This window comes from Zingiber officinale, chromosome 6B (assembly GCF_018446385.1).
Source record: "Zingiber officinale cultivar Zhangliang chromosome 6B, Zo_v1.1, whole genome shotgun sequence".
NCBI classification, from domain to species: domain Eukaryota; kingdom Viridiplantae; phylum Streptophyta; class Magnoliopsida; order Zingiberales; family Zingiberaceae; genus Zingiber; species Zingiber officinale.
The window spans coordinates 87,403,787-87,475,875 of record NC_055996.1 but is presented as its reverse complement, the minus strand read 5'-3'; the positions used below and the strand labels follow the sequence as shown (position 1 = coordinate 87,475,875).

Below are 72,089 nucleotides of genomic sequence, written 5' to 3'. Positions count from 1 at the left end.
CTAGGGGCGTACTAAGGAGCCCATCCCTTTGTTTTTACTAGCTTGGATCACACAGCCAAAGGCCTAGGGGCTGATTAGGAGCCCACCCTTGGTACAAGCCTTACAAAGTAAAGTAACATATATAAAAATGCATCATTTAGTCACATAGCATATCATAGAAGTATGCATCACTTAGGCATACATTATGTCATAAAAGTATGCATCACTTAGGCATACATCATATAATAAATAGTATGCATCACTTAGGCATACATCATGTCATAAAAAGTATGCATCACTTAGGTATACATCATGTCATAAAAAAAATATGCATCACTTAGGCATACATCATGTCATAAAAAGTATGCATCACTTAGGCATACATCATGTCATAAAAAGTATGCTTCACTTAGGCATACATCATGTCATAAAAGCATGCATATTTTCACCACATAGCATATCATGAGAGCATGCATATTTCTATCCACATAGCATATCATAAAAGCATGCATATTTTAAGCACATAGCATATCATCAAAGCATGCATATTTCTATCCACATAGCATATCATGAAAGCATACATATTTTAAGCACATAGCATATCATCAAAGCATGCATATTTCTATCCACATAGCATATCATGAAAGCATGCATTTTTTTTAAGCACATAGCATATCATCAAAGCATGCATATTTCTAAGCACATATCATATCATGGAAAGTATAAATCACAAGCATACATGTTTAAGCATAAGGGTGCATCATGTGATTATACTATCATAAGAAACATGGTAACATAGTTAGCTTGGGTTCTAAGCTTCCTAATCCCTTGGGTTCTTATCATGGCCGAACCCCCCCTTAGATCTCAATTTAGGTAAAAACAACCTCCAAGCATGTGGAACCTAAATTATCATCACATCAATTTCATAGGAAGCATTATAAGCATGATTAACTTGGTTTCTAAGTTCTCCAAGTCCCTAAACTTCATGTGGCCGAACCCTATCAGGTGTGAAACAAGGTCGCAAATGTCATGAAAGTATGGAAACCTTAAACCATATTTATAGCATTTTATTCCAAGTAACATAGTAAACATATTTGAGCTAGTTCCTAAGTTTTTCAAACCCTTAACATATGTCATAGCCGAAATTTAACAAGTATTCATTAGGGCTAAAAGCAAGCATACAAGCATGTGAACTTGAACTAACATCATGTATAAATTCATAATAAGGCATCATACAATGGGTATGGCTGAAACTTACCCTAGCCTCATTTTAGGTCATTAAACAACATATAGCATGAGAACTTTGGCTTTCTACTTATCATATTTCATGTAGAGTGACATGAGCATATTTAATTTTTGTTCTAGGGTTTCTAGGGCATCTATCCCTTCATGGACGAAACATACAATGGTCCATTTAGGTCATGGAAAAATTATACAAGCATGTGACTCAATCAACATATTATTATATTTCCATAAGAAGCATTTTTAACACATTTGGTTTCAATTCTAAGGCCTCTAGGTCATTTAAACCCTACTTGGTCGAGACTCATCAGTGTTTAAATTTGCTTCAAATAGCCTAAAAGCATAGGAAGTCATACAAGTTTCATAGCATGTATAAAGACAAGCATAATAAACATACATGTGAATTGTGTCTTAGGCTTCCTAGGTTTCTTTCCTTTTTCTTTTATTTTTCCTCATGGCCGAAACCTACCAATCTCTAAACTAGGTTTTAAGTGGCCTAAAGCATGGAAAACCTAAGTAAGTTTCATGGCAAAAATTACTAAGAACATCATATACAAATTTGGTTCATAAACAAACTAGGACCCTTGTGATCTTACATGTCATATATCATGTAACTAAATTCTCTATACCCTAATTAAGCATGAGAGCATTAAACAACTTTCATATCTTAATATCACAGAGGTTTTGAGCATGTTAAAATTTTGTTTAAGCTTTTCTAAGCTATCCATCTTATCATGGCCGAAAATCTTAATGAAGAGTTCATGAATTTCTAGCAATATTCAACATGCAATTCTTTAAGAGAACTCTATATTCTATCATATAAACATGGTTACTTAAATTTAAAGGTCTTCCTAACCCTAAGCTCTTTTCTTGGCCGAAACATATGAGTGGATTTCTTTTGGTTCCAAGTAACTTTTAAGCAAGAAAAACCAACAAAAGACCCTTAGTAATTCATGGAGGGAATCTTGTACTAGTTTGGTTAAACAATGATTTCCCTAACCTATTTAAAATATTTTTGGCTGAAATTCTAGGGTTAGGTACTCCTCTGACCAAGCATTATATAGGTATAAAAACATGAAGGAAAACCTTCCTACATAGCATAGAAAAATATCATGAAATGAGGACTTGTTTAAACCTTCCTAGATTTGAAAACTCTTCTTTGGCCGAATTTTTCTTAAATTCTATTCTAGGTTTTCTACTCCTCATAAAATCCGAAAAGCACATAAAACGCCTTGTACCACAGGTGAGGGGAAGCTTACATCCTTTTCGCTTGTGGATCTAAGGTGTGGTGATGGAAGAAGTAGCCTCTTCTTCTAGTTTCCTTCCCTTGATTCCCTTGCTAAGTCCTCCTTGTATCTTAGGCTTTCTTAGGAGAAAACCTTGGCTTGAGGCCGAAGATGGAGGAGAGGGGACTGAGGTTCTCGGTGAGGGAGAGGAGAGAATGAGAGAAAAATAAAATCTTCTCTTTACATATTCTCTTTTATGTTAAGGGGGAAGAGGTAGCAAAATTGGTTTTTGCTTTCCTTCTCCGTTAGCCCTTTTTTTCATTTTTTTATTTTTATTTTATTTATTTATTTGTTCTCATCATTCATGATGAAACAAGGGGGAATGAATCCCCTTAATGTTCCTCTTTAAGTCACGGCAGAAAGAGAGAGGAAGAGGGAGAGAAAAGAAGGAAGGCAAGTTGCCTTTCTCTTGTTCTTTTCTTGTTTTCTTTTGGCTAGATTTTACTCTCATCCTTATCATGAGTTTCCCTCCTTTGCTATCAATATATTATTCCTATCCCAACTATTTATTACCCATTAATCTTATCATTTACATCATGAGAGGTTCAAGGTTCAATCCTTGACCATTCCCTATTTTTATTTCTTTTTATTTCTTTTTGGTTCAACATTCTACTAATATTTTTCTAAGGAAAATTCATCATTCTCATATTTACCTTAAAAGCCTAGTGGTGTTACAGTACCCCGTACCTCATAAGAAGTTTGTCCTCGAACTTTAAAATAGCTACATCAGGTGGCACTGAACTTCCGGCTGAGTGCATCGGCCACCTTGTTCGCCTTTCCTGGGTGATAAAGAATCTCACAGTCGTAATCTTTAACTAGCTCGAGCCATTGGCGTTGCCTCATATTCAGGTCTTTTTGTGTGAAGAAATATTTCAGACTCCGATGGTCGGTATAAATCTTACACTGAGCTCCATATAAATAATGTCTCCATATTTTGAGAGCGAAGACCACGGCTGCTAGTTCTAAGTCATGAATGGGATAATTCTTCTCATGCTCTTTAAGTTGTCTAGAAGCGTAGGCAATGACTTTGCCATCTTGCATGAGTACAGCTCCAAGTCCTGTGATGGAAGCATCGCTGTACATATCGAAGCCTCTGTTGGTTTCCGGGAGAGTAAGAATCGGAGCACTGGTCAGTCTCCTTTTTAATTCCGCGAAACTCTTCTCGCAAGCTTCTGTCCATTCATACTTTGTATTTTTCTTGGTGAGGGCGGTCATAGGGGTTGCAATTTTGGAGAAATTCTCTACGAATTTCCTGTAATAGCCTGCTAGCCCGAGAAAACTCCTGACTTCGCTGGCATTCCTTGGTCTGTTCCAGTTATTTATAGCTTCGATTTTGCTTGGATCCACCATAACTCCATCTTTGGAGATGACATGACCTAGAAATATTACCCGGTTAAGCCAAAACTCGCATTTGGAGAATTTTGCATATAGTTGTTTCTCTTGCAGGATCTGTAGTACAGTATTCAGGTGTTCAACATGTTCTTCTGGGGTTCTCGAGTAGATAAGTATATCGTCAATAAAGACGATTACAAATTTATCAAGATATGCCGTAAATACCCGATTCATCAGGTCAATAAATACTGCAGGAGCGTTGGTTACTCCGAAAGGCATAACTATGAACTCATAGTCCATATCGGGTTCGAAATGCTGTTTTTGGTATATCATCTGGTTTCACCTTCACTTGATGATAACCGGATCGTAGGTCTATCTTTGAGAAAATGGTCGCACCCTTTAGTTGGTCGAACAGGTCATCGATCCGTGGGAGTGGGTACCGGTTCTTGATTGTCACATTATTCAGCGCTCGGTAGTCTATACACATTCGCATAGACCCATCCTTCTTCTTTACGAACAGCACTGGAGCTCCCCATGGAGAGTGACTAGGACGAATAAGTCCCTTGTCGAGTAATTCGGATAACTGTTCCTGAAGCTCCTTTAATTCAGCCGGAGCCATACGATAAGGTGCCTTTGAGATCGGCTGAGTACCAGGAATCAATTTGATCTCGAATTCTATCTCTCTGTCAGGGGCCAACCCTGGTAGTTCATCAAGAAATACTTTTGGATAGTTGCATACTACTCTGACATCCTCTAGCTTCGGGTCTTTGACTTGATTGGTATCAACCACATGCGCTAGAAACCCCATACATCCTTTATCTAACATCCTTTGTGCTTTAATAGATGACAATAACTTCTCCGTTCCTTTCGGTTCCCCATAAAACTCAAACTCTGGTTCATTTTCGGGTCGGAAAATCACTTTCCTTTTGCGGCACTCGATTGAAGCGCCGTATTTGCTAAGGAAATCCATGCCCAATATTATGTCATAATCCTGCATATCAAGTACTATCAGATTGCAGTAGAGTTCTCTGTTTGCGATCCGAATGAGTACTGCTTGCAGCATATGGTCCGATGGCATAATCTCCTCGGATGGTAAGGTTGTTAAGAATGTGTCCTCTAAAGTTCGGAGTGGTATATCTAGCTTCTTCATAAAAGGTGTTGAGACGAACGAGTGTGTTGCCCCGGTATCAAATAATACTACAGCATACTGATTGTAAATAAGTAGCTGACCTGTGACAACAGTAGAGGCATTCGCCACGTCTTCCTTGGTAAGAGAGTAGACTCTGGCGTTCGTCATAGTGGGAGGGGCCTCCAATATTCCTTGGCTGATTGAAGTCCCTTCTATGGCAGTATGCATCTGGTGAAGCTGTGCAGGGGTACTCCTATTCTGGTTGTTCTGCGGAGGTAGTGCCTGAGACTGAGTAGGGCAATTTCTTGCCAAATGACCTTCCTTTCCGCAGTTGTAGCACTTTCTGGTGCTTAGGAGACATACTCTAGAATGCATCTTTCCACATGTGGCACACTGAGGGTACTTGGTTTGCTTATTGGCCGGACCACCTTTTGTGTTGTTCCACTGTTTCCTCTTTCCACTTGAGTTTCCCTTCCAGTCGGGTCTGGTATTGTGCGATTTTTGTCCTCTGGTTAGTGCTTGGTTCTTGCCCTTGTTCATTGCTTTCTGGTAGTGCTCGGTAATCAGGGCACTGCTGACTAGCTCCTCTGCAGTCTGCGGTCTATTAACTCCGCCGGCTACGTTCAGAGTGATCTCGGGTCGGAGCATCTTTAACATTAACCGGGCCCTTTCTTTTTCAGTACTGATTAGTTCTGGGCACAGACGTGCTAGGCGGTTGAACTTCTTGACGGCTTCGTTAACTGACAGATCACCTTGCCGGAACTCAGTGAACTTGTCATAGTGCTTGTTGGTTACTTGCATATGGAAGAATTCTTCTAAGAACTCCGTCTCAAAATCCGTCCACTGCATCTGGTTTATTTGTCTTTTCACTTTTACTCGGTCCCACCACATCCGGGCATCTCCGGTAAGGCAGAACGACGCGCATTTGACCTTCTCGTGTTCAGGCCAGTCCAGTAGTTCCATTATGCTTGTTAGGATCGTTCGTACTCGGCTAGAGAGGGGGGGTGTGAATAGCCGACCCCAAATCGTCGTTTCTTTCTACAAAACGTGTTAGCGCAGCGGAAAATACAAAGAAACGAAAGAGAAGAAAACCAAACCTTAACAAAAGGATGTAACGAGGTTCGGAGATTAGGGCTCCTACTCCTCGGCGTGTCCGTAGGGTGGACGAGTCCAGTCAATCCGTCGGTGGATGAGTCCCCGGAGAACCGGCTAATACAATATACTCCTTGTGGGTGGAGAAACCTCGCCACAAACGTTTGCAACAGCAAACAAAGAGTACAAGAACAGTAAGAAAAATAATACAATATGAATACAATAGCACTCTACCAATTGCTTGCTTTCTTGTCGACTGGAGGTGAAGCAACTTCACAACCCAAACGCAGCAACTGGTCGACGCCGGAAGCTCACGCCAAGCTTCGAGATGACCTCAATCAAAGCTCGGTTGAAGCGAAGCTTTTGCGAAGAACGAAGTTCTAGCAGTAAAAAGAAGTCTTTTATGCGCAGCGACTCGACCTTTATACCGCGAAGAAGACAATGAAGAAACTAGCGTTGCTACGCAACGGTTAGACTGACCGATCGAGCCACCGATCGGTCCAACTCGGACCGATCAGCATGCTCCCGATCGGTCCAGCTCATCTGATCGGTCCCGGGACCGATCGAAGCTCGATCGGTCCAGGACCGATCCTCTTCCTTTCTCCCGAGCTTTTGCCTTCGATCGTTGTTTCGATCGGCCGCAGACCGATCGATAACACTCGATGCTACTCGTTTGTTACCGATCGGTCACCGATCGATCCAGATACTCCAGCGATCACCGATCGATCCACTGATCGATCCAGAGCTTGGTTTTTGCCCAAAATCAAGTCCCAAGCCTTCCAAACCAATATCCGGTCAACCTTGACCTATTGGTATCTCATGCTTAGCATCTGGTCACTCCCTTGACCTGCTAAGACTCCCTACCAAGTGTCCGGTCAATCCCTTTGACCCACTTGGACTTTTCTCTTCGTGTTAAGTATCCGGTCACTCCCTTGACCTACTTGACCTTCTCAACACCAGATGTCCGATCACCCTTGATCCATCTGGATTTTTCCTTGCCCGGCTTCACTCACCAGGACTTTCACCTAGCTTCACTCACTAGGGTTTTCACCTGGCTTCACTCACCTGGATTTCTAATCTGCCCGGCTTCACTCACCAGGACTTTCCCACTGCTTGGCTTCACTCACCAGGACTTTCACCTAGCTTCACTCACTAGAGTTTTCACAACTGCCTGGCTTCACTCACCAGGACTTTCCCGTCTGCCTGGCTTCACTCACCAGGACTTTCCCGTCTGCCTGGCTTCACTCACCAGGACTTTTCTGAGTCAGGTCAACTCACCCCGGGTCAACCAGGTCAACCTTGACCATGGGTTGCACTCACAATCTCCCAAGCTTGTATCCTTGTCAAACATCAAGATACAACCATTGTCAAACACAACTCGTCAAACATCAAAACATAACTCGAGTCAAGTCAACTCGAGTCTGGTCAACCAGGTCAACCTTGACCTAAGGTTGCACCAACAATCTCCCCCTTTTTGATGTTTGACAAAACCCATAATCAAACCCATAATCAAGTTAGGTTAACCCGATAACCTAACTTAGGTTTTCCAATGTTCTTCCCTGAACATTCTCTAGACATTCTCCATTCTCCTTTCTACTCTTCCCCTTTTTGACACACATCAAAAAGAGTGAATCAAGGTCAAGAGTTTCTTCCTAATGAAAGTCCCATACCTTTCATTGAAACTCTTAATCTCCCCCTTGACACTAGAGTTAATAATTAACTTAGTGATAACCCCATATCACTCAAGTCTTTTAGGAGTAAAAACTCCCCCTAAAAGTCAACTCCCCCTTGACTAATAGGTAAAACTCCCCCTAAAGGTTAACTCCCCCTTGACCATTGCACCAACAATGTCTTGGTGAGTTTCAAACCTTTAGAAATCCAAAACACCAACTCCCAGCTGAAATTTCAGACAAAACAGTCGAAAGATCAGCATTTGGCACGCCCTGATCGGTCACCAGACCGATCAGGGATTCCCTGGATCGGTCATAGTGCAAGATCCCCTGGACCGATCAGGCAACCTCCTGATCGGTCCACAAGTCTGATATCAGATTTCTGATTTCTTCTCCCGAAATTCAGAAACCTCTAGAAAATCACAGAAAATTTCAAAAATTATAAAATTTTGAGGATACATTCCTCATAACATACATTATCATGGAAAAATAATTTTCGATGAAAATAATTTCCATTTTCAAATCTTGATACAAAGTTCAAAAACTTTGAAATAGTTCAAAGTTTAACTCATCTTTGTATCATCTTGCTCAATGATGAATGCTATCACTAGAAAAGCTTCATCAAGGTTTTTCAAATCAATTTTAAAATGATTTTAAACCCTTTAATTTAGGACCATAATCTTAGGACTATATGTACATGACTTGTACACAAGTTTTCCCTATGATCCTCCAATCTCTTGAATTAGGCTCATCTAGGTACAAGAACTATGTACCTTGATCCTAACTCATGATCCTAATATCTCACACACATCTAAAGTGTATCAAACACATCCAAGTCAATTTTGATGTGAGATATGGGTTTAGGTTATCTTAGGCTAAGTTCTCATGCATTTTCTAAACACCAATTTGATCTCAATATCAAATTGTGTTTTTATCCTTAAATCAATTTCATTGATTATTAATGCAAGAGATGATGACATGGCATAAAATGATGTCATAAATAGAAGCATGTTCCAATTTCATGATGTCATGGCATAAAGTATAAAACTTAAAATAAGCATGACATATAATTAGCCTAAGCATGATCATGACATTTCGAATGATAATAAAACTAAACATGATGTCATGACATGTGAGGGCAAACAATCATGGCAAGATTTAGCATAAATAAATATACCTAGATTACCTATCTAAGTATCCTTAACCACTTTGCTAACCTAAAATTTAACCCTTGATTGCCCTAAAATGCCAAAATCCTAATTTTGACACTTCTTGAACTCTAGATTAATTCATGCCATTTAAAGATCAAATTTATCCTCAAAACTTTGCATGTTTCATTTTTCCTCGAGAGTTCTCTAGATTTTCCCAAATTGTGTCAATTAAAATCATTCTTTTCCATAATGACACATTTTACTCTTCTAATGAGTAAATGATAATTCCATTTCATTCTCAAAGGTTCACAAAACCTTGAAAATGCTCCTTGAGTGTCAATTTCCTCAAAATTGGGTTAACTACCCTTCTTATTGGAGTTGACACTCTCTAACCCATTTATGGGGTAGAGAAGATGCTCCTAGGAACCCAATACCTATTTGAGCTCATTAGGTTCACTAAATATTCACTAGGGATGACTTCCCTAGCAACCCTCCTAATGACCCTCTTGGGCTTTGAAGCCTTGGTCATTTGGGTCTCATCAAGGTCAACTATAGGGGTGACTCCCCTTGTAACCTTGGTAATGGTCTTCCTAGCCCTAGGTTTTGTTCCATAATCGAATGGAACATTGTGGTAAGTGGGCTTGACCACTTGGGACTTAGATTTGTGACCCAAACCTTTCTTGTCCTGGGACTTTTGACCCTTAGGCCCTAGAGTTGACTTCTCTAAATTTTTAAGGGCCTTTTCTAGGGTATCAAGCCTTGACCTCAAGACTTGATTCTCTTTTTCTAATACCTCAAGTTTTGATTTGTCATTCTTTCTTGAGGTGTTCCTAGGCATGTGTCTAGTTGATTTAGGGTTTCTACCTAGGTTTTCCTTAACCTTAGAAGTGTTAATCCTAGGGTTAGCATTCCTAGTAGTATCCCTATCTAGGTTGACATGTTTAGCACCTAAGCACATGTATTGATTTTTAGTGTTAACATGCTTATCATTATTGACTAATGCAATAAAATTACTAGCATGTATCCTACTAGAATTGCACGAATGAGCCTTAAAAAGTACCTTAGGGTTTGCCTTAGCTCCTCCTTTACATGTGTTTGGCCTCTTGTCCTTGTGAGGTTGCCTCCCCCTTGGACATTGGCTCTTATAGTGTCCCCATTGCTTGCATTGAAAGCACACCACGTGCTTCTTGCCTTTGCGTGTTGGGACTCCGGCTTCCTTGACCTTTGGTGCCGGTGGAGTCTTTTTAACCCTCTTTGGACACTTACTCTTGTAGTGCCCAAACTTCCTACACTCAAAACACATTATGTGTAATTTGCTTGAAATCACAGTGTTTGAGTTACCTAGGGTTGTGGATGTAGATGAGCTTTCTTCTTCATCCCTTCCGGAGGTAGATGCCTCTTCTTGCTCCGATCTTGTACAAGAGCTCTCCTCCTCTTCTTCCTTGGATGTTGAGTAGCCCTCAACTCCCATTTCGCTTCCTCCATGATGTGAGCTACTTGGCTCACTAGGCTCCTCTTCATGGAATTTTGCCAAATTGTTCCACAATTCCTTGGCGTTGTTGTACCTATCTATCTTGCACAAAACATTATTAGGTAAAGCAAATTCAATAATTTTTGTTACCTCGTCATTGATTTCGGATTGTTGGATTTGCTCTTTCGTCCACTCCTTCTTCTTGATAGGTTTTCCTTCCTCATCCATCGGAGGGGAAAACCCTTCTTGTACACAAAACCAATTTAACATATTAGTCCTAAGAAAATACATCATCCTTACCTTCCAATATGTGAAGTTGTCGTGAGACTCGTAGAAGGGTTGAATCGTGACATCTTCTCCATAGAGATCCATCTCTAGCCCGTGCTCCCCCGGGTGTTGATTCGTCGAAGAGCGGCCTCGCTCTGATACCACTTGTTAGGATCGTTCGTACTCGGCTAGAGAGGGGGGGTGTGAATAGCTGACCCCAAATCGTCGTTTCTTTCTACAAAACGTGTTAGCATACAAAGAAACGAAAGAGAAGAAAACCAAACCTTAACACAAGGATGTAACGAGGTTCGAAGATTAGGGCTCCTACTCCTCGGCGTGTCCGTAGGGTGGACGAGTCCAGTCAATCCGTCGGTGGATGAGTCCCCGAAGAACAGGCTAATACAATATACTCCTTGTGGGTGGAGAAACCTCGCCACAAACGTTTGCAACAGCAAACAAAGAGTACAAGAACAGTAAGAAAAACAATACAATATGAATACAATAGCACTCTACCAATTGCTTGCTTTCTTGTCGACTGGAGGTGAAGCAGCAACTTCACAACCCAAACGCAGCAGCTGGTCGACGACTGGAAGCTCACGCGAAGCTTCGGAGACGACCTCAATCAAAGCTCAGTTGAAGCAGAAGCTTTTGCAGAAGAACAGAAGTTCTAGCAGAAAAAAAGAAGTCTTTTATGCAGCAGCAGCCCTCGACCCCTTTATACCTGCGAAGAAGACAGCGAAGAACCTAGCCGTTGCTACGCAACGGCTAGGACCTGGACCGATCAGGCTTCAGCCTGATCGGTCCACAGAGCTCCTGGACCGATCAGGCATGCTTCGTTGTTTCCTGATCGGTCTGCAGACCGATCAGATAACACTCAGTAGACTACTGTTTGGTTACTGATCGGTCACCAGACCGATCCAGATACCCAGCGTATCACTGGATCGATCCACTGATCGATCCAGAGCTTGGTTTTTGCCCAAAATCAAGTCCCAAGCCTTCCAAACTAATATCCGGTCAACCTTGACCTATTGGTATCTCATGCTTAGCATCTGGTCACTCCCTTGACCTGCTAAGACTCCCTACTAAGTGTCCGGTCAATCCCTTTGACCCACTTGGACTTTTCTCTTCGTGTCAAGTATCCGGTCACTCCCTTGACCTACTTGACCTTCTCAACACCAGATGTCCGATCACCCTTGATCCATCTGGATTTTCCCTTGCCCGGCTTCACTCACCAGGACTTTCACCTAGCTTCACTCACTAGGGTTTTCACCTGGCTTCACTCACCTGGATTTCCAATCTGCCCGGCTTCACTCACCAGGACTTTCCCACTACCTGGCTTCACTCACCAGGACTTTCACCTAGCTTCACTCACTAGAGTTTTCACAACTGTCTGGCTTCACTCACCAGGACTTTCCCGTTTGCCTGGCTTCACTCACCAGGACTTTTCTGAGTCAGGTCAACTCACCTCGGGTCAACCAGGTCAACCTTGACCACGGGTTGCACTCACAATCTCCCAAGCTTGTATCCTTGTCAAACATCAAGATACAACCATTGTCAAACACAACTCGTCAAACATCAAAACACAACTCGAGTCAAGTCAACTCGAGTCTGGTCAACCAGGTCAACCTTGACCTAAGGTTGCACCAACAATGCTCTCCACGGTCTTAAGCCAGGCTTGTGCATCCCATGGTTCGCAGTTTCCCGAGAATGCTTCCTGCTTAAGCCTTTGCCACTGAATCAGATAGGCCTCTTGTCGGACCATCGGAATAAGGGTTGCTGGGGGCACTGGTGCGGTTGTAGGTATAGCCGGTAGTGTATTCTGATTTGCCGGTGGGGTAACTGGGTTACCTTGCTGACCCATTAAGGTAGTGATCAGCTGCTGTTGCTCTACGATCTGATGCTGGAGGTCTGCGACTACCTGTGTCAGGTCTGGTGGAGTCACTGTCCCCTCGGTTCGGGCATTGCGTGTCCTAACCATGTTTATCTAAATAATAATAAATAGACTAGTGTAAGTGGTTATCGTTTTTAGCCAATCTAACGTACTATTTTGTTTCTATCTATTTGTTGTGATATTATTCCTAACCTACTAATATGTAATCCTAATCTAAATTATAACTAAAAGCATGGAATAAAGTATCAAACATAAGCAAGCAAAACATGAAACTAAAGCATAAGCAACATAAGGAAAAATAAAGAATAGAATGACAAACAACATAACATAAGGAAATAAAGCATAAGCAATATAGCAAGAAAATAAAGCATAGGCAATATAACAAGGAAGAAAAATAAAGCATAAGTCATATCACGTGAAACTAAGCATAAGCATATAACAAGAAAATTAAGCATAAAAATTCTTACTTGGAGCGGCAGGTCGAAGGCATGATGTGTGTGTAGTGAGCTGGCAAAAACCTGGCTCTGATACCAACCTGTAACGCCCGCCCTCCCTGCTAACTCTAAGGGACGGGGCTACGATACTCCATGTACAAATTTTTCTTTTTAAAACAGCGGAAGACTTAAAATAATTTTCTTAGTTTAATAAAAACTTTTCTTTTGTTTTTCTTTTCATCAAATCTGAACTACACTATCATGGCATCAATAACATGATATTAAAATTAGTAGAAATATAACATCAAGTCACACATACGGTACTACAATTCATGATACCAAAGCATAGTTCTTTAAAAGTTTTTAAAGCAGGTTCTTATTTGGTTGCCTAGCCACTGCCACACACATCTCCTGGCCTCTCCTGCTGCTCCTTTAGCTCATCCAGCTTTTTCCTTTATCTGTGGTACAAGGAAAGTAAGCTATGAGCACTCATGGCTCAGTAAGTTCCTTTCCTACTCACTAAAACCGAAAATCATCACATGATCAAAGAATGTCTCAACATAACATGATCTCAACTAGTCATGGCATAACATATCATACTCTTTAAGCATATCATGCAACATAACAAAATCATAACTAGTCATGGCATATCATCTCTTAAAGCATAGCATGAAACATAACATAATCATATCTAATCATGGCATATCATAGTATCATCATAAGGTGACATGGCATATCAAGCTATTAAAGCATAGCATGAAACATAACATAATCATATCTAATCATGGCATATCATAAATCATAGCATCATCACAACATGATCATAAGATATATACAATATGATTTTGAAAACATGTATCCGAAAAATATGTGTATGTCTCATGATCTTTAAAACCATTTCTTCTTAAATATATACTTGAACATAATATCAACATAATCAGGGCCCCGGCTTGTACCACACATAGATAAATCACGTAGATATGTGCGCTTCCTAAGTATATCCAAGGTAGCAAGTCTTGAATCATACTAGGAACTAGGTCCGGATCACACAGCCATAGACCTAGGGGCGTACTAAGGAGCTCATCCCTTTGTTTTTACTAGCCTGGATCACACAGCCAAAGGCCTAGGGGCTGATTAGGAGCCCACCCTTGGTACAAGCCTTACAAAGTAAAGTAGCATATATAAAAATGCATCATTTAGTCACATAACATATCATAGAAGTATGCATCACTTAGGCATACATTATGTCATAAAAGTATGCATCACTTAGGCATACATCATATCATAAATAGTATGCATCACTTAGGCATACATCATGTCATAAAAAGTATGCATCACTTAGGCATACATCATGTCATAAAAAAAATATGCATCACTTAGGCATACATCATGTCATAAAAAGTATGCATCACTTAGGCATACATCATGTCATAAAAGCATGCATATTTTCACCACATAGCATATCATGAGAGCATGCATATTTTAGGCACATAGCATATCATCAAAGCATGCATATTTCTATCCACATAGCATATCATAAAAGCATGTATATTTTAAGCACATAGCATATCATCAAAGCATGCATATTTCTATCCACATAGCATATCATGAAAGCATGCATATTTTAAGCACATAGCATATCATCAAAGCATGCATATTTCTATCCACATAGCATATCATGAAAGCATGCATTTTTTTTAAGCACATAGCATATCATCAAAGCATGCATATTTCTAAGCACATATCATATCATGGAAAGTATAAATCACAAGCATACATGTTTAAGCATAAGGGTGTATCATGTGATTATACTATCATAAGAAACATGGTAACATAGTTAGCTTGGGTTATAAGCTTCCTAATCCCTTGGGTTCTTATCATGGCCGAACCCCCCCTTAGATATCAATTTAGGTAAAAACAACCTCCAAGCATGTGGAACCTAAATTATCATCACATCAATTTCATAGGAAGCATTATAAGCATGATTAACTTGGTTTCTAAGTTCTCCAAGTCCCTAAACTTCATGTGGTCGAACCCTATCAGGTGTGAAACAAGGTCCCAAATGTCATGAAAGTATGGAAACCTTAAACCATATTTATAGCATTTTATTCCAAGTAACATAGTAAGCATATTTGAGCTAGTTCCTAAGTTTTTCAAGCCCTTAACATATGTCATAGCCGAAATTTAACAAGTATTCATTAGGGCTAAAAGCAAGCATACAAGCATGTGAACTTGAACTAACATCATGTATAAATTCATAATAAGGCATCATACAATGGGTATGGCCGAAACTTACCCTAGCCTCATTTTAGGTCATTAAACAACATATAGCATGAGAACTTTGGCTTTCTACTTATCATATTTCATGTAGAGTGACATGAGCATATTTAATTTTTGTTCTAGGGTTTCTAGGGCATCTATCCCTTCATGGACGAAACATACAATGGTCCATTTAGGTCATGGAAAAATTATACAAGCATGTGACTCAATCAACATATTATCATATTTCCATAAGAAGCATTTTTAACACATTTGGTTTCAATTCTAAGGCCTCTAGGTCATTTAAACCCTACTTGGCCGAGACTCATCAGTGTTTAAATTTGCTTCAAATAGCCTAAAAGCATAGGAAGTCATACAAGTTTCATAGCATGTATAAAGACAAGCATAATAAACATACATGTGAATTGTGTCTTAGGCTTCCTAGGTTTCTTTCCTTTTTCTTTTATTTTTCCTCATGGCCGAAACCTACCAATCTCTAAACTAGGTTTTAAGTGGCCTAAAGCATGGAAAACCTAAGTAAGTTTCATGGCAAAAATTACTAAGAACATCATATACAAATTTGGTTCATAAACAAACTAGGACCCTTGTGATCTTACATGTCATATATCATGTAACTAAATTCTCTATACCCTAATTAAGCATGAGAGCATTAAACAACTTTCATATCTTAATATCACAGAGGTCTTGAGCATGTTAAAATTTTGTTTAAGCTTTTCTAAGCTATCCATCTTATCATGGCCGAAAATCTTAATGAAGAGTTCATGAATTTCTAGCAATATTCAACATGCAATTCTTTAAGAGAACTCTATATTCTATCATATAAACATGGTTACTTAAATTTAAAGGTCTTCCTAACCCTAAGCTCTTTTCTTGGCTGAAACATATGAGTGGATTTCTTTTGGTTCCAAGTAACTTTTAAGCAAGAAAAACCAACAAAAGACCCTTAGTAATTCATGGAGGGAATCTTGTACTAGTTTGGTTAAACAATGATTTCCCTAACCTCTTTAAAATATTTTTGGCCAAAATTCTAGGGTTAGGTACTCCTCTGACCAAGCATCATATAGGTATAAAAACATGAAGGAAAACCTTCCTACATAGCATAGAAAAATATCATGAAATGAGGACTTGTTTAAACCTTCCTAGATTTGAAAACTCTTCTTTGGCCGAATTTTTCTTAAATTCTATTCTAGGTTTTCTAATCCTCATAAAATCCGAAAAGCACATAAAACGCCTTGTACCACAGGTGAGGGGAAGCTTACATCCTTTTCGCTTGTGGATCTAAGGTGTGGTGATGGAAGAAGTAGCCTCTTCTTCTAGTTTCCTTCCCTTGATTCCCTTGCTAAGTCCTCCTTGTATCTTAGGCTTTCTTAGGAGAAAACCTTGGCTTGAGGCCGAAGATGGAGGAGAGGGGACTGAGGTTCTCGGTGAGGGAGAGGAGAGAATGAGAGAAAAATAAAATCTTCTCTTTACATATTCTCTTTTATGTTAAGGGGGAAGAGGTAGCAAAATTGGTTTTTGCTTTCCTTCTCCGTTAGCCCTTTTTTTCATTTTTTTATTTTTATTTTATTTATTTATTTGTTCTCATCATTCATGATGAAACAAGGGGGAATGAATCCCCTTAATGTTCCTCTTTAAGTCACGGCAAAAAGAGAGAGGAAGAGGGAGAGAAAAGAAGGAAGGCAAGTTGCCTTTCTCTTGTTCTTTTCTTGTTTTCTTTTGGCTAGATTTTACTCTCATCCTTATCATGAGTTTCCCTCCTTTGCTATCAATATATTATTCCTATCCCAACTTGTTATTACCTATTAATCTTATCATTTACATCATGAGAGGTTCAAGGTTCAATCCTTGACCATTCCCTATTTTTATTTCTTTTTATTTCTTTTTGGTTCAACATTCTACTAATATTTTTCTAAGGCAAATTCATCATTCTCATATTTACCTTAAAAGCCTAGTGGGTGTTACACATAACTTCACCATTCCATCATAAGAAAATTCTTTCCCAACAAAGTTACTATAGACCGAAAGAATCAATTTTCCGGACTCATACACAGCCTTTGTAACACCCCTAATTTTTTTATTATTATTATATTTCCAATACCAATTCATATATAATTGTGGACATCACGAATTATAATTACACTTACAATCATAATATACTCTTGATTTAACTAAGGTACTCCAGTAATTCATAACATACAGCGGAAACTAAACTAATGAGTCTTCGGGTTGTACTGCCACTGCCCTGAACTTACTCACTTGTCAATGCCCCTACCTCATTTGTCTTCTTACCTAAAATAGTTAAAACCTATGGGTCGAGTGACTCAGCACATTCAAACCATATTATGCATTAATTAGTTCTTATATCCATGTATCCTAATGGGAACCATACCTATCAACTCTGCAAGGTATTTTTCCTAGTATACACTTACTAAAGCATGAATGTAAACATACTATGTGCAAGGACATCTTCATGAACATAATGACATAGACACGAGCATGAACATAATCACAAATAAATATGGACACAACATGAACATGAGCATAACACAAACTTGAACATGAACCTAACCATATACATGGCATAGCGTGAATATAAACGTAGCATATCATGAATCTAAACATATACATAGTATGCCATGAACATGAACATAGCATATTGTGAATCTAACATATTCATAGCATAACATAAACTCAAACATAGCATATTATGGATGTAACATATTCATAACATAACATGAACTTGAACATAGAATGTCATGAACCTAAACGGATACATAGCATAACATGAACATACACATAGCATATCATGAACCCAACATATTTATAGCATAACATGAACTTGAACATATCATATCATGAACCTAAACATATACATAGCATAACATGAACATAAATGTAGCATATCATGAACCTAACATATTTATAGCATAACATGAATATAAACATAGCATATCATGAACCTAAATATATACATAGCATAACATGAACATATAAACATAGCATATCATGAACCTAGCATAACATGAACATAAACATATCATATCATGAACCTAAACATATACATAGCATAACATGAACATAATGTAGCATATTATAAACCTAACATATTCATAGCATGACATGAACTTGAACATAACATATCATGAACCTAAACATATACATAGTACGACATGAACATGAACATATCATATCATGAACCTAAACATATATACATAGTACTACATGAACAAGAACGTAGCATATCGTAAAATCTTTTTAAGGCAAGGTTGGATCGTTGACAATGACTAGCTATCATCATATAGTCGATTGATCAATCTCAGCTGTAAAACCATGGTACCAGATGGCGAGACATCAACAACCACTTTTTTATTACTGTGCCTTGGCCTATAGTTGGTGGAATCTCTAACAACCCTTTTGTCACTAGATCGTGGCCTATGGAAATCTAATGTTGGGCTCCCTCTGGGGACTTGGCCCGTAAGCATAGTCCCTTTGGGGCCTTTTCCCTCATAGTATTTTCATCAAATCATTATAATTTTGTGACAATCAACTTACCCAATATTGGGCTCCCTCTGGGGCCTTTTCCCATAAACGGTTCCCTCTGGAGTATTTTTCCCTCATGGTATCCTCATTAAATCTTTATCATTATCATACTTATTTTGTTACTGTCAACTTACCTGATATTAGACTTCCTCTGGGGCCTTTTCATGTAAATGGACTCCCTCTGGGGTCTTTTCCCTCACGATATCCACATTAAATCTTTATCGTTATCAAAAGCATGATTAGGATTATAGCTTATCAAACCCAAGAAATGGTTGAGTGCATAACATGTTAAATCCTCAAATCTGTAGCTACCATGTATTATAAAGTTGTCAAAGCATCATTATTGTCATGGCATATTAAAACCTAAAATCTTAAATTATCATGTGTGATACAGTGGTCAAAAGCATGATTAATGTCATAGCATGTTAACCCTATTATTCGAATCTAGCATGTACCACAAGATTATCAACATTCATGATTTAATTCATAGCATCCAAACTTTAAATCCGAAACTAACATATAATCTATAAAAATTATCATGATAGATGTAAGAGGAAACATAAACATCCACCTAAACCTAGATCATATTAAGGTACCATAATAAGACATAAGAAGAACATGAACATAAATTTAAACCTAAACTTAGAATCTGAAATTTGCACCTATATCTTGTAATGTTATCATGACAAGAAATGGGAATTAAGAAACCTAAACATAACCTAAATATAAGCATGAAATTTCATGGCATAAAGTTAAGCATAGATTTAAACATAAACCTGTGCATAAACATAGCCCTAAATTTAAAAATTTGAAATTCACACATACCTCTTTAATGTTTAACATGATGTGAAGTGAGAAGAAAATAGCCATAAACCTAAACCTAATCCGAGATTGACATGTAACCTATAAAGTTATCATGATAAGAGGTAAGGAGAACATAAACAAAACCCTAAGCTTAAAATCCGAAGATTCCCTAGAAGTCCAAACTAAAACTTCACTTAACCTCCAAAGGTATCGACCATGTGAAGGATTTCATCACATGAAACTACCAAAACTAAAACTAACAAACTCACAAAGTTCTCCAAACATGGGGATTTTATGGCCTCCTAAAACCATCAAAACTAAAATACACTTTTTAGGACCAAGTAAATTTCCTCTTTTCTTATTGTTAACTTTCATTGGCTGATTTATGACGTTGGCCTTAGAAGTGCCTTCATAAGAATTTTCATTCTTATTTCATAGATTCTTCCTCAATACGCAAATGTTTTTGTATTTGTTCCAAAGAAGAATTTTTGAAACTATGAAGAATCTTTTTCTGGTAACCTTTCCAAGTAGGTGGCAATTTTGTTATGATTACACTTGTTGGATTCGGAGCGCAGCGGAATACATATACTAATCATGGATCTCTTCGTGGTACATATAGTTTTACACAAAATAATATAAAAATGTACCTCGAGTCCTCAATAGACGTGAATAATATTACAGATAAATAAGAGTCTCATGTGTGACTCCTCTAACGGTATCCACACGTACTAGATCATGAACTTGACATGATCTATTAGGTACTAGCCTCTTAGATCGACAAAGCCTTGGAAGTACTATTGATCTCTTCCGATGGAAGAAGATGAAAATGGAGAGAAAGAGAGTTCTTTTATTGAATCTTTCAAAGGATGGATACTTATAGCCTCCAAGGAATATGAAGAGGTATGACTCTTCATATTCTCCATTAATCATCATTATGATGTCTCTTCAAATTCTTCATTAATCATCATTATGATGACTCTTAGAATTATTCATTAATCATCATTATGATGACTCTTTGAATTCTCCATTAATCATCATGATTATGGTTATTCAAATTCTTTCCTCTTTGATCAAATAAATTCATATTTGATCTTGATCTCGACTAACTTCTAATATTTCAGAATTAATTAATAATCTAATTAATTCTAATTCAGAAATAGTAAAATTGATTAATTTAATATCCACTAAAATAATCAATTATAGATAATATAATATTCATGTCTATGTGCTATGTGTGCGACCCTATAGGTTTTATATATGAAGACAGTGTAAATCCATATACAAACTAAAGTAACCATCTAGTAACAATTTTTAGCCATCTAACATGATAGACTAAACTACCATGAACTGATTACTGTATAATTCAATCTCTTCATCTAAGCCTACATCCCAATTAGTTTGGTATATTATGCATCATTACCAAATTAATTATTTTACTTGATTTCTAAGATATAATATGTTAGGGTCGATTTGTAGCTAGAGGGGGGATGAATAGCTCATCGCGCTTCGTTTGCTTACTTCGAGATGATGATTTACTGCGGATAGAACTCGAAGCAACACTTACAACACTAAAATAAGGATTTACTTGGTATCCACCTTAAGAAGAGGTGACTAATCCAAGGATCCACACACAACACACTCTCCACTATGAAAAATACTCCTTCTCGGTAACTACCGGAGGTGAAGAAACCTCATACAACACTCACACAATAATATACAATGCACACAAGAAGAAAATAAAAGAGTATGCAGTAAAAACCTCTTTTTTCTTGACCTTGTTGATGTAGATCGCCTCTTGAACCTTGGAAGTGCAACAACACTTGTCCCCAAGAGCTTCGAAGAACTAGCGGTGAGTAGTGAGGAGAATCGTGTGCACTGGAAGAAAGCTCGAACAAAGAACTACTGAGAAGAAAGCTCGCCACAGCTTTATACTCTGCGCCTCTAGGGCTCCCAATCGATTGGGCTTACTCCCAATCGATTGCCATGTGAGATCTACGTCATCCCAGCCATCCAAAGCTCACTACCTGTGCAACGGTCATATCTCAATCGATTGGTCAATCAATTGGGAAGGCTTGAATCGATCAGCTGATCGATTTAAAGCGCCTCTGTGCTCTCGTTGGAAAAGGCTTGAATCGATCGCCCGATCGATTCAGCCTTCCTCACGTCACGCAAGAATTCCAGCCCTAATCAATCAACTGATCGATTGGCTATGCCCAATCTATTGGCTGATGGATTGGGGATGCTTCTGTGCTCATGATTTAGGCTCCCAATCGATTGGTTGATCGATTGGGGATGCTTCTGTGCTCGTGATTTAGGCTCCCAATCCATCGGCTGATCGATTGGGCTGTTGTTTATCGCAGCACTCTCCCAATCGATCTGCTGATCAATTGGGCTTCAGTTCAATCAATCAGCTGATCGATTGACTACCCTTGACTTGCTTAACTCAAGCTCAAGGGTTCCCAAATCTAACATTCAGTCAACCGTGACCTGTTGGAACTCCTCATGCCTAGCATCTAGTCAACCTTGACCTGCTGAGACTTCTTCACCAAGTGTCTAGTCAATCCTTTGACCCACTTGGACTTTTCTCCTCGTGCCAAGTGACCGGTCAACCTTGACCCACTTGGACTTATCATCTCGTGCCAAGTGTCCGGTCCTCCATGATCCACTTGGACTTCCTTCTACAAGATGTCTTGTCATCCTTGACCCATCTAGATTTCCTTATGCCAAGCATCTGGTCACTCCTTTAACCTACTTAGACTTCCCAACATCAAGTGTCAGGTCAACCTTGACTCACCTGGATTTCCACGTGTCTGGCTTCACTTATCAGGTCTTCCCATCTACCTAGTTTCACTCACTAGGACTTTCCATCTGCCTGCCTCCACTCACTAAGACCTTCACCTAGCTTCACTCACCAGGATTTCCTCACTGTCTGGCTTCACTCACCGGGACTTTCAACTACCCGGCTTCACTCACTAGGACTTTACCTAGCTTCACTCACTGAGATTTTCACACCGCCCGGCTTCACTCACCTGGGATTTCACCTGCTTAGCTTCACTCACTAGGACTTTCACCTAGTTTCACTCACTAGGATTTTCACACTATCCGGCTTCACTCATAGTACTTTTACCTGTCTGGCTTCACTCACCAGGTCTTTCACCTAGCTTCACTTACTAGGATTTTCACACTGCCCAACTTTACTCATCGGGTTTTTTATCTGCCTGACTTCACTCACCAGGACTTTCACCTAGTTTCACTCACTAGGATTTTCACCTGGCTTCACTCACAGGATTTTCCTTTCTGCCAACATTCCTATTGGACTTGCCTTTGCCTAACCTCCAGTTAGGACTTTCCTAATCAAGTAACTAGTTAACCTTGACTTACTTGACTCTTCTTCACATCAAACTGGTCAAACCTTGACCAAAGGGGAATTACACCGCCAATCTCTCCAATCGGACGATTGCACCTGCAATCTCCATATATTATCAAACATCAAAATCCAAATATCAAGACTCAAACTTGAGCCAACTCAAGCTTAGTCAACTTGGTTAACCTTGACCTAGGGGATCTTGCATCAACAATCTTTCTCTTTTTGATGTTTGATAATACCTTTAAGTTAGGCTAATCCCATAGCTTGAACTTCTTCTTCATGCCAAATCATGAATGAGGGTTTTCTTCATTCTCTCCCTTTCTTAGTGGGCAAACTCCCCATTTGGATAATGAAGGCCTAACTTAAACCCTACATTCTCTCCCTTTGGCACACATCAAAAACTCTCCCCTTGAAGAGTTACTCGTATGTTATTCACAATCTCACATATTGTTCACAACACTACAATGAAGGTCTCATACCCTTCATTGTATCCAATGCTCACCCTTGAGCATTAAACCACTTCACAATGCTCATCCTAGAGCATTCACCCAAACGAACGTCTTTCCACCTTCCATGGTGTTTGAAAATAATTCTCATGTCTTTAAAAAGTGACTCCCCCTAAAGGCATGCTCCATACTTTTGTCATTGCACCAACAATGACTTGAAATCCCTAAACCTTTAGGAAACTCAAAACTTGAAGTTTTGAGGTTTAAGTATCAATATTTAAATGTAAACCTCAACCTAAACTTCAATTTAGTCTACTTGTAACCAAACCATTCTTGTTTCAACAAGAATATCACCCTTAAATGTATATAAATATATTTCAAAGGGTTAGGAATGGTTAACAAGACTAACAATAGCTTAAAGTGTTGAAATCAGACTTCTATAGCCAAAATCAGCCTTTTCAATCGATTGAGGTTGGGACTCAATCGATTGGAGATGTTTCAATCAATCCACGGATCGATTTCGTGAGCTTCTATTCGCGAAGAAACTGCTTGAATCAATCGACTGATTGATTCAGCAACGTTGAATTGATTGGCTGATCGATTTCGTGAGCTTCTGTTCATGAGAAACCCCATCTCAATTGATCGGATAATCGATTGAGACGCTCCAATCGATCGACTGATCGATTGAAGCTCTGATTTCCTGAAAATGAATTTCAGCCAAAATTTAGAAATGCCCTAAAAATTCTATAAAATTCAAAAATCATAAAAAATTTTATAGACGTTATTTAGGGTATATACTATCATAGAAAAATAGTTTTATAAGAAAATACACCTTATTTTCAAAGATTGACACAAACTTGAAAACTTCAATGTTTTCTTCTAGTTTGTGTTTAACTTTTCAATGATGATTACTATCAAAAGATAGCCTTCACCAAGGTTTTCCAAAGTATATTTAAAATAATTTTTAAAATCAATTTCTAACCATGTTCTTTGAGCTCAATACACATGACTTGTGCATTAGCTTTCCCAATGATTGGAGTACAGATAAACATGTGTTTTGATGAAATCAAAACTTAAATAGATGCACTAAATTAATAACTTGAGTTTTGTTCATCATCCTAACATCTCACTTATATCTAATGTGCACTAAATAACATACAAGTCACCTTATAGTCTTTGTGAGATGTATATTTTTATTTTGTCGTAAACTATGGATCATGCATATCTATCTAGGTATTTTAATTTATGAACATCTACCTAGAATGTCACTTGTTAGTAAATGTTATTCTCCTTAATTATAAGGAATTTAAAACTAATGCATGTTAATTTTATGACATACATCAAAATAAGTAATTAAAAAAAAAACATACTATAGCTACATGATGTATGTATGACATGACATGATATTTTTGTTTGTTTTTCATAATAAGCATGAATGCAAAATGTGATGTCATTGTTGGTGCAACCTTAGGTCAAGGTTGACCTGGATGACCTGACTCGAGTTGACCTGACTCGAGGTATATTTTGATGTTTGACAAGAATAGGAACTTGGGGGATTGTGGGTACAACCTTTGGTCAAGGTTGACCTGGTTGACCCGACTTGAGTTGACCTGATTCGGGAAAAGTCCAAGCAGGGAGCTTGGCACGGGAAAAGTCCAAGCAAGGAGCTTGGCACGGGGGAAAGTCCAAGTATGGAAGCTTGGCATGGGAGGTCGGAGAGGGCTCGGTAGCTCGTTCTCTGGACCGGACGAAGTCGGAGAGGGCTCGGTAGCTCGTTCTCCGGGCTAGGTCAGAGAGGGCTCGGTAGCTCGTTCTCTGGACCGGACGTGGAAGTCGGAGAGGGCTCGGTAGCTCGTTCTCTGGACTGGATGGAGTCAGAGAGGGCTCGGTAGCTCGTTCTCCGGACTAGGTCAGAGAGGGCTCGGTAGCTCGTTCTCTGGACTGGACAAAGTAGGAGAGGGCTCGGTAGCTCGTTCTCCAGACTAGGTCTGAGAGAGCTCGGTAGCTCGTTCTTTGGACCAGACAGAGTTGGAGAGGGCTCGGTAGCTCGTTCTCCGGACTAGGTCAGAGAGGGCTCGGTAGCTCGTTCTCTGGACCGGATGAGGAAGTCGGAGAGGGCTCGGTAGCTCGTTCTCCGGACTAGGTCAGAGAGGGCTCGGTAGCTCGTTCTCTAGACCGGGAAGACTTTAGGGTTTAGGGCTGGGAAGCTCTAAAACCTACATAGGCATTAGATCGGTCTGTTGACCGATCCAGTGATACTTTGGTTTATCTGATCGGTCTGGTGACCGATCAATAACCAAACAGAAGCTTACTATGGGTTATCTGATCGGTCTGTAGACCGATCAGGAAGCGATGGACGATAGGAGGGGATCGGTCTGTGGACCGATCCACCTATAGTCTGATCGGTCCACAGACCGATCAGGCTTGTGGAACCAACTCTCTGTGAGAGTTGGAGATCGGTCTGGGGACCGATCAGCCTAGGGCCTGATCGGTCCACAGACCGATCAGATGTCTTGTGGACCGATCAGGGTGAAGCCTGATCGGTCCAGGTCTAGCCGTTGAGTCACAACGGCTAGATTTCTGTGTCTTCTGTTTCTTCTTCGCAAGTGCAGTTTATAAGCCTCTACAGTGAAGGTGGATAGTATAACTTCTTCCTCCTAAAGACTGCAACCAGAGCTTTGCTGAGCTCTTCATTTTCTGAAGCTTCGTGTGAGCTTCCATCGGCTGGTTTTCTAGATGCTATTGTGAAGTTGTTGCTTCATCAACGGACTCCAGTCGACAACGAGAAGGTAAGCAAACCTGGTAGGGTGTCTTTACATTCATATTGTCCATTATTTCTTGCTCTATTCTTTGTACTCCATTATTGCTGTTGCAAAAGGAATTGTGGTGAGGTTTCTCCACCCAGAAGGAGTTCTTATTAGCCGGTTTTCCGGGGTCTCATCCACCGACGGATTGATAGGATTCGTCCACCTTACGGACAAGCCGAGGAGTAGGAGTATCATCTCCGAACCTCGTTATATCGTCGTGTTTGAGGTTTGATCTTCTCCATTTTCGTTTCTACTCTTTATTTCTGCTGCGCTAACTCAAATTATAGGAAGAAACGAGAATTTAGGGTCGGCTATTCACCCCCCCTCTCTAGCCGCTATTCGAAGATCCTAACAGTCATGACATATAATAGGCAAACAATCATGACACATTAACATAAATAAAATGTACCTAGATAATCTATCTAATTATCCTTAATCCATAGTTAAACTAAATAAAATCATCCTAAGTTGCCTTTATTTTCATAAGAAAATGCTAAACTCCCAACTTGACATTTCTTTTGGTTTTCCTCATTTGTGCCAATTTAAATTAAATCTAATTCCTCAAATTTTAGCACATTTTACTCTGCCAAAGAGTAAACAATTTATCCTCTACATTTTAAAAGTTAACAAAAACTTAAAAATGCCTCCAAGTGTCAACTTTATCAAGGTTGGGTTAACCACCCTACCCTTGCCCCACCTGGATTTCTACGTGTCTGACTTCACTCACCAGGTCTTTCCATATGCGTAGCTTCACTCACTAGGACTTTCCATCTGTCTGCCTTCATTCACCAGGACCTTCACCTAGCTTCACTCACCATGATTTTCCCACCGCCCAGTTTCACTCATCGGGACTTTTATCTGCCCAGCTTCACTCACCAAGACTTTCACCTAGCTTCACTAGGATTTTTACACTGCCCGGCTTCATTCACCGAGACTTTCACCTACCTGGCTTCACTTACCAAGACTTTCACCTAACTTCACTTACTAGGATTTTCACACTGTCCGGCTTCAATCACGAGACTTTTACATGCTTGGCTTCACTCACCAGGTTTTTCACATAGCTTCACTCACTAGGATTTTCACACTATCTGGCTTCACTCACCGAGACTTTTACCTACCTGGCTTCACTCACCAGGGCTTTCACCTAGCTTCACTCACTAGGATTTTCACTTGACTTCATTTACTAGATTTTTCCTTTCTGCCAACATTCCTATTGGACTTGCCTTTGCCTAACCTCCAGCTAGGACTTTCCCAGTCAAGTAATCGATCAACCTTAACCTACTTAACTCTTCTTCACATCAAACTGGTCAAACCTTGACCAAAGGGCAATTACACCACCAATCTCTCTAATCGAACAATTGCACCTGCAATCTCCATATATTGTCAAACATCGAAACTCAAACATCAAGATTTAAGCTTGAACAAACTCAAGCTTAGTCAATCTGGTCAATCTTGACCTAGGGGATATTGCACCAACATAATAGACTTCTCTTGAATGATAAAGCATTCCTCCCATGGCCATGGATTTTGAGTCACTAATATCTCTATCAAGTAGCGAGGATGTTAACTCGTAATTCAAGAGAGCGATGAATCTTTTATTGACTGAACACTATTCTCTCTATGCTTTACCATACACCTAACAACTGTATTAATCACAATTCCATTAAAGACTGTTTTTAACGATGTTAAAGCACATAACTCTACACATAGAATAAATGAAGGTCTCAAGTCAAAAGATCAGTTATACTTGTTCATAAGATGAATGACCAATGATACTTAAAATATGGTCTCTTCTTAAGCAAGTTGTGTCCAGTGTACCTCTAAACTCAAGGCACCCCTAAGTATAATTTGGATATCCATCCCTTTGTCTATCTCAACCAAGTCATACTCAGAGTTGATCTAGATATCCATGTCCCCTCTAGATATCTATCCGATCAAGAACTGCTTTCAGATTAATATACTCATTAATCTGTGAAACTTTATTATTAATCATATATGTACAGAAAAGTAAATAATTAATGATAAATACTTGCCTTTATGAAATAATTATCCACAAATTTATAAGAGTATTTTGGCATATAAGTGCATGCACTAATAGCACCGACTTGAAAAGATTCCAATAACTCAATCTTTATAGCCCTCATTTTGCTAACAATAACTTGAAATTCATGTACTTGAGGCAACAATGGTTTATCATCAAGAAATTTAAAATAAATGTGTAAGATACAATAATTAAATAATAAGTATTATGAAGAAATAACCTTATTGATTTTTTTAGGATTTTTTTTTAAAAAAAATCGGGATTTAAATGGAGTTTGTATAACTTGTTTAAGGGGATGAATCGAATGAGCTTAGTGAAAACCTATTTAGATATTCCAATTAAGTGGGAGTTGATTGGTTTAATTAAATCTAATAAACCTAAGTATATAATATGAAAACCTAAGTTTTCATTCGGTCGAATTCTCCTCTGCTTTCCCCAATCCTTTCTTTTACTCCTCTCATTGCACCGTCGCCAACCACCACAGCCCATCGTCGGATCGCCGTCCCACTGCCGACCTTTCTCCCGGTCATAAGTGAGAGCTTCGACACCCTTCGACTGTGCCGAGCTTTATTTCCTGATTCCACCGCTAGTTGTTCGCTTCCCTTGCGTTGTTGTCGACCCTTAATCATTGCCATCACCATTGCCTCACCATCTCCACTGTTGGCTATTACTCCATCGGATAAGAGTCGCCACCAACCACTGGGCCTCGATGCTGACAGTTGTGAGTCTCGATCCACCGCCATCTCCCGATCACGATCGCCGCTCTCTCCCGTGCCTTAGCTCCATCATCGAGCCTTTTCTGCCTGGCTCCCTACTGCCGACGTCAATGGAACCAATTTCATCTACGTCGAAATGCTTTCCTCCCCCCTTTGATTAACGCCGCCACACACCCCACCTTTTGAATCATTGGTCACCTCCTCTCAGACCACCAGCTATTGTTGGGTGGAGCACGAAGGAGTCCTTTCTTTCTATTCTTCGCTATATAGAGAATCTATGGCAGTGGGCCATCGTCAAAGATCTGAGACATGGCCGGAGGGCCGATCTGTCTCCATCTCATGTCGACGGACCTTGGATAGCTGCTACTACTGCTGCCACAGTGTTGTTGTCAATGCCTTTACCTGATTTTTCCTAGGAAGAGGGACTCTGATTAGAATCGAGCGTCTCGACATGGGAGTTAGTTGATACGAGTTATATAAAGGCTGGCATTTCCTCCTGAACTCTTTAGTAGATATTGACCTTGGTGCATGGTATGTTTTCTTTGAAGTAGTAGCTCTATTTACCTTAACTCTATTCACATGTTATCTGATGCTTGATACTTGTTTACATGTACTTTGATTTAATCAGTTTATATCCATGCAATCTCCTTTGTTTCCATATGATTGTAGATGTATACACGTGTGTGGCGTGTATGATTGGTATGTAGTTTTTCATATGATTTGTAGATGCATACACGTGTGTGACATGTATGATTGGTATGTAGTTTTTCATATGATTTATAGATGTATACACATGTGTGGCGTGCACCCTAAGAGATTCAACGTAGTTGTGTATACATGATTTGTAGATGTGGACTCGTGTGTGACATGTTCTTTAGGTGATCTATCATGATTAGTCATATAGTACATTTTTTATTTGTATTTGTAGACATGTGTGTGACGTGTACTACAATTGATATGTCTGGTTGGTTGTGATTGTGTACATTGTATATGTATGCATATACGGTGATAGGATTATTTGTATCCTACTCCTCAAGGTGATGCATGCATGTTATCGACTACTTCTCCCTTCGGGTGTGAGAGTGTCGTAGTCATGTTATTTCTTATTACAGGCATGCTATCGACTACTTCTCTCTTCAGGTGTGAGAGCGTCGTAGTGATGCTATTGTTTGCTCATTGCTTGACTGTATACATGTGGTCTGTGGATGAGTCCTTCCTCTCCTAGATATGTGTTATTATACTATGGACTGCCCACGAGTTATTCGTGGTAGAGTATTCTCCCACAGCCCGTAGCTAGATACTACATCTTGTCTGCCCACGAGTTATTTATGGTAGAACATTCTCCCGCAGACAGGGACCCTGACATTTTAGACTGCCTACGAGTTATTCATGGTAGAGCGTTCTTCCGTCATCCATAACCTGATCAGCTAGGTGTCTTGGTCATCTTTATATCTTGTGATGGAGCGTTGGTCCCACATATGTTGATGTTCTACTATTACTTGCACTGGTACATGCCTATGAGATGTTGTACCCATGTTGATTATTACTTGTCATTACTAATGGTATTATGTGCAGCTGAGTAGGTTTGTTACGTAGTAGATGCACACATATGTTATTATCTTATGGTGAATTCCTACTTTTCCTTTGAAATTATATATCTTGTTGAACTCTTTACACTATATTGATCATGCACCTTCCTTTTATATTCGCTGAGTATTCTTTTGTGCTCAGCACCCCTTGCTTTCTATTTATTTCCAGGTTAGTAGGTAGATGTTGAGTGAGTCGCTTGGAGGATCTTATTCGCGCCATCCCATTCACATCAAGGGTTTTTTCTGCTTTGGGGTTCACATTGTTATATTGCATATTTGGTTTCTACACTTATATTCTAATAAGTGAATTCTTGCGTGGATTTCGATTTCCATTTGGTATTTGTTTTGGTGGTTCGTTGTGTTATTAAGCCGTGCCGGCACACACATTATGCTTTATGCATTTGGATTATTTTTTTTATGTTTGGATTTTCATTTTTGTTGATATACTTACATGGTTGCGTTTTTATATCAGCTGTGTGGTAATGTATTAGGTTGTATCTTTGATTGTTACAAGGGAGGTTCTATCCAATTTTTCGTTGGATAGATAGACTTCTGGGGTGTAATAATTTATTGGTATCATAGCCACAAGTTGCGAAGCTTGATTTTATGTATTGGATTTTCGTGATTTATTTTCTCGATGTGACTTTATGAGTTTTGGGACAAGACATCTCTAAGCTATAGGAAAATGGTATGTGTTTAGTCCTTTCTATACCTCCTAATATGATTGGGTACTCATTTGATTTTAGCATGCATGATTACATTTAGTGAGTTGTCCTATTCATAGTCATGCGACCACAAAAGTGATCAGGTGACACTTTATAATCCAAATCAGATGTAAAGGGTGTAGATTCTTTTGTACCACCAACTGATATCGAGTTGGGAATCAGGGGTCCGGTCTATCAACAACCTATTGAAGATCATGGATTAAAATCTAGAGTGATAACCACTATACCATAGAACCAATTGTTATGGACACTCTTGATTGACAGGTTCATCTTCCCTAGTCTAAGACCAAAATGAGTAACTTTCCATGTTTAGAGTGTTCCCCAGAGGCTGAATCCAATGAAAATTGACTCCAAGCACTAGTGTAAAGAGGCAGCCTTCTTTCAATTTCCTTCCTTGTTAACATTGTCTTTAGTTATTTTTTATATTCTTTGAAACTTTAATCTTTATGCAATTCCACTATATGCACCCTAGGAGATTCAACGTAGTTGTGTATACATGATTTGTAGATGTGGACTCGTGGGTGATATGTTCTTTAGGTGATCTATCATGATTAGTCATATAGTACATTTTTTTATTTGTAGTTGTAGACACGTGTATAACGTGTACTACAATTGATCTATCTAGTTGGTTGTGATTGTGTACATTGTATATGTATGCATATACAGTGATAAGATTATTTGTATCATACTCCTTAAGGTGATGCATGCATGTTATTGACTACTTCTCCCTTCGGGTGTGAGATCGTCGTAGTCATGTTATTTCTTGTTACATGCACGTTATCGACTACTTCTCCCTTCGGGTGTGAGAGCGTCATAGTGATGCTATTGTTTGCTCATTGCTTGACTGTATACATGTGGTTTGTGGATGAGCCCTTCCTCTCCCAGATATGTGTTGTTATACCCTAGACTGCCCATGAGTTATTCGTGGTAGAGTGTTCTCCCGCAACCCATAGCTAGATGGATACATCCTGTCTACCCACGAGTTATTCGTGGTAAAGCATTCTCCCACAGATAGGGACCCTGATATTTTGGATTGCCTATGAGTTATTCCTAGTAGAGCGTTCTTCTGCCGTCCATAGCATGATCAACTAGGTGTCTTGGTCATCTTTATATCTTGTGATGGAGCGTTGCTCCCACATATGTTGATGTTCTACTATTACTTGCACTTGTACATGCCTATGAGATGTTGTACCCATGTTGATTATTACCTGTCATTACTCATGGTATTATTTGTAGTTGAGTAGGTTTGTTACGTAGTAGATGCACAAATATGTTATCGTCTGATGGTGAGTTCCTACTTTTCCTTTGAAATTGTATATCTTGTTGAACTCTTTACACTATATTGATCATGCACCTTCTTTCTATATCCGCTGAGTATTCTTTTGTGCTCACTATCCCTTGCTTTCTATTTTATTTCTAGATTAGAAAGTAGTTGTTGAGTGAGTCGCTTGGAGGATCTTGTTGCTCCATCCCATTCACATCGAGGTTTTTTTTTCGCTTTGGGTTTCACTTTGTTATATTACATATTTTGGTTTCTACACTTATATTGTAATAAGTGAATTCTTGCATGGATTTGGATTTCCATTTGGTATTTGTTTTGTTGGTTCGTTGCATTATTAAGCCGTGCTGGCATGCACATTATGCTTTATGCATTTGGATTACTTTTGTTATGTTTGGATTTTCATTTTTGTTGATATACTTGCATGGTTGTGTTTTATATCAGCTGTGTGGTAATATATCAGGTTGTATCTTTGATTGTTACAAGGGAGGTTCTGTCCAATTTTTCGTTGGATAGATATACTTCTGGGCGTAACACAAAGTATTTGGAAATTAAAAACTTCTTGGTACCTTCTTCTTCTGCTTTTATACTTATTTTCCAATGCTTGCCATATTTCCTTAACGGAGGCAGTGTTTGTGTAGAGATTCTAGAGACGATCGAACAAGGCATTTAAAATATGACCGCGACACATCAATTTATCTTCTTTCCTTTTCTCTCTTTTGGCCCTTAGATCTTCATCTTCTTCATCAATTATTTCTAGAATGTCTTCCAAATTTGGATCAACAATGTACAAGATCTCCATTGTAGTTAGAAGAAATTTCAGTTTGTCTTGCCATCACATAAAGTTCATACCATCAAACCTATCTAGTTTGACCATGTCTTGATTCATAAACTTTAGTGTCACCATGGTTGTTTCACGCTCCATTATTTCTTCGGAGATCAAACAAAATATAGTTTTTAGATTGTTAGAAAAATGATACGAGGCAATCTTCCAAAATTAGCAAACAAATGGTTGAAGACTTAAAACATGTATGAGATATGTTTTTCTAAAAACTATATTTGTCCCCTCTCAGTGTTATTTAAGGGAGCAATGACAAATAGTTTTTGATATGACAAGCCTTTGCAATATTTTCTATAAGCAATAATAGAAAATATTTTGAAACTTGAAGAATATATAAAAATTAGATATTATAGAGATGAAAGAAAAAAACTTATTGTTTTTTGTCTTCATAATCTCTTCTCTATTTATAGATTTGAATATTGTCTTCCAAAAGTCACAATGAATGGATACATCTCTTGCCAAAAGACAAACTTATTTTTAGTTTTGAATATTAAAACTATAAAAACTACCAAGGTTCAAATTGAAATGAACAACCATAATTTTTTCAATGTATCACAATTATTCATTCACACCGATTCCATTTCAACGACCATGCCTTTCTTGAATTTTCCAAATTTACTCTGACCCATTTTACTTCAAATATTCATTCATTTAGATTTATTATTTTATTAATTAATTTGAACAAATAAATTCTAACATATTATAGAGATTATGTAGATGCAATAGTGTTGCTTAAAGGGAGAAATTATGTGGATGCTAATAATCATGGGCAAAAGTTAATAGGACATTTTTTTTTCAAATAGTCAAAATGGCATCCTACTTTGATGTTTTATCAAAAAAAACTTTATTCTTGTATAAGATGATACAATTATTATTCAGTACAATTCGTGTCTTGCATAAATCCTAAACTAATCAGGCATATTATAATAGTTATGAATCGTAGCTGTTACAATTGATCGTAGCGACTTTATGATTGTAGCAACTATGGTTTTATAGCTATTGCAATTGAACTACCATACAGTTGTAGTAGCTACGATTTCGTAGCTACTATAATGTGAATATTAAATCTTAAACTTTGATAGGACATAATTTTTAATTTAGGTTGAACCATGGAACACACAATATATCAAATCAGACTTGTTTAAAGATCTACAACTAATTATAAGGTAGAACACGTAAGTTCAATTTCTGGCAAAAAAATATTATTTAAAATCTTTTTAGAAACTCAAAATAACTTTAGTCTAAAAATTTTTCATGTTAGAGTAGCTATGTTTTCTTAGTTATTATAATACACTCAACCAGTTCAAGATATAGGTAGGATATAAATAGTATTGGATGACAATTATGTTATTTTACTAGAGATGAGGTTTTTTTTATAAACAATTAAAATGGTTAAAAGATACATTTTTGATTTTTTTTTTCTAAATAATATATGGATATATTATGAATTATGGATTTTCTTTATATTTATTATGATCTTGGGTAATAATACCATGACCATCTCCATAATCCAAGGGCAGACATTAAGAATACAAGTTTAAGAAGTTTGGTCATGTCGGTTCCTAATTAGTCATTAAGAATACAAGTTTAAGAAGTTTGGTCATGCCGGTTCCTAATTAGTCATTATGATGTAGATCCTTAAATAGGCTATAGTTTTATTGTAGCAAAAGATTATTATGCTCAGCTTAGACGTCTTTCATAGTCTATCCTTAAGTTATGTGAAGGAAGATAAATTACAGGTCAACTTATAGCCGACTAACATATAATGAAATTTGATAAGGTGATTATAGATCCCAAAATCCATTAATACACCCTTGAAAGTTCTAAAGGGGATGTTTGGGCGCCTTTGACATTACGGTAAGATGGTAAAAAATAAGATGGACTCCTAGACAACGAAGATTCAAATCAAATTTAGGACATATTATATTTGAGGAGTTTGAAAATTTTATGATGTTGGACTGTCCGTCACAACTCATCTACGCTTTTTGATTTATCCTAATGGATGGTTAGAAATTTCTTTAGAATTAAACCAATCACTTTCAAAATTCATTTGCTAATAAAATAATGTTTGACCTCCTTGATTTCAACTAGGGGTGGCAATTTAAGTCAAGTTCGGATTGGCAGATTGACGGGTTGGAATAGCAAAATCCAAATCCGACTTGATTAATATTTCAAGTCATATTGTTTGACCTGAATATGACCTATTTATCTGTATTTAATCTGAACTCGATCTGAAATGACCCATTTATAAAATCATATTCATCTTAACTCGAACTCAAGTTGAACCTGATATGAAAAGACCCATTTTATATGTTTATTTTAACTCGAACTCAACTAAAATTCAATTCGAACCCGACCTAAAAATATTTATAAACCGATTCGCGGGTTGTAATTAGATCATTTCAAGTTGACCTGAACCTGATCCGTTTATTAATCATGTTAATCAGGTCGACCCAAATTTGACTCGAACCTAATAATACCTGATCCTAACATGATTTTTTCGTGTTTGATTCGGATCATATTTTCATATCGGGTCAAAAATTATCACCCTTAATTTCAACTAGGAACATCTAATAGGAAAGTATATTACAACCATTTGAATCAATTAAATTCTTAGCGATTTTCCTTGGAATTGGATACATCTATGCTTTTAAATAATAAAAATGAGCCGTAATTCAATTAAGTTCATTGTTGCATACCACCAAAAAAAAAAAAAAAAGTTGCATTCATATGATTCACTCAAGTGCACAAAGTTTTTATAATCCAATTTTAAAAATTGGTAGCAAAATTGATAGGACATTTAGACATTTTTACAATTTTTTAAAAAGGCTAAATAACTTAAACCCCCTTATGTTTTCCTTCCAAAAGCAGTTTGCCCCCCTATATTTAAAAAATAACACTTAGCCCCCCTATGTTTTAAAGGAAAAAGACAAAAAATAATAAATGACCAAAATAACCCTTTGCTATTTAAATGTTAAATTATGGCTAAATAACTTTAAACCCCTTTTATTTTTCATCCAAAAGTAGTTTTCCCTGTATTTAAAAAATGACACTTAGCCCCCTATGTTTTAAAGAAAAAAAAATAGTAAATGATCAAAATAACTCCTTTACTATTCTAAATGTTAAAATTATTCTAACTAAAATATCCTTATTCAAGGTAACCTTAGATTTTTAGACAAAAAGAAAAGTAAAAATAAAAAATTTCACATAATCGTTGAAAGCTTAATCTTAACCAAACTTGATTGATATATAGGTAAAAAATTTCACTTGTTCCTAAAAAAACTCTCACAAAATTTTTACTGGTGCATGTATAAATTTTGTGAGAGTTTTTTTAGGAACAAGTGAAATTTTTTACCTATATATAAATAAGATTTGATTAAGATTAAGCTTTCAATGATTATGTTAGATTTTTTATTTTTTACTTTTATTTTTGTCTAAAAATCTAAGGTTACTTTAAATAAGGATGTTTCAGTTAGAATAATTTTAACATTTAGAATAGTAAAAGAGTTATTTTGGTCATTTACTATTTTTTTTTCTTTAAAACATAGGTGGCTAAGTGTCATTTTTTCAATACAGGAGGAAAACTGCTTTTGGATGGAAAATAAAAGGGACTTAAAGTTATTTAGCCATAATTTTAACATTTAAATAAAAGTAAGGGTTATTTTGGTCATTTATTATTTTTTTTTCTTTTTTCTTTAAAACATAAGTGGGCTAAGTGTCATTTTTTAAATATAAAAGGGAAAACTGCTTTTGGATAGAAAACACAGGAGGGTTGAAAATTATTTAGCCTTTTTTAAATGACATTTACAACTAGAGTCCATCTCAAATATATCATCATTTTTAATATGTATTTTTCGATAAATTTTAGTGTTCAGAATTGACCAATTAAAAAATAAATTTACCTAGCTAAAAAATTAATTAAACTAAGTTAAAAAATTAATTAAATATTATTAATAAAAATTAAATATAAAAATAGATGAAAACAATATAATTAACTCTATTATTTAGACATCTTTAATAATCATCCTAAAAATTATAAAACAATCCTCAGATTTTAACTTTTGTCCTGTATTTTTTAAAATATAATATTGCCTGTAACATGTTTTAATTAAATTAAAAAATAATTATAATTTTTTAAACGCGAGTATCTAAGAGTACAATCGTGGGCTGAGGGATTTTCTCCTGTTGGATTCAGAGAATCCCCACTTAACTAACATGCGGATAGGATTAATCTTGGCCTTTATCCAACAATATAAAATCCCTTTTAGCGTGAAATTTGCACTGGACAATGCATCTTAAACGTAGAATATAAGCCGCCGTGGCTAGAGTTCAATGGACAACTCGAAACAATCAAAATCAATAGGGACAAAAAAAAAAAAAAAAACCAGATTTGAGAGATTTTAAAGAGGTACGTAAAATAAAAAAGTTGAAGAAAAAATTTAAATTATTAAGAATGTAAAATTTGAGATTTATAATTTAAGATTAAATTTATTTTTTCATCTTAAAATTAATAATATGAATAAAATAAGTAATTAATGAGTTCATTAAAAAATTATAAAGAAACTTTTTTTATTATAGAGAATGATAGATTTTTATATTTTTGATGTCATATTAAAATCACATTGAAGATTATAAAAAAACCAGGAACCCTAACACACTTCTAATCGCGACTCCATCGACTTCTCACACAGTATCTCAAACATTATCAATGAAACAGATTAGTTTGTTCAAATGAAAGCGTCTGTTCTCTCACAATAAGACAAAACCAGCGAAAGCAGAGAGCGAGATGGGGACTATACACTAGAGTCTACTACAGAAGAATCCACTGCCATTTGGAGTTACTACTGTTGACTGTTCCTGCAATGTCCTCCATTTTAAACCATCTTGATCAGTCTTTGGTTTCGAAATAATCAAGAAGTATTTTTGGTATGTTTACACTGTCTTGATAAAATAATGGAGGAAAGGCAAAAGGAAGAAGACATCAGGCAGCTGTTCCTGCCATCTTCCAGTTCCACTTCTGCTGCATCTTCCTGCTTCCTCTAATTACAAAGAGGAATAAGAAAAAAACAGAGCCAGAAAAAAGATGGAATATAAGCATTAGCAACATGGCTTTCAACGCAAGCAAGAGATGGGGGGACGGAAGAATCCCCTCCGACACCGCACCCTCTTTTCCATGGTTCCCTTGTTTCCATAAGCTTTAATAACTAATTGTTTACTAATTAATCCTGCTATGGTTTCCCTTAATTCGGCTCTCTCTCTCTCTCTCCCTCTTCTTTGTTCTGCGTGCTCTGCGAGTGAGACTGAGTAATATGGAAGCATTTGTTGCTTGCCAGCTGCACTGCCAAAAGGATGATGAGAAAAAGGAGGAAGACGCTCCCTTGACTGCGGAGTAGAGTAATAAGCTATCGTTGTCTAGCTACCTGCTGCCTTTTGGCTTTTGCTTCCTCCATCTTTCTTGAGGGTGGTTCGAGGAGGCTTGGAGATGAGTCTCGCCATCGCGGAGAGGAAGCAGCAGCAGCGGCGGCAGCCAGGTGGGTTCGTCGGCGTCTTCTTCCATCTTTTGGATTGGAACCGCCGGCTCGCAAGGAAGAATCTTTTTCCCCGCAGGAAGCTCCTCCCTCCAGGTTTTTTCGCAGTTTGTTAATTTGTACTGTCAGTCTAATGTGCATTGCATTTGGAACGTTCACACGTTTGGTGTGTTGCACAGTTCGTGCTGCGAAAGCGTCGGTGACAGCGAAGACGTTCGCCGCTGATGAGAAGATGCCATTGGCGAAGTTACTTCTGGTAAAAAAAAAATTGATTTTGTTTCTCCTTTTCGCTCTCTGTGTCATTGATTCTTGCTAAAAAATCGATCTTTGGGGGCGACTATATGTTAGATTGATGATGAAAACCAGGGCGGTTTTCCGAGCATGAAAAAGCTAGACGATCTCGGACGTGGGATGCAGGCTCCTGGACTGGTGGCCAGGTTGATGGGTCTCGAGTCCATGCCTGTTGTCGCGCATGAAAGGCCGCGGAAGGCTACAGATTCCAGCTGCCTTTGCAACAGGGAAGAAAGCGGCGGGGTGTTTTACCGAATCGATCAGGATTTGTGTGTGGTGGAATCAGGTGGGATCAGGAAACAGGAGTGTAGACCGCAGAAGTTGCGGAAGACTGGAGGAGGGTTCTTGGAGAGGCCACCCATTGATGGAGGCCACGGCAAAGCTAGTCTCTCGGGAAAGAAGAAGACGGTGCTCTCTTCCTCCTCAAAGAATAAGCTTCACAAGCCTCCTTCGCCTGGGAAAAGCTCACGGCTACCATCGGGCAGGCTGATGAAGGCTGCAACTAGAATTCTGGAGCCTGGTTTGCAGGATAGAGGTCCGGCTAAAGTCGCAATAGCTTACAAAGATTCTTTAATCTTTGGTGCAGAAGGCGGTGAAGTTGTCGCTACCTTGAAGAACTCCAATGAGCCATTCGGTGATTCTGTTTCTGAGTCGAGCATGACCGATGGGAGGTCTGATGGAAAGCTCAGATTACAACTAGGTGCTGAAGAAAATCTGCGACCAAGGATTGGCTCATCTTCTTTTGATATCAGTAATGCCTCTTGCTCTCATACTGACTTTAAAGAAAGTAGTTTTATTTCGCTTGCCATGCACGCTGAACAGCCCATGGACAATGAGATATTTAAACCTTTTCAATCTAAGACGGTGGTGCAAAACATTGAGGAGGAACTCAGCGAAAAGAATGAACAAAGTGCACGCAAGACTAAGTTTGATAGGTCATCAAATATGTTTCGAAGGAATCAACTTAGGCAGAATCATGCCACTACTGTGAGGGAGAAAGTGGCATTTGGGACCAGCGTCTGTTCAAGTAGCCAAGGTGGAAGAGATGCAAATAAGATCAGAAGTGGAAAGGGTTCTGCTTTTGTGGTCAGGAACGCAAGTAATGGCAACCGCTCAAAGTTGGCCTATGAACAAAATGGCTATCGCAGGTCGTTTGGTACTAGCCCTACAAAGAACATGACGCAAAAGAGAACAACTAGTACTGTTTGTGGAGAACCTGCTGAAATCTTACGCTCGACCTCTACTAAGCAAAATGTTGGAATCAATTTTAGTGACCGAAAGGGGTTAGAACAAAACAGTTTCAGGTCTGTCAGCAAAAGATGCATCAAAAGCAATTCAAACTGCAAAAGTGGCAATGAATTTGATTTCAAGAGCAGTGACATTGTTTGTTTCACATTCAATTCACCAGTTAAGCACATACGTATATCACCTTCAAACGAGGAACAGAAGATGAATATCAGGTCTACAAATGGGTACTTTAATAACATTGGTTGTGATGCAACATTGGAGTTGGATGCGCGGAATAGCATAGTATCTAACAGAATAGCTACATTGAGAGGAGATGAATCAAGAAATCTGCTTGAAGAAAATAGTAAGGAATTAACTTTCATGGATCATGACTTGCTAGTTGGGGCTGCGATGTCTTTTCCTTGTCTCCAAGATCTGGGAGCTGCTTTTATATCTGGACAGAATGAACATAAACAGATTAGCGCCTGCTCCAAGGAAAATGCCATGTCTTCCTCCTTAGGCTCATCTAGTTTTCCTACTTCACAAAAACAGGTGAAATGCAATGTCCTTATGGCATCCACCATTTATTTTAATTATGAAGTGCTTGTAGTTTGAATGCTCCTTGACTAGAGCATATCTAGCTCTAAACCAATAGGATTATATCTAGCACACCCCTTTTTGTCTCCCATTTTAGACTCTTTAATCTAAAATCTAGATACATATCATCGGCAATATTGTTTCCCCTAGCAAGTATATAAAATGTTTAGCATGTTACATGGTCAGTGCTATGACTGAGTTATATGAAATAAGCACAAAATAGTTGAGCCTCATGGCTTGGTGATAAGCTTGATTTGAGAAGGAAAGAAATTTGGAAAATTTTATATATTTTACATGTTAGATTTTACAAGAACTGACTTTTATTATTGCTAAAAATAAATTGCTCGGAGTTCCTCATGCTATGGTGGTTGCTCGGTTTGATTCCTCTGACATTTGATTTCATTTTCCATCAGGACAACGTTAAAACTCGTCCTGCTTCAATTCTTGAAATGGAAAGTAGTCAGCTTAGCCCAATATCCATTCTGGAGGCTTCATTTTCAAATGATAGTTGCTCAATTGGGAGCCTCAATGCCAGTTCAGGTGCTACAAAATTTATTATTTTTTCTCACTTTGAGCTCCTTTGTATATATATGTTTACTACTCCCATGAACATTGAGATTGAGAGCTAAGACCATATTTCGTCTACCATGTGCTTGCTTTCAGTCGGAAAGCTGCAGGTTGGTTTGGTGGGAAATTGCAACACACCACAATCAACTGATACAGACGTTGATCTTTTGGATTCAGCAACTTCAGTTGATCTCAGAAGGTCTATTTTAGATAAAATCCAGCATCTGAGTCGCATAACTTCAAGTGCCGATGACATTCCTTATGAAGTTGGATTCTCAAACTTTGAATTTTTTGAAGCTAGGCGTTTCATTTCAAATGCAGTGCTGTTGTTTGAAAATTTCACCTCGTCAGATACCGGTTCTTTTGGCATTTCTCTAGAATCAACTCTTTTAGACTTGCTACAAGGTGTTTGTGATGCTCTTCTTGTACCAACAGTTGATCCCCGTTATAGAGGGGTAAAAGAAACAGATCGACTAAGAGAGTTGCTATTCGATTGCATGATCGAATGCCTGGATTCTAAGTATAGCTTTTCTTGCAAGTCTGGTTACATGACGTACTTTAAGAAGCCTTTCCTTTTAAACCGAGAGAAATTGATGGAAGAACTTCACAAGCAAATAACAGATTGGATGGATTTGGCAGGCAAGTTTTTGGATGATTTGGTCAAGAACGAAATGAAATCAACAACTGAAAATTGGACAGTCTGCAAGATAGAAGCATGTGAGGCTGGCATGGAATTAGAGAGCAACATTCTTCAGGCTTTGGTGGAAGAAATTCTGATTGATTTCTACTAGTGGATGCTTAGTGACTAAAGGAGTTCGACAAGATAACTGGTCTTATAAACAAGCTCTGATATATTTTGTGTTTCTTGCTTTCTTCACTGTAATTATATATGACACTAAGAAGCTAGAAATCAAGTTTTGTTCAAACTGCAAGAAGAAGATTTGTGAGTTCTTGACTTATTCTTGCTTAAACTCTGGGATGGTGCGTTGGGTTTATTTGGATACAGACTCGCTTTGTTGCTTCAATCTATATATTATTTTACTGCCAAGATTTCATTTTACTCAATGTGCTTACTTTGTGTTGCAAGTTCTTCATGTTTTGCAAATTATGAATAATAATGTTATCAAAATTTTATCATAGTTGTTATTAAATTATAAGTTAGATATTATTAAACTAAAAAATAACATTAAATTTATACACAAATCTAAACTCTAATTTTATTCCTACTAACTCACCAACCAAAATTTGGGAACCATGGGCATGCAACAGACTTGCTCAATCATGGCTTGCTCACTCCAATTGGATGAGCGCATCTGCGCATGGAGCCCACCCACTTCTCCTCCAGTAAGTTTTTAATCCAAACCACTTAATCGGCTGTATCTTTCCTAATCGGCTGGCAGATAGAATTACCTCCCGCACCAGAGTTGGGTGAATTTCGAGTGTCCAAGTATACCGTCACTTTGGAGAGTCTATTCGACTTAAAATTCAATTTCCACAAACTACTCCTAGAGGACATCTTATACATCTTCGAGCTTAGTCCCATCCAAGCCAGATTATCCGACAACTTTGATAAGAATTTCAGCGCACTTTTGATGTTTTATCTAATTGATTTTCTTTTCTTATTTTGTAACTGAAGTTATGTGGAAAGATTGTGTGTCTGAGTCCACCAAGATGGGCGATGAAGAAATGAACCAGTGCGGAGAAGCTGAGTTGGCTTACTGCGACATCTTGTCGATCGTCTCAACCAAGAAGCTGATCGGTAAAGAGGATGCCAACAAGGCCTCGGGCAGTGATGTGGCGGTTAATGCTAAAGAATTGCCACCTCCATGGCCCTCCATGGTGGCAGACCAAGCCCCTTCCGAGTCCACTTCTGACGTGCCTCTGCGTGTTTGTCACAAGAGGCATCGATAGGCCACCCTTATGTTGGTGTAATCGACCTCCAATGTTTTAAAGTCCAAAAAATTTGTTTAATGGAACTTGATCAAGGGAAGTCCTAGTAGTGGCTAGGCAAGGGTGAGAAGTTAACCGAGTGACTATTTTTAACTGCGGTTAGCCAAGGGAAATCCTAGTTGTGGCTAGGCAAGAGAAATCTCAATGGATCATGGAAGCAAGGTAGAAGGATTCGATAGGTCTGGAGGACCCGATATCGAATCCCTAGTGGGTCGATCCAATACTAAGTCTTGGTGAGTGAAGCCAGGTGGAGAAAATCTTAGGGGGAGGTAACCTTAGGTCCTGGTGAGTGAAGCTAGGTGGAGAAAATCTTAGGGGGAGGTAACTCTAGGTTCTGGTGAATAAATCTATATTAAGAAATTCCTAGGGAGAGGTAATCTTAAGTAACGGAAAATCTTGGAGGAGTGCACGCCAAGCAAGGTTGATCGGATGATTTTTGGTTTACCGCTTGCGGTCGACAGGACCAGCGGATCTTGGTAAATCTAAGTTTAGTTTTACCATACTATTGTGCATTACTATTATTGTTGTTGCTAATTGAGTATTATAGGAAAAGTCTTGGTCGATCAGACGATCATATACTGCGCAAAGAAAGTCCAAACAAGTTTGGAGGATCAAATGTTTGGCAGGTATGTTAAGGTAATCAACTAGAGTGAAGCGATGGGGAAGTCGTGTTCCGGAAAGGGACAAACCCTTTGTCACTGATCTAACTGAAGAAATTGGGAGATTTCTAAGTTGAGATCAAGATAGATATTATTGTCTATTACTCATGCATCATATCTATGTGCTAACTTTATGTTGTAGGGATATCTATTATATACTGTGCATCTAACTCTGTTTTATAGAATCTATGTGGATCGGTCGACTGAACCCAGGATCGATCCATCGAACCAGATATGACAAGCACAGTGTCAAATTCGATCTCGGCAGAAGTTGAAAACTGTAGGGATCGATCGACCAATCATGGTAATCAGTTGATCGATCAATTAAATGCTCTTAATCGCACGAAGATCGGATCTCGGTGAAGAAGGAAAGCATAGTGTTCAGTAGACCGATATAAGGTTCGGTCGACCGAACAGATCAGTCGACCAAAGGGTTTTTCAGTCGACCGATCAACACTTATAAAAGCAAGCCTCGAGCACCAAGCTGAAGTAACTTTTGCGATGCAAATTCTTGGATCTAATCTTCTCATGCTTTTATCATTCAACACCTCAACTTCACGTGCAAGCTACTACGCCGAGAAGTATTGATGTGTTTCAACATCTATTTCTATTGTCGGTATATTTTAGTTACGCTTGCATTGTTTACTTTCTAAAAGATAATAGTGTGTTACTATCTTTTCATCTATACGAATTGCTTCTTTCCGAAGATTTTGAGAAGAAGAATTATAGTGAATTTTCCAACTGTGTGATCAAGGATCGCAGGTCTTGGAGTAGGAATCGACATAGGCTCCGAACCAAATAACCACCTGAATCTTATTTTATTTTTCACTACTTTACTTTGATCTATTTATTTTGACAAAAAGAAAAAGTTTTAAGAAGCGATATTCACCCCCCTCTCTATCGCTTCCTTTCGATCCTTCACCCTGGACACCCACCCTGCGAGAGAGAGGGGTTTCTAAGTATGCAGGAACTTAGGAGCACGAGAGGTCGAGTGAAAGACACAGCTAGTGAGAAGGACGACACGAGAGAGAACGGGCAGGCTCAGTGTGTTCGAGGGATGAGACACTGCGGAAGAGTATGCTAGCGGATAAGAAGGAGGCGTACGATGTTTCCGAGGGACGAGAAGTCGAAGCAAAAGACTGCTCGAGAATGCCAGAAAATGGGTTCGGGTGAGCCCTATTTCGGATGGCCGAAATCACCCAAGCGAGCGGAACTGGAGCAGAAGACTCGGACAGAAAGTCAACCAAGAGTTGACTCTAGTCCGGGTGTTCGGATCACCCAGGTCAGCTAGGGTGCCTCGGGTGTGAGCCCGCGGTTGCAAGCTGGTTCAGCCCGGTCAGGGTGCCCGGACCTGGTCTAAGCGCTCGGACTAGAAAACTTATCAAAACACCATCTGTTGTGATTCGGTACAATAAGGATAAAGTTCTATCCACCTCCAAACGTCTTGAACCCTTCCAGACGCCCCGATCAAGCTATAAATAAAGTTATGATCCCAGTAGCTTAGAACAACACTTGAAAATGATTCTCTTTTCTGTTCTAGTATTTGTTGTGACTTGTCAACATCGTAAGAGGCTACTCCGCCCCAATAAGTATTTTTTGGTGAGCTTTAACTGTCTTGAATTAGAAATCCTCTGATTGAAAACCAAGTAACTCTTTTTGTGCCTCTGTCTTTAGTTAATTTACTTTTTATTTATTTTTTACAAGTGTTTGGTTTAATTAAGTTATAAGTCGAGAAAAGTTTACTTTTATATTTTTTAGGGCTATTCACCCCCACCCCTCTAGCCAATCGCCTGGGGACCAACAAATGGTATCAAAGCAAGGACACTTCAGAAGGACTAACCATCGATTGAAGCAAAATCAATGGCCAGACCAAGCCTCATCCCACTAAAGTTCGAGGGGGAGTTCGCACACTGGAAACGTCAAATGAAAGTATTTCTAAGAACCGACTTTGAAATTCTTTTAATAATTAAGTACGATTTTGTAATTCCCAGAGATCAGCAAGGCATAGAGAAAGAAGAATACCTCTGGATGAAGAAGGAGCAAAGCGATTACGTAGCCAATAGTAGAGCGGAATATCACCTATTAAGTGTATTACCGCCTCAAGAAGTAAATCGCATCGAAAGCTACACATCGGCAAAAGACCTCTGGGAGAAGTTCTTGGAACTCCATGAAGGAACATCCGAAGCGAAGCTTGCACAATGGGACATTCTTCGAAACAAGCTAATGAACATTCGTCTTGAGAAAGGTGAGAAGGTAGTCGAACTACATGCTAAGATTAAGGAGCTAATCACCAGACTGGTCAACCTCAGTGAAACGGTAATCAATCGGGACTCGGTACGCTACGCACTCAATGCTTTTCCCAAGAGTCCATAATGGACCTCGATAATTGACGCCTACTACATCTCGAAGAACTTGGAGGTAAGTACCCTAGAGGAACTTTTTTCAACTTTAGAATTACATGAAATCAGATGTGCAGGTAAACAAAAGAATCAATCCAGAATCTAGCACTAAAAGCCATCAAAAAGGATGAACCTGAGTCAGACTCAGATTTGGAAGGAGACCAAGAAGCTTACATGGTAAGAAAATTTAGGAAATTTTTTAAATCTAACAAATTTAAAGAAATATAGAATAGAAAAAATCTTAGAAATAGAAGAAAGGTTCGATGCTACCAGTGTCAAAAAGAAGGACACATAAAAGAGGACTGCCCAGAACTCAAAAAGTAAAAAAGATAAGAGGCCAAAGCAAAACAAGCACAAGAATCTCAATGCCACTTGGGACGAAAGCTCATCATCCGAATGAGAAATAGAAGCATACGTCGGACTAGCACTGATGGCTAGCCACAAAGAACAAAGCACTTCAGAAGCTAGCATCGATGAAGGGGGAGCGACTTTAGATGAATACACTGAAGCAGGGGGAGAATCAAGCTTTAGATTTGACATGATAAGTGAGGTATGCCTCTTACCTCCTGATCAACTATATTATGATATTAAATCAATATGCAAATTGAAAACTAAAAATAACAAATTAAAAAAAGGAAAATTTAGAAATAAAAAGAATTTTAACAAAATCATGCTTAATAGAAGATCTAGATAAGTTAAAAAATTAAAAATACTAATTTGAAAGAACAAATCAAATTTTTCTATTACAAATTTTAGGAACTATAAAGGATTAAATTGATATTATAGATTTCATAAGGTCATATCAGAAAAATAACAAAAACATACGTCCTTAGAAAATACTTGATTAACCTAATAGGAAGGAACCTATATTGGGTTCCAAAATAATGCTTAGTTTAAATTATGTATATTTCTAAGTTTAATTTATTTTAATTGTCTAATATGGTTCTTGTATAATTCCTTTTCAAAATTAATTTTCCTATCTGTAGAATTTTTTAAAAAAATATTTTGGCCATTGTATTATTTTTTATGATCTTTTTAATATTATCATAGAGTTACTTTTACAAATTTATTTTTCTATAAAAATTTATCACATTCTCTATCCAAAAAAAATTTATGAAATTTTTTGACTGTTATTGAATTCTCTGTGAATTTACTATTAAAATAATAGTTTTTAATATTAAAAATTCTTGAATACTCAATTTTTAACTTTTTTTTTTGCAAAAATATTTACACTATTATATTCTCAAAAAAAAATTCAAGATTTTTTGAACCTAAAAACTATTTATTAAGCATCTTTAGGAAAAAAATCATCTTTCTGTAGCAAATAATTTAATGCTTAAATTTATTTTATTTTCTCATAAAAATTTTTATTTCAGAATTTTTCAACAAATAAAATATTTTTTAGAATTACTTTTTAATCACAAAAATTAGAATTTTAAGTACAAATTTTTAAAAATTTTCCTAAGTATAAGTCACTGTTTTTAATGTCGAGTATAAATTCCTTAGACTTTAATTTCAACTTAATTTAGTAAAAATCCCTATTTTTAATGTGATCAAAGGCGGAGAGTTATAAGTTAAATTTAAAAGAGAGCTATATTTTTTCAAAATATTAGATATTTACTATTTCAAACTTGCATAATCATTTAATGTCTTTAATTTAATATCTTTTTTTATCCTAACTTAACATGGGTTGATCCACATCAAAAAGAGAGAGATTGTAAGTACCTCGTGATGATTTTGATGTGATTAGCCAAGTCAAGTTAAGTCATATTGTTATTTTGATGTCTTGTGTCTAAGTGTATAGGAACTTAGGAGCATGGGAGGTCGAGCGAAAGATGCAGCTAGCGAAGAGGACGGCACGTGAGAGAGTCGACGGGTTCAGTGCGTCTGAGGGATGAGGTATTGTGGAAAAGTACGTTGGCGGACAAGAAGGAGTCGCACAGCGTTTCCGAGGGACTAAAAGTCAGAGCGGAAGACTACTCGAGAAGGACGGAAAATGGATTCGGGTGAGCCCTTTTCTGGATGGCCGAAATCACCCAAGTGAGCGGAACCAGAGTGGAAGACCCGGACAGAAAGTCAATCGAGAGCTGACTCTAGTCCGGGCGCTCGGAGCTATTCCGGGCTCTCGGATCACCTGGGGCAGCCAGGGTGAGGGCGCCCCGAGTGCGAGCTTGCGGGCTGGTTCAGCCTGGTCCAGGCACCCGAACCTGGTCCAGGCGCCCCGGACCAGAAAATTTATCGAAACTCCATCTTTGTGATCCGGTACAATGAAGATAAAGTTTTATCGATGTCCAGGCGCCTGGAACCCTTCCAGGCGCCCCGATCTGGGGTATAAATACAACCTTGATCATAGTAACTTAGAACAATACTTGAAAAATATTCTCTTTTCTGTTCTACTAGTTGTTTGTAAGCTACAATGTTGTAAGAGGCTACTCCACCCCAAGGTTGCAAACCAAATAGTTCTTTCTGTACCTCTATCTTTGGTTAATTTACTTCTTACTTCTTTTTTACAAGTGTTTGGTTTAATTAAACTATAAGTCGAGAAGGTTTACTTTTATATTTTTCAGGGTTATTCACCCCCCTAGTCGGTCGCCAAGGGACCAACAGGTCCTTCTAGGTCGATTGATCCCATCGTAGCGCTGCCACTCTTTTCTCAGCCCCCTCTCGAGGAGGGCCCCACATCTAAAATTACTTCTAAGTCCACACCTAGAACCAAGTCAACCTTGCATGAGCCTGTAGGATCAGCACCACACTTAGGTTGCCCTCTCAGAGCTGGCTAAGTACCAATCATTCAAAGCCCCTCTCTCCTCAATACATGATAAAGATGAAGAGTCAGTTAGCTCAGGTCTGGATTGACTACGTGGAAGACATAGCTGAGTGCTCCCTAGTAGAAGTGGTTGACCGCTTCTCTCAAGACATCATAGGGGTGAGCTTTCTCTATCACCTAGATATCACATAGATTTTTCATCCTTTGCACTTTGTTTCAACTTCTCTCTTTTGTTAGTTTTGGATGACTGGCTTATCCATGTGCTAAAAGACGACAGAGGTAAGCCATGCTTACTAGACCTTGAAGGATTCCAAGGGAGGAGCAGGAACTTTCCAAACTCCCAATAAGTAGCGAGAGACATAGAAAGTCCTTACTGAAGAAAAGGAAAGAAAACTCGCTCAGGCAACACCATGGGAAAACTTCAAAAACAACTCTAGACCACCGAGTCTCGCCTCCATTCTGAGAAATTCAAAAAGTATGGGTCATCTTGGACCTAGATCATAAGAATGCTGAGGCTAGAACCCTTTCTTTAAAGTTAAAAGAGGTAGAGACGACCCATGTCTGACCGTGAAGGACCTACAACTCGAGGAAAAGTAGCAAGCACTGGATAATAAGAATGCCGAGCTGGAGGAACTAAAGGTTGAGTTGGCTAGCTACAAGGTCAGAGAAGCCGAATGACTTGAGGCCATCAAGATGAATTATCTGTGCTCACGGGAATTTAATACTCTCCTCGGTCGGCGGACTTCAAAAATGTTTGGTTATGGGGCGGAGAGGGCAATGAAGCAACTCAGATCAGCCAGTCATCTAACCGTGGACCTCCCCCTGAATTTCATTAGCGGCTAGAAGATCCTAGAGGGCATTTTGGATGACACCTTCTCAGACTTTACGTAGTACTCTTAGGAGACACTTTTTCTTCAGGATTTCATCTGCCCAACTTTGTAAAAGCTCAAAAACTCATGCTATTTTGTTGTATATATATCCTTCTACCGATTTTTACCCTCTACATTTTTTCCTTAGCATTGTGCCAATTTATATGCACAAACTTGTACAAGTGGTGTTTAAACAGACCCAAAACGCCTAAGCTTATTTTGCTAATAAACCGAATGACCGACTGAATGATGTCGAGTGAGTGGTTGAATGGTGGAATGGTGTAGAACGAGCGGCTAAATAATGTCGAGCGAGCGGCGGAATGGTGTCGAGCGAGCAGCTGAGCGAGTCACGGAATGGTGCTGAGTGAGCGGATGAATGATGTCGAGCGAGCGACTAAATGGTACTGAGCGGGCCGCTACATGGTGCAAAGTGGGTGGTTCAATGGTGTCGAGCGAGCGACGGAATTGTACTAAGTGAGTGACTGAATAGTGCTGAGCAAGCGACTGAATGGTGTTGACTGAGCGATTAAATGCTGTCGAGTGAGGCAGAATGGTGTTGAGCGAGCAACTGAATGGTGTTGAGCGAGCAATGGAATGGTGTCAAGCGAGCGGCTGAAAATTATTGAGTGAGTGATAGAATGGTGCTAAGCGAACGATGGAATAGTACCAGGTGAGCCACTTAATAATACTGAGTGAGCAGCGGAAAGGTGTCGAGCGAGCGACGGAATGGTTCCGAGTGAGCAACAACATAATTTCTCAGTAAGAACACAAGGAACCCCCTCCCCCCAATGACTTGGCTTTAGAACACACACATTAAGGGCGTGAGCAAGTACACTTATAACTCGGGCAAGCGGCATGAGTACCTGGAACCTTGAGCGCATGATCAAGCATGCTTATAACTAGGCGCTAAGTCTCGAGACTCTGGAACTTGGTCGCATGACCAAACACACTTATAATTCGATCGAGCGACACGAGAGTCTAAAACTTAGCCATGTGAGCAAGCACACTTATAAATTGACAGTAAGGCTCGAGACTCTAGAACTTGGGCACATGATCAAGCACACTTATAACTAGCCCGAGCGACATAAGAGTCTGGAACTTGGGCTTGTGACGATGTGAGCAAGCACGCTTATAACTTGGTCAAGTGACACAAGAATCTAGAATTTGGGCACGTGAGCAAGCACACTTATAACTTGACGCTAAAGCTAGAGAGTCTAGAATATTGGGCGTGTGAGAAAGCACGCATATAACTCGGTGCTAAGGCTCGAGAGTTTGAAATTAAACCTCTGACCAACTAGCTGGTCGTAGGATATAGGGAAACCCACTTATAACTCAGTACTAAGGCACGAGAATCTAGAATTGAACCTCTGATCGATTGGAGATTGGAAGGCATGGAAAATCCTCTTATAACTCAGTGCTAAGGCATGAGCGTCTGAATTGAACCTTCGACCGATTAGCTGATCGAAGGGCACAAGGAAAACTACTTATAAATCAATGATAAGGTACAAGAGTCTAGAATTGAACCTCTTACTGACTGGCTGGTTAGAGGGCATGGGGAAACACGCTTAAAACTCAGTTCTAAGGTACAAGAGTTTAGAATTGAACCTCTGACCGGATGGCTAGTCGGAGGGCACAGGAAAACCTCCTTATAACTTGGTGCTAAGGCACGAGAGTTTGGAATTGAACCTCCGAGTGACTGGCTAGTCAGAGAGCACGGGAAAACTCACTTATAACTTGACATTAAGGCACGAGACTCTAGAATTGCACCTTCAACTGGATGGCAAGTCGGAGGGCACAGGGAAACCCGCTTATAATTAACTCTACGCTAAGACACGAGAGTCTAAAATTGAACCTCCAATCGGCTGGCTGGTCGGAGGGCATGGGGAAACTTACTTATAACTCAACACTAAGGCACGAGAGTCTAGAATTGAACCTTCAACCTGCTGGTTGGTTAGAGGGAATGGAGAAACCTGCTTATAACTTAGTGCTAAGGCACGAGATTTTGGAATTGAACCTCTGACCAACCAGCTGATTGAAGGGTGCGAGGAAATCTGCTTATAACTCAATACTAAGGCACGAGAGTCTAAAATTGAACCTTTGACTGACTGGATGGTCAGAGGGAATGGGAAAATCCACTTATAACTTAGCACTAAGGCACGAAAGTCTGAAATTGAACCTCCAACCAACTCGCTGGTCGGAGGGCATGGGGGAAACTCTCTTATAACTTGACACTAAGGCATGAGAGTTAGGAATTGAACCTCTGATCGGCTGATTGGTCGGAGGGTATGAGGAACTTGCTTATAACTCGGTGATAAGGCATGAGAGTTTGGAAGCATGATTCCTGAGCTGAGTTTGTCTGCATTCTCATTAAGCATAAATATTCAACAAGATACATAAACACATTACAAGCATACTCTCATGTCCGATAAAGTTGCAGGTAGTTGCACTCCGTGGCCAATCCAAGTTTCTCCCTTCAAATTCTTGAAGATGATAGGATCTCGAGGTGAGTATATGCACCACCTTGCATGGTATGTCGCATTGCGGCTCTAACTTGTTGACATCTTCTGCCGGCTTGATCCGCTTCCTAACGAAGTCACTCACTTAAAAGAACCTTGGAATGCCCCTCCGATTATAATTTTGCTTCATTCATTGACAATATGATACTAGCCGAGCGACAACCTTATCTCTAGTTTAATCTATCAGGTTGAGCTCCATAAGACACTGACTGACGTTGCCTTCATCATACAATTATCTCCGATCATACTCTAAATTGACTTCCACTAAGATGACTGCTTCTCCACCATAAATAAGATGAAAAGTAGATATACCCATGGCTTCTTAAGGTGTGATGTGATAAGCCCACAACACACTGGACAGTTCATCCATTCAACTTCTTTCAACATGATCTAACTTAGTTTTGAGTCCTTTAATGATTTCCTTGTTGGTGATTTTCACTTAATTAACCATTACTTTAACGAGAGGTCATGGAAGTAAATGCTTGTAAGATACCATAACTCGAGCACTACTCCCTAATTTTATGACCATAGAATTTCCTTCCATTATCTAAGATGAGCTTGTGAGAAATTTCGTATCTACATATGATATTCTACCATAAGAACTTGATGACCATTCACTCAGTTATCTTAGCCAGGGTCTCGGCTTTCACCCACTTGAAAAAATAATAAAAAGTCACCAAAAGGAATCATTTATGAGTGGGTGTCATCGAGAAGGGCCCTACAATATTCATCCCACATTGGTTAAACGAACATGAAATAATTGAGATTTCATTAATTCTATGGGGTGGTATAGGATGTTTTGGTGCCTTTGATATGATAAACAAGCGGCTACCAGTCGAGCCAAGTCGACTTGTAGAGTGAGCCAAAAATATCCAATTAGCAAAATCTTTCGAGCAAGCGATCATCTGCTTGAGTGGCTTCTATAGGAGCCCTAATGAACCTCTTACAAAATATACTGTACATCATCCAACCCGATACATTTGAGCAAAGGGAAAGAGAAATCCCTCTTGTACAAGTGATCTTACACCAAGGTGGATCGATCGACCCTTTTCTTGATCAGGCGTGCTTGCTTCCGATCGGCTAGTAAACTTCCTTACTAGAGGAACGATATTAACAGCGCTCTCTAGTTGCTCTGCAATTTTAGCTCTGCTTGCCATTCAATGTGAGCTATCAACAGTATTTACTCCACAAGTTTGTCTAGAGTCCAAGGGATCAAGAAGTTGGGCAACTTGGTTAACTTATCGACCTTTTGATTTTTCGCTCAGGGGATTTTCTGCAAGGTTACTTCTTGAAATCCGACCTTCAATTTCTCAAAGGCCTCTGCATATAACCTGAGTCGTTCATTGTTGATCCCAAAGTTACCTGACAATTGATGAGCAATCAACCAAGAATCCGAGTAGACTAGGACTCGGACAACTCCCACATGCTTCGCAGCTTGCAAGCTGGTTATTATTGTTTCATACTCTACTTCATTGTTAGTAGCTCAATAATCCAACTGAATGGACAACTATAGTCTATCATTGTGGAGTGATATTATAAGAATCCCGACCCAGCTGCCCTGCCGAGTGGATGACCCATCCATGTAGATTTTCCAGGTTTCTTCGAGCTCCGGGCTTTGTATCTCAGTCATAAAATCAGCTATGACCTAAGCTTTGATGGTTGTTCGGGGTTGATATTGTATATTGTATTCTCTAAGTTCAGTAGTCCACTTGATCAATCACTCTAAAGCTTCTGAGTTGATGAGCACTCGACCCAAGATGATATTGGTTAATACTATGATTGGATGAGAAAGAAAATATGGACGTAATTTCTTAGCCACTAAGACTAGCCTATATGTCAACTTCTCAATAGCGGTGTAGTGACATTCAATATCTTTTAATAAATGACTTAAGAAATACACTGACTGCTATTCTTTGATCTCCTGTCGTACTAATATCGACCCAACAACTCTCTCAGTGGTAGACAAGTACACCACAATGGTCCGCCCGCTATTGGTTTAGGTTTACCAAGTACAAGCAAAGCGGATAAGTAATCCTTCAATTCTTCCAGCGCTTTATCACACTCGACATCCCATTGGAACATAGTCACTCGACGAAATATTTTGAAGAAGGGTAGGCTTAGATCGGATGCTCTCGAAATGAAATGAGATAGTGGCGTGATTCGTCTGGTTAGTCAATGTGCTTCCTTCAAGTTCCGCTGGTGAGCAATGCCTTGGAGAGCCTGTACCTTGCTCAGGTTAACTTCGATCCTCCGCTTTGTCACATGTAGCCCAAGAACCACCCGCTCTTAGCTCCCAATAAGTATTTGTTGGGGTTGAGTTTAAGTCCATACTCTCTCAATATTTGGTAAGTTTTGTCAATGTCTACAAATAGATCACCCACTCTGAGGGACTTGATCAGAATATCATCCACGTACACCTCCATATTTCATCTGATCTGCTTTCAGAATACTTTATTCATAAACCATTGGTAAGTAGCTCGTGCATTCTTTAATCCGACGACATAACATTATAATAGTAGGTTCCTTTGGTGGTTATGAAACTAACCTTCTCCCAGTCCTCCTTAACTAGTGAGACTTGATGATAACCCTGATACACTTCCAATGTGTATATTAGCTTACAGCCAGAAGTTGAATCCACCACTTGATCAGACATGCTTTGTTCATATCACTAAAGTCTACACAAATACGCCATTTGTTCCTAGGCTTAGATACCAGAACTACGTTGGATAACCATCTCGGGAACTGTACCTCCTGAATGTACCTGACCTCAAACAGTTTATCAATCTCCACTTGGATTATCTTGTTCTGCTCGACCCCAAAATATCTTTTCATTTGCTTGTCAGGCCAAGTGTTTGGGCGGACATGGAGCACATGTTCCATAACACTTGGCAAGATGCCAATGATCTCCTGAGGCATCTAGGCAAACACATGTTATTATTATGTGTTAGATACGCGACTAGATTAGCTTTGAATTCTAGGCTCAGGTCAGACGCTATCTCGATGGTGGCCTCCGATAAGCTTGGATAGATTTGCACCTCCTCCTCTTCATAAATTAGTAATGAGGGTGCTTCATGAATGATGTTGACCTCCACTCGCTAGATCTTTCGAGCGACACAAACTTTGGTCTTGATCATATATATGTAGCACTTGCGTGCTACTAGTTGATCCTGTAAGTACTCCATGCTGGTTTTGATGTGATCAACCAAGTTAAGTTAGACTCTACGTATTGATGTCTTGTGTCTGAGTGTGCAGGGATTTAGGAATGCAAGAAGTCTAGCGGAAGACGCAGCGGATAAGAAGGATGACACAAAAATCTAGTCGACGGGCTTAGTGCATTCAAGGGACGAGAATATGTAGAAGAGTACACCGGTGGAGTGAGAAAGATGCATGCGCTGCTTTCGAGGGATGAGAGACTGAAGCGAAAGACTATTCGAGGGGAAGACCAGAGTTGAATTTGGGTGAGCTTAATTATGGAAGGCCGGATGAACACCCAAGCGATTGGAGAAGAAGTCAGCGACAAGGCAAGGAGTCGGATGAGTCAACACTTGGTTGACTGGTCTGGGCACCCGGACCACCAATGAGTCAAATAGGTACATCGTCGAAGCCTCGTCGCTATAGATCACTTTTGGGTCCATATTAACAACGATCCAGACGCCCGGATCAATCTTGGTGTGCCTGGACATAGATAAACCTTTATCCCAACGTCGTTATGAAGCCATTATGGAGAGATAGAATTTGTCATGCTGGAGGTGCCCGAATCACCATGGCCCGAAGTCTGCCATGTCAACAACAGATGGACTTGACCAAAGTACTATAATAGAGCCTTAGTTCACCTAGTTTTGGTACAACACTTTCTCTGTACTTGAATCTTCTATTCTATTCTTCATTATTTGAGCTGTCAACATTTTGTACGAGGTTTCTCCGCCTCCAATTTGTATCGAAGAAGGAGTTTAGTAAATGTGCTTCAATTGCCATGGATTAGCAACCTTCCCGGTTGCAAACCAAGTAAATCCTTTTTATCTCGTACTTTGTTTTATGTAGTTTAATTTTCTTTATTAAAGTGTTCTTATAACACAATGTTAAAAGAAAGAAAAAGGTATTTTGGTTTTCACTGTAGAACTATTCACCCCCTCTAGCCGGACACTAAGGGACCAACAGATTCCCCTTCACTTCTCCCATCGAGTTGTCAACCAAAAACTTGATCTTCTATCAATATGTAGAGACGACCACTTGGAACACATTCAATGTCGGTTGGCATAAAATCACATTATAGGTTGAGGGCATGCCCACCACAATGAAGCTTGATCGGCGGGTCTTCATTAGGGGAGCATCCCCGAGAGAGATAGCCAATCGGATCTATCCGATCGACTGCACTTTATTGCCAGTGAATATGTACAAGGGTGTCATCATTGGATGAATTTCACTCCTCTTGATTTGTAACTAATCGAATGTCTTCTTAAAGATGATATTAACAAAACTTCCTGTATAAATAAAAGTACAGTATATATTATCGTTAGCTATAACAACCTTGATGATCAAGGCATCATAGTGTGGTACTTTCACCCTTTCTAAGTCCTTAGGACCGAAGCTAATTTTTGACCCATGCACTCGCTCTTGGATGCACTTGACCATATGGATTTTTAGTCGGCGAGTGTGTGACTTCCTGGCTCGGTTAGAATCTCCGTTGGTCGACCCATCCACTATCATGTCAATGTCTCCTCGAGCGGCATTATCACGGCTTTCTTCTTGCTGAGTTGGGATACGCTCATGCTCAACTTGGACGGGGGTTGGAGCCTTGTTCTCTCACTATTAGGGTACTTGTTGGGATCAATCGAGTCTTGGATGTCTCTTCTACATGGTCTGTTCGGCCGTTGATAACACATGTTATTCAAAGATAGCGATCGCCAACGGAACTCTTGGTTGGCCGCTCAGCGCCTCCCCTGATTGTACTTATAACACTCTTGAGTGCTATAGATTTCTGTCCAGTGGTAAGTGCAAAAAGGTTAGACCCATTGATAGGGCTCAATCAGCCTCCAAATGTTGTACCACATTTGGCCTCTGCTCGTGATGATGCAGTCAGGGGCCTGATCAGGGTCCTTTGTGTGGAAGAGGAGGGAGAGGAGCCCGACGTTTGAGGCAGGGGCAGGAGCGGGCACTACTACTTCTTTCGAGCAGACTGAGCCTCCTCCACATTGATGTACTTGGTCTCCCTTCCATGCAGATGGTAGAAATCTTTAGGGGCTTCTTGATCAAGGACTGGGAGAAATCCCCATCTGCGAGCCCTTGGGAGAAAGCAGTTACCAGAATCTCTAGAGTGGTTGAAGGGACGTTCATGGCCACTTGGTTGAATTGTTTGATGTACGACCTTAGCACCTCCTTGGTCCCTTGGTTGAGGGAGAATAAGCTCCGTGTGGTCTATGGTACCGGTGTCTACTAGCAAAGTGATGGAGGAATGCTTGTGAAAATCCTTCAAGCAACAAATAGCGTCGGCTGACAGTCGGTTGAACCATCTCTGTACAAAGCCAGAGAGTGTAGTTATAAATACTCGACACTGACACCATCCGTGTACTAATGGAGGATAGTTGCATTTTTGAATTTGAGCAGATGATCTTTTGGGTCGATCGCTCCTCTATACTCTTCGATCACTAAGGATCAGAAATTGTTCGGTAATTTATCCTCCAATATTTCCTGAGAGAACAACATACTTATCCACTATCGGTCATTGGTGCTTTCCCTTTCTGAACATCTTGATCGGGTGCATTTTCAGAAGATGATCTTTGGGGCCTCTCCGCTCGGCCCATATCATCGAAGGGCATGTGGAATAACACCCTATGGTATGCAATCGGAGATGGTGACACTGGCAAAAAACTGACCGGGTGTACAAGTACCTGATTGACACCCGTTAGAGGAGGGACTGGGGGAAACTCCATCTGTTCTTCTGCCCTGGTTCTCCGCTTGGTGTGAGTTCCTATCACTGAGAATGCTGGGTCGTTCGGTAAATGGTGTCTAGTAGCTTGTTGTTACATTATCCTCTGTGCCTTGGCGACCATGAGCAAATCCAGGTCCTCTTGCGATAAAGTAATTGTTGTGAATCTTTCGGCTCATTTCATCTTCACGTTTCAGATTCAGGCGAGATTCCCATAGACGAATCCAAAATTTGATCCTTTCTGAAATCAAGGAAGGCAGACAACCAGCTAGGTGGCTCCGATGTTGACTGCGAGAAGACTTCAAGAAGAAGGAACCTAGTGTTGAATCGATCCTACGTGTCAAAAAGAAGAATTGGAAGAAGAAATTGTTAGTAATCGAGTCAGGGAGGGATTCCCAACGTAGGCACTCCGACACTTAAGTCAACCAAGGAGCTAAAGAAAGGAATCAAGAACAATGGCGATAAACAGTGAACTCAAATAATGTAGTGTACATGTGCATTTGGAAGGAGACCACTTATATAATGTTATTTGTCCTCTCCGTACAAATATCAATACATCGCTAAAATAGGACCTACCAATTTGACACACTGTAATCTTTCCCAAATGAGACTACCACTTTTGTGCTTTGCAACATGGAAGTTTCCGCGACAAGAAGGACTATTAGGTTGTTGAGTTGATGTCCCTTACTATGCTTTTCTGGTAGACCGACCAAGTCCCCTCCAATGTCCAATCGGGCTTCATACTCGGACGGGGTCAGGTCAGCTAAGGAGTGTTGACCATTATGATGACTCGGCCCCTTTGAGGACTCGACCTCCTTGAGGACTTGGTGTTCGCTCGGGTAAGACATTCGCTCGGACAAGGAGTACGGTCGAGCCGAGAGGACTTGACCCGAGACTCCACCAAGAAGGATTCAATATCCGATCGGACAAGGGATCCAATCGGCTGGACTATGCCTGGGATCCAATCAGACAAGAGGTGTGATCAACTGGATTGTTCGGTCGAGCTATGCGAGTTAGGAGGACACAAGATTTGAGCGGACAAGAGGTTCGGACTTTTAGCAATGCATAGCACGGTCAACGTCGCAAAATATAACCTTTTAGCGATGCGTGGAATGTTTCGCATCGCTAAAAGATAGAACATTAGGAGGGAATTTCCCACATTTATTTTGTATCATTTAGCGACGCATTAAACAATATGCATCGTCAAATGAAGGCCTTTGGCGACACGCACATCACTCCATATCGCTAAAAGATAGCGCAAATTTTACCTGGATCATTTGGCGACACGACATAGAAAACACGTCATCAAATGTGACACTATAGCGACGCATTCTGCACTCAACGTCACTAATAGTAGTGGAAATTTTTCTCATCTCAAATTGTGGTTATTTGGCGACGTAGATACATTAACCGTCGCTAAAATAAAATTCGAGATTAAAAATTTTCCAATTTTTTTTATAAATTATAAATAAAAATAAATATTATTTGAAAACGCATTAGAAAGAAATTTATTAAATAATTAATATTTTAATTTGTTTTAATAAATTAATTGCTCGTATTCTCTTTTAAAAAAATTATAAATCAAAATAAATATCATTAAAAAACAAATCAAACAAATTATTAAATAATTAATATTTAAATTTATTTTAATAAATTAACAGTTCGTATTCTCTTTTAACAAAATTATCAATCAAAATAAATTTCATTTAAAAACAAATCAAACAAATTATTAAATAATTCTTATTTTATTTTATTTTAATGCATTAAAACCCTACCTTGTTCGTTCACGCTAAACCCGATTTCACCAAAAAGCCTTCTCGCCTATCGATTTCTTCGTTCGTGCTTCTCACCATTGCCGATTTTTTCTCTCTTGTGCATCTTGCTCGCCGAAGATCTCCTGCTCTCTCTCTCAACAAGTAAGCCTTCTCGCCTGTCGATTTCTTTGTTATTGCTTCTCACCATTGTCGCGATTTCTTCTCTCCTGTTCATGAACAGTGATTCTAAAGTTCTTAAATGAACTGAGGAACAACGACAAAGAAAAACTAAGAGAATTGCCTAAATTCTAATCTATTGTTGTTTTCAACTAGAAAACAATATGCGCCTGTTCCGATCCTTTAAGCTTTTATAGATTTAAACTTAAATGGTTAGTTTGTCAACCTATCTGGAAGCTGAGTCAACCACATCCTTTAAGCTTTTCATTATGTTTGATATTATTTTATCAAAAATTGTTCATAGAAAGTAATTTTCTTTTATAGGATTTTCTCTTTAATAAATTTTATTTTATTTTATCCTTTAACAAACATGCTTGTGTACAAATTAGATGTTACCTGCATCTTAATATTTTTCAATTGTTTTATATATTTTGAATTGGCTCCAGTTTCACAAAATGATGATTGACAAAAATTGGATGAGTTTGACAAATCAAATCTCTCGTGAATATAAAAATAATGTTCGGACAAATGGTTAGTAATAGTTAAATTTAGTTGATAAATATTTTTTTTATTGTTACTTGCACTAATATTATAGGAAATATATGAAAAGAATACTAATAATAAGTTTAATAGGCCACTTGAAGGTGCACATGGATCGAAAACTTTGGTTCAACATTATCACATAGCTGTAAGTTTTATTTGAAAATAAAATTTCTTATCACAATTTATATGATAATTAATAAATTGTTTCATTTTTTAAGGCTGATCCTGTGATGGGAGAGCTTCCGAGTGTGATCGACACCTTCGAGAAATTTTTTCACAAAGGAGGACAATGGAAGAATGATTGGGCTGCACAAAAACATGTAAATATTTAATACCTTCGAGAATATAATGGAGACAAAGGCCAACCCAACTAGCATTTAACCTTGAGGTTGTACCACTGATCACCTCATCTACCGGTATTATAACAATCGAGTGAAACATATATAGTACTGTAGAATATCTTTGATTTGAAGAATTTTATTGTTGAAAGTTACATATTCAAGAAAACCTTTCTTATATCTTTAACTACGTACATATATAGTACTGTAGAATAAGAGAAGTTGATGGATAATAATAATCTTTAACTACACTTTGAGACAATGAGACATTCCTTCACCACACACCACTCTTACATTAGAATTACTGAACCTAGTCAAAGTTATATTTAGATACCCTCTCTGATTATTATTATTACTTAGTGCAACTCAAGTAGATGAGACATCGCAATTAACACATATACTAAAGTACAAAATGGCAAAATCTACCCTTATTAAATAACATATAAAGATATTTTGAGAAAAAAAACTCTAGGACAGGTACTTTGGATTCCATTATTCGCAAGCATTTTTAGCATTGTCCTCAGTAAAAGAGAATTTGACTCTGATGAGTACAAACTAGTTATCTAATTGTTAATGTCAATAACATCTTCAAGAGACACATTGATGTTTACTTCTCATTTGGCTATATCTTTCAATAAACAAAATAATAAAGTAATTTCCTGAAGTAGAATAGATCATCCGTATATTTCAGCATAATTTCAATCAGAAAAAGCCATAACATAGCTCAAGCATCGTTGATACAAGAATCAAAGATGGAATATCCCTTAAGTTGTGTTTCATTTGAAAGAAAGGAGAGAAAGAAAAAAAAAACAGAGATTAAGTATCTCATATACTCACTCTGAAGCACAAATTTTCAATATCATATACTCACCCATTTTAAAGTCACTCATAGAAAATAGATTTATTTGATTGTTAACTAATTAATTACATTAATAGTGCTTGCATGTTTCTTAATATTTTGTTTTAAGATTTCTGTTTAATGAATATTTATACATAATAGTTGCTACTTGATCCAATTGTATTTTGATTGTGTTGTCTGCATATATAATTGATACGTATTTCACATAATTCCTTCTGCTTCATCGAATTAATGTAAAATGAAATAGCATTTGGTTATTTATTTGTATATTTGATGATTAATTTGTTTATAATTTTTTTACATATTGTTAATGTATTTATTTATAAAATTTAAATTCATTAATCAATTATTTTTCATACTAATATTTTTTTTTAGGCTGAAATGGTAGATCTTCGATTAACTCAATCAGAAAGTGAAGAGTTAGTTCACCTCTACGGTTGATAATGTACGCCAGCCAAAGGATGTCAATATCATGACGCAAGTCTTAGGCTCACGGTCTCGTTACGTGAAGGGTTTAGGTCTATTACCTAAACTATCTGTAGTGGGTGGTTCTAGAGCCACAAACATCAGTTCAAAACATCATGATGATTATGAAAAATTTGCAACTATGCAGAAAACAATCGATGAACAGAATCTGACTATACGTGAGCAGCATAAAAAATTTGAAGCATTATTGCACCAACTTCAACAGGTCATTCCTGGCATCTCATTCCAACCTCCACCAACATGCTCTTCAATTCGACCTCCTCCACCACCTCCCCCGGCTCCATCATCGACTATGTAGTTTTTTATTTTGCAACATTATGTAATGCGCATTTCACTAGCTACTTATATGTTTTTTTGGATAATATTTGACTAGTTGTGTTCATGTTTTAAAAATATTTGACTAATTAATAGTAAATTGCACTTTTATGATGTATTTTAGACACATTATAATGTTGTGACTGAATGAACAATATATTTTGTAATGCATAAACTGCGTCATAAATAATAAAAGAAAAAAAATATAGCAAAAATACATTTCGCGGCGCATTTCATGTGTCGTGACATGTTAGAACCTATTCGCGACGCATAAAAGAAGGTGTCGCCAATATTAGCGTTGCGAAATGATATCACCTTTGGCGACGTAATAAAAGGTGTCACCAATACTTGCATCGCGAAATGTTGTAATCTTTGGCGACGCGTACCTTAATGCGTCGCCAAAGATCATATTGACATTTGCATACGAACCAATTGCGATGCATGTTGGCGACGCATGTTTGCGCCGCAAAATGGTCTGCGACGCATTTTACGTAGATATGGCGACGCTAAAATGCGTAGTTAAAAGTCTGAATTCTTGTAGTGGATCTGGACTATTCGGTCGAGTTATACGAGCTGGGAGGACTTGGGACCCGAGTGGATCAAAGGCTCGATCGGCTGGACTATTCAACCGAATTGTACAACCGTGTTAGTCCCGAGTGTTAACCCCTCTTTTATTTTGATCGCCACATTAATAAGTTTTCTTAACTTCTATTCCAACCATGGGAGCCCTGCCTTATCGCGGTATCAATGAGGTTTGGTGCTCATTGAATTGGATTAATTCATTAATTGCGAAGATTATAAAGATTGAATATGCTAAAACGATATATTTGATCACTATCATTGAAGTTGATTGTGACAAAAGACGAATATGTTCGCCCCCAGTACCTCTGTCAACCCGTCTCAGGGCTAACACGGAGGAGGTAAATCACGAGCGGTTACTAGCCTTTGGAATAGTGACTAGCACATAAGGGAGGTATTTACCTCGATTTTGTCGAGATTCGAACCCCAGACCTCATTGTGACAAGACCTCATTGTGACAACACCTCATGCGCTAGCCACTAGACCCATCCGAGAGGACGCTATCATTGAAGTTGATGAAAATTAAAAAAGAGTTTAATTAGTACAAGAATTGGTAAGGAATATTAATTATTGTCACAGGTAATAGATTAAGGATCCAATGCTGATGGGTATGCATTAGATTTTAGATGATTGGTTATTGTTATTATGATTCTGACAGTTTAAGGTTTCTTCTTATGTAGATAATTACATAACAAAAATTAAAATGTATTCTACCTATTTCTCGTCGAGTCGATGCTGAAGCTGTTATTCTCTAGCTCATGGCGACTGCTCTTAGCTTGCTCCTTTCGATCTTATGCAGATGTAAACCTTAAACATAAAATGCTTCTAAAAAGTCTTTTCAGCATTGTGGAATTCCAGTCATAAGTAAAAAATGAAACTTTATGAGCTGGGAATATTTAAGGTAGTTTCTTTTTTGCAAGTTAGGCTGGTATTTAAAACAGGGCATTCATGAAAGTTTTAATTTCGCAATTAATTTGTTTGGTATATGTAATTTCTATCCTTTTGTGATGCAATTTTCTGATCAGGAGGTCTCGCAGGGATACAGAGAGAGCCATCAGCATTCTGCCATTGATGTCTTATAGCTTAGCTTGGTGAACTAGATGACAAAACCTAGAGAGGCATGCTCAAAGTTGGATCAGAAAAAAAACTTCCATTGCAAGCCGTGTTAGTTCAAGATGGATAATGTCAAAAGGTGAATGGATGAGGCATAAATGTGAGTTGGGAAAACTCAATTCATGGGGTTTAATTACCCTTCCGACCCAATTGCTTTCTTTGATTCCTAGCCATTAATATGAACCAAAGTCTATTGCCCACGTTCTAGTATTTGGCCAATACCACCCCTCATCAGAGTGCCTGATATATGTGCCTCTGATCGCCTCATTCTCAAAGGCGAATCAAATCTGATGGGAGAATATGCAAGGAGTTCTAGTTGCTTCGAGCCCAGCTGCCTCTATGCCATGGAGATGGATTACGGGTTGGATTTCATGACGAGCCAATTCGAGGAGTGCACGATGGAGATCTCAAGCCTTGGCTTAATGAGCTGCTTCGACCAAGATTACTTGTCCAACTACTCGTCTTCTCCGGATCACCTGCTCACTTCGCCTTTGTTGCCGCAGCCCCTGCCGTCCTCCGCTGCTCCTGAGCTGAGCCAGGGGGGAGGAAGGAAACGGCGAAGCCTGGAGCAGGGAGAGTTTGGATTGACTACTGACATAAAGATCAAAAATGTACGTAAAGCCCTTTGATGCTATGCTATTACTCTGTTTGCTTGTTTGTTCACATGTATATTTAGCAGAGCTCGGGGAACGGGAAGAGGGCGAGAGGCAACTCGAAGGAAGCAGGGAAGTCCAAAGAGGTGGTTCATGTGAGGGCGAGAAGAGGCCAAGCCACTGACAGCCACAGCCTTGCTGAAAGAGTGAGTGCAGCCACGGCAAATATACTGAGTAACTTAAACAATCTGCAATATCGATCGTCGCAATTTCAATCTGTTACAAGCTTCCTAAATTATTGCAGAGCAGAAGAGAGAGGATCAATGAAAGAATGCGTTGCTTACAAGACCTTGTTCCCGGCTGTTACAAGGTAATTGTTGAGTGCGTATATATATATAATTATGGTTCCATCAATCATAAGTTTCTAAACCAGTGGCCATGGTTGTTTTAGAGTATGGGCATGGCAGGAATGCTAGACGAGATAATTAACTATGTACAATCACTGCAGAACCAAATCGAGGTATATATTCTGTGCTGCTTATACATAATTCCTTAATCTTTAACTTGCCATGGCACATTACATGCTTGCAGTTTCTTTCTCTGAAACTTCTAGCTGCATGCTCCGTCAATGACCATCATTGCCTCGACATGGAGGCCATTGCAGCACCCCAGGTGATCTATCTCTCCTTTCACTATGTGTTCACTCATTGTGGGATGATTAAGGAACAGGACCACGCACTGTTCTTGTGCAGCTCAAACAGTCAAAACAGTGATAAAAGGGACTGTTTCTATACAGTGTCGTCGTATCATTGGAAGTAACTTCAAATCTTGATGTCGTAAAAGAACTAGAATCAATTTTTTTTGGTCAACTTGATGCACCTAGTTAGGCTCCAAAACTATAATCTGTCTTCTAATTTAGATTATTTTTACTCCTGCAGGGTGGTAATGAGCTGTTGGTGGCAAGGGATGAGTACTACGGCACTGGAAACAGCAGTTTCTCTGTTACCATGCCATTTTAATTATACTCTTTGGGTAATTACATACAATTCTGTGACTTTGTGCATGGATTATTTCTCATGCACTTGAGAGGATAGCGTAGAAATAAATGAATAATGACAAGGATAATCCGATTTGCAGTCCTCTCTAATATATTTATGTGTGTCCACTTTGACTTTGTAATGGAATAAATAGTCTCGTTGGATGTACAGTCATTTGAGAATCTCTGATAGATTCCATGCTATCGCTTCCCGCGAACCGTGCTCACAATTCACCATCGCCACAGCCCACAAATGTTGATTTAGCCTTTAATTAATTCACATTATGGATCGTATTAATTTTCTAATTAATTAGATTACATCCCAACTACTTGGACAAGTCACCTGTGATTGACGCATATACGTGTGAGATGATTACAAAAATTAAATTAAATGCCACAGTAATTCTTGTCAAATCAACAACTCGACGGTGAATGATTGCGGACGAGGCATCGACGCGCCATTGTAGTTGATAATTAATGATGTTATCAAATATATTTGTAGTTGAAATTACAATTTCGTTTAATAATCCAAGTATTCTATCAGGAGCCTCCACCCTGTTCGATGATGAGAAGCTTCACCTTTGTGTCTTTAATGCCTAATTTTTATACAATTTGAGCTAACGGAGAGCAGATTGAGCAGCGCTCAATTGGGAGACAGCGAAGTGGGAAAAAGTGGGGAGGAATCTCTCTCGATTGTGCCATCCCAAACTCTCACTTTGATCATCTTCTCCTCGCACCAGTGAAGCTGCTCTTGGCGTATCTCAGCCATCCTCAGAGTTCTTGAAACAATCTTCATGTCTATCAAGGCCATCAGTATTACCATCTCATCCTCGTCCTCGTCCTCGTCCTCGTCCTTCAGGCTGGGCCACTTGCCTTTCAAGCATCGCCTTCCCTTCAGCAAATCTTTAAGCCTCATCTTCTTCTGCGAAGTAATTGACACTGCAAGAGTCGAAGGAATATAAACAAAAAGGAGGAATCGACGAGGCAAGAATGACTCACTTTCTTATTGGCTTTCTTGAGCAAATGAAGATGATCTGAATCCATCGATCTAGACTTTCTCCTAACGATTGCTTTAAGCATTTGACAAGGATTGTTCTTGTCTGCACTGAGAAATCTCAGGAAAGTTCTGATTGCATCTTCTAAAATCGTAAAGAACTCTTTAGATGAGACCATATCCACTCCGCCCTCCTCAGCTTCTGAATCTTTTTGAAATCCACACAAACAGACAAACAATTTCAGTATCGGGATTTTGGAAAAAAGAATGATGAAAAATTTTATGAATACATTGGAGTTCAGGAACTTGGAGTAATTTGGGGTAGCAAATTCTCATCCTTGCAAAGAGTTCAGGTCTCCGGCCACGCTCACAAGGTTCATTTTCGATGAAACGATTCAGGAGAATCTGGAATTGTTGGAACTGCTGAGCTATCCATGCAGTGCAGTAGGAGCGTTGACTGTTGGTATTCATCCTTTGCTTGAAATTGCAGTAATTCCAGTTAAGGGCTTCCCAGGCCAGGCAAATCTGAGCTACATAAGCATTCTCCAGATCATGATATGGATTCCTTCCTTCCTCCTTAATCTTCTTCATCATTTTTTTCTGCGTCGTAATTTTGTGGACTATCCTTTGCGAGATCGATCTTGGTTGGAACAATATATTCCTAAATGATTCTGAAAACATAAACGATTGTTAAAATAGTGACATATCATTCGATTAAATTACCAGCAAGACCTGTTTCTGCCAGTTTTTGTTCACTGATCCGGTCAAAGAACATCATTTCTTGATCGTACTTTCTGAAAATTGAGTCGGTTTCCCAATTGGAAGAACTCCTTCGTGATGATGAAGAGGAGAAGAGACACTCCAAGTCGGAATCCCTGGAGACTGTAGAATTCCTCCATTCCACTTCCATGGAGCTCTTAGATGAATTGGGTCCACCTTCCATTCTTATCTTACTGTCTTCTTCCAGCTCAAATATTCTTCTTTTGCATTGTGGTTCATCCACAATGACGATCTCCTCTTCTTCCTCCTCCTCAGCATCATCACGATCATCCTTGAATTTGATACTATGACTAGAATCTCCAACGAGATCGGTATCTGTTAGAAGCATAAACGGATTAAATCACTGATGTGGACTAAAATTGAAAAGCAGATAGAATCCAATATAATGTGCACCTTTTTCATGACAGATTAAGACGGAAAGTGGGGAATGGAACGAGGATTCCTTGTCTGATATTTCATCCAGATGCTGCAGATTGGAATAACATTCATCTCGAATGAATAGACCCTCGTCGACGGCGCTTTCCTTGGAGAGAAAAAGCAGACCTCCTTCTCTGCGTAAGATGCACGGAGGTGATTCTTCGCGGACAGAGTAATTGTCCTCTGTTTTCAGCTTGATCTCATCTTCAAGATTGTTCGAGGGAAAAAGCCTGCAATAGATTTAAATATGGGCATTACCAACAACAATAAAATTAAGCTGAAGATGAATTTAGGAACATTAACCTGAGTTCTCTGTTGGTCGCTGATCTTTCAAGGAGAAGAGTGAACAGCTTGGTGAGGAGGAAGGAAACGAGGTGGACGGCGATGAGGATGAAGCTGAGGAAGGTAGAGAGACAGGGAAGATGCATCACACCCTCGTCGCGAGTGTCTTCCCCTCCATGGATACGAAGCTGAGAATTGAGCATGCATGAGGAAAGGGTGGGAATGTAGCTGGATTTCAAGTGAGCAGTCGCTAAAGAACACATCGCCGAACTGCTTTAAATTTTTTTCTGGAGCAAAGTTAAAATGGTCGATCAGTGCTTGACAAAGGGCCCCAATTTGATTTTGTAATCCCGAGAATCCACCCTCAGAAGTTAATACACGGCTCGAATGACTTGAGTTGAAAGCAAGAAATATGCCCAGCCTTCTGCAGAGTGATTTTTGGAGGACAATACGTACTTATTAAAACCAAATCAGGTTGGATTCTAGCTAGCCCTTGAGCTCACAAACTTTTGCTAGCAGAGAGTGTCATGCACTGTTTTTTTATTAGCTTTGCCTGCTCTGTCTACAAAGCTTCTAAGAGTTTAATCTGACCAAAAAACAGAAGTTGACCCAACAGGCTTGAAAAACCCTTGGGCCTTAAGTCCAATGGCTCGGTCTTGTGCTTTACTAGATGGTTGTTGAGTTTGGCTGAAGTGGGATGAACTTTGGTCAAGGTTGAAGTGACTCTTTTTTTTTCTCTCTCTCTAGGCTATCGGGCACCCTCAAACTAAGTTTTAGTTCCTAATCAGTTTATCATCTTCTTTAGTGTGGATCATTGCGTGATCACAACACGCTAGCTGCAGGCCAGAATTTGGATGATGGACGTCTAGAAACGAGTAATCTCTTTGAGCAAAAACAAGGAGGCAAAACTACAAGTTTTACTGGTGGCGAAGGAACGAAGGTGGTCTAGAAAAGTTTGCCTGCACCCTAATTTCTTAATCCAATCTGGTAGTGAAACTTCACGGAAATGGACACGGAGAATGATTATGAGACGCCATCGTCTTAATTCACTAAACCGAAGAAAGTACTCGTTAGGAACGACTCTCCTCGCTCGTCATATTGATGAGTCCGAGATAAACCACACAAGGTGTCAGAATCTTTTGGGCCACGTTGTTTATTTTACTGAATATTTTTACATAAATATAAGCAATGAGTACGGGAGAAGAACAAGAAGACGATAGAGTAGTCTCTGACGTTTGGTGAGCCCCTTTGTTTTGGACAAAAACCACGTAGTTTTCTAGTCCATTAGGAGTAATATAATTAAGTAGCAAAGTTAAGGACAGAGGTTGCTATAGGATCCAGAGTGTTAATCCTCTGTCCTGGTGAATAGATTTAGTATACCAACTATACGTAAATGCCGATCTAAATGATACAGAAGAGATGATCTGAGTCCAAGGACCAATAGGCCATCAAAACAAATTCCTCGTAAAGTAATGAAAATTCATAAATGATTAATTCGTACGATTATGAACCGCACGTGCGTGAGCAATCGACCGCATGCAAGTAAATTTTATTAGATCTTGTCAGAGAAGCGCTTTGCTGGATCGCCGGTGGGTAGAAACTGTTGGGATTGGTTGGAAAGTGAATAAGGAGATCCGATCGAGTGTCACTCTTACTCCAAATTAAAGTCTCAAATTACCTCCTCCTCCTCCTCCTCCTCCTCCGAATCATAATTAACACCATTCTCAAATGACAGTGGCACCGCTGCAATAAATAAATCACATCTTTCCCCATGCCCTCGTCTGCTTAAATTTAAAGACAGAATAAAGAGAGATATTATTCTGACTCTTGTAGGATAAGATTTTTTTTTTTTTTTTTAAACTGATCTAGAAGCAGTCCTTGATGTGTATATATACTATTTCATGCTTCCTCCAATAATCCCTACTGCTGGATTTTGGCTTGCTGCTCAAATATTGAGGAAGGAAACAGAGCTAGAAGCCTAAATCTGCATGCTTGTGCCGCTCCAAACCTTGATAAAGATCCATGGATGAGAAGCTTCCTCCCGGGTTTAGATTCCACCCCACTGATGAGGAGCTCATCGCTTATTATCTCACCAGGAAGGTGACAGAGTTGGGCTTCACCACCAGGGCCATTGCCGACGTCGACTTCAACAAGTGCGAGCCATGGGACCTTCCGGGTAATTTTTTTTTAAAAAAAAATTACTTTTGCTTCTGATCAACCCTTCAATATAATGAATGCTCTAATTTAGTTAATTATTTGAGTATTTACGGATCAATTGGTGCAAATGCAGGGAAGGCGAGTATGGGGGAGAGGGAGTGGTACTTCTTCAGCATGAAGGACCGGAAGTACCCGACTGGGCTGCGAACGAACCGTGCGACGGAGTACGGCTACTGGAAGACGACCGGAAAAGATAAGGAGATCTTCCACTGCGGGGTGTTGGTGGGGTTGAAGAAGACCTTGGTGTTCTACAAGGGCAGGGCTCCCAAGGGCGAGAAGACTTGCTGGGTGATGCACGAGTACAGGCTCCACACCAACTTCCCCACTAAGGTTAATCTTGTTCGTGAAATCTTCAACTAATTAAGGCTTTAATTTTGATATACATAATTAACCGTGTGTTCGATGTACAGGAGGAATGGGTGGTGTGCAGGGTGTTCCAGAAGAGCTCGACGGAGAAGAAGACTCACCTAGATTCTCCTACGATGCCTGCGCTGCTGGAGTCGCCTTGCAATACCGGGTCGCTAAGCGAGCTCGGCGAGATCGACGTCTCAGCGTTCAACAATCTGATTCACAATTCTAATTCGGGCTACAACGCCGCGCAGATCAACGAAGGCATGTACACTGACAGTAGCAGCAACGTCAAGTACTTCGACGTGAACATGCAAATGAATTGGATGAACGGCCAGCTGGCTTCAGTTCCATGGGCGACGGCTTTGTTTGGCGCACAAAACCCGGCAATTCTGAAGGCTCTGGCGCTCGCCGGCGGTCAAGATCAAGCGACTAATAGAGCAAGTTTGACACAGTTTATGGCGCAAGGGGCTGCTTCTTCCTCTTCGAAGGGCGTGGATTGTGCAGGACAACAAGCACAGCTGTTCAATCAGGAACCAGTTAATTGGAGGGGCTACTGAGAAGCATTCTGTTTGAGTTAGTT

General features: G+C 39.1%; 4 protein-coding genes and 1 long non-coding RNA gene across 5 annotated transcripts in view; 4 read left to right on the top strand and 1 right to left on the bottom strand.

Moving 5' to 3' along the window:
• The first annotated feature begins 38,273 nt into the window (after nucleotides 1–38,273).
• On the top strand, nucleotides 38,274–42,631 carry LOC121992966. The gene is made up of 6 exons (XM_042547625.1): nucleotides 38,274–38,555; nucleotides 38,713–39,003; nucleotides 39,087–39,163; nucleotides 39,256–40,977; nucleotides 41,436–41,562; nucleotides 41,686–42,631. The coding sequence occupies exons 2-6, from the start codon at nucleotides 38,862–38,864 to the stop codon at nucleotides 42,378–42,380; spliced, it is 2,763 nt and encodes a 920-aa protein (XP_042403559.1). The 5' UTR covers nucleotides 38,274–38,555; nucleotides 38,713–38,861; the 3' UTR covers nucleotides 42,381–42,631.
• A 22,489-nt stretch (nucleotides 42,632–65,120) lies between these two features.
• On the top strand, nucleotides 65,121–65,883 carry LOC121991209 (transcription factor bHLH62-like). The gene is made up of 3 exons (XM_042545227.1): nucleotides 65,121–65,450; nucleotides 65,519–65,638; nucleotides 65,737–65,883. The coding sequence occupies exons 1-3, from the start codon at nucleotides 65,130–65,132 to the stop codon at nucleotides 65,881–65,883; spliced, it is 588 nt and encodes a 195-aa protein (XP_042401161.1). The 5' UTR covers nucleotides 65,121–65,129.
• Nucleotides 65,882–66,547, top strand: LOC121990393. The gene is made up of 3 exons (XR_006114582.1): nucleotides 65,882–65,952; nucleotides 66,024–66,104; nucleotides 66,371–66,547. It is a non-coding gene; the product is annotated as an uncharacterized LOC121990393 (long non-coding RNA).
• A 442-nt stretch (nucleotides 66,548–66,989) lies between these two features.
• Nucleotides 66,990–69,251, bottom strand: LOC121990392. Its single transcript, XM_042544530.1, has 6 exons — nucleotides 68,963–69,251; nucleotides 68,636–68,889; nucleotides 68,195–68,557; nucleotides 67,753–68,133; nucleotides 67,468–67,670; nucleotides 66,990–67,390 (listed from the first exon to the last, which is right to left on the bottom strand). The coding sequence occupies exons 1-6, from the start codon at nucleotides 69,202–69,204 to the stop codon at nucleotides 67,112–67,114; spliced, it is 1,722 nt and encodes a 573-aa protein (XP_042400464.1). The 5' UTR covers nucleotides 69,205–69,251; the 3' UTR covers nucleotides 66,990–67,111.
• Nucleotides 69,252–70,869: 1,618 nt separating this feature from the next.
• Nucleotides 70,870–72,089, top strand: part of LOC121990391 (NAC domain-containing protein 92-like) — a 1,342-nt gene continuing 122 nt past the window's right edge. Inside the window, exons 1-3 of the mRNA XM_042544529.1 lie at nucleotides 70,870–71,117; nucleotides 71,232–71,488; nucleotides 71,569–72,089. The exon at nucleotides 71,569–72,089 is cut by the window's right edge and continues 122 nt beyond it. Of these exons, the coding sequence (XP_042400463.1) occupies nucleotides 70,964–71,117; nucleotides 71,232–71,488; nucleotides 71,569–72,066 (909 nt within the window). The 5' untranslated portion in view covers nucleotides 70,870–70,963 and the 3' untranslated portion in view covers nucleotides 72,067–72,089. The remainder of the gene's footprint in view (nucleotides 71,118–71,231; nucleotides 71,489–71,568) is intronic.

Coding starts and splice junctions, on each gene's coding strand:
- LOC121990392 (XM_042544530.1), bottom strand. CDS start 69,204: ATGTGTTCTTTAGCGACTGCTCACTTGAAATCCAGCTACATTCCCACC. Junction 68,558..68,635: donor CTTAATCTGTCATGAAAAAG/GTGCACATTATA, acceptor TGCTTCTAACAG/ATACCGATCTCGTTGGAGAT. Junction 68,134..68,194: donor ACAAAAACTGGCAGAAACAG/GTCTTGCTGGTA, acceptor TTATGTTTTCAG/AATCATTTAGGAATATATTG.
- LOC121992966 (XM_042547625.1), top strand. CDS start 38,862: ATGAGTCTCGCCATCGCGGAGAGGAAGCAGCAGCAGCGGCGGCAGCCA. Junction 39,164..39,255: donor CATTGGCGAAGTTACTTCTG/GTAAAAAAAAAA, acceptor ACTATATGTTAG/ATTGATGATGAAAACCAGGG. Junction 40,978..41,435: donor TTCCTACTTCACAAAAACAG/GTGAAATGCAAT, acceptor ATTTTCCATCAG/GACAACGTTAAAACTCGTCC.
- LOC121991209 (XM_042545227.1), top strand. CDS start 65,130: ATGGGAGAATATGCAAGGAGTTCTAGTTGCTTCGAGCCCAGCTGCCTC. Junction 65,451..65,518: donor CTGACATAAAGATCAAAAAT/GTACGTAAAGCC, acceptor TATATTTAGCAG/AGCTCGGGGAACGGGAAGAG. Junction 65,639..65,736: donor GCCACAGCCTTGCTGAAAGA/GTGAGTGCAGCC, acceptor AAATTATTGCAG/AGCAGAAGAGAGAGGATCAA.